Below are 72,089 nucleotides of genomic sequence, written 5' to 3'. Positions count from 1 at the left end.
CACCACCAGGTGAGGAGCATGACAAAGAAAGTCATGATAAAGGGGACACTGAGGACATTTGAGAGGTAATGAGAGCAGACACTGATGACAGTGAGAGGAGCCATGGAGCACAGGGAGAGGTGATGATAGAGGAGACATTGAGGGCAATGAGAGGTGAAAAAAGACATTGAGGGTTGTGAGAGGTGATGAGAGACGAGACACTGATGACAGTGAAAGGAGCCATTGAGCACAGAATGAGGTCATGAGAGGAGACATCGAGGGCAATGAGAGGTGATGAGAGAGGAGAGACTGATGACAGTGAGAGGTAATGAGAGAGGAGACATTGAGGGTAGTGAGAGGTGATGAGAGAGGCAAGACTGATGACAGTAAAAGGAGCCATGGAGCACAGGGAGAGGTGATGAGAGAGGAGACATTGAGGGTAGTGAGAGGTGATGAGAGAGGAGACACTGGTGACAGTGAAAGGAGCCATGGAGCACAGGGAGAGGTGAGAGAGGAGACATTGAGAGGTGAAAAAAAGACATTGAGATTAGTGAGAGGTGATAAGAAAAGAGATCCTAAAGACAGTGAGAGGGATCATGGAGGATAGAGCTGGGCAGTTCTGACCAACAGTAGAGACATTGAGGGTAGTGAGTGGTGAAGAAAGACACAAAGGACAATGAGATTTAATAACAGGGGATGAACTAATGTAATTGAAAATAGGGCATGGAGTAGAGGGACAGGTGATTAGAGGGGAGACAGTGAGAGATGATGAGAAAGAAGACTCTAAGGATAGAAAGAGAGAGAGGGGAGATATATCCATTTCTGATCAACAGTAGTATAGTGTCTCATATTTGATGTTGTAGTGTTAGATATGTGTTAGATAGTGAGGGATATGTGGCAAAAAAATGTACTGGGCACCATGATTTCTGTTGCCATCCATGCCATAACCCCGCTTCTAAATTTCCACATTCGGACACTGATTTGGATATTTTTAAATGTTATACCGTAAACAAATACGCGGTACGGGTACATTCTTCTATACACGGTACGGGTACATTCGTCTGAGGCTGCTATATTTGTCTGAACTTTATTGTGAAATCTGCACCATGAAAGATTCTTATCTGCTTTATCTTTGAGGTGTTACTTTTGGCGGGGCTTGCTGCGCTAGCCACGCTTCGGGCTCGGTGGCTCGCTGCGCTCGCCACACTTTCTATTCTCAACTCCACACCGAAGTGGATAGTGGGGGTATGAAAAGGTCGTAGGACGCGGGCTCGCCACGCATCGGGTTGGCGTTGATAGTGGGGGTGGTACAGTGTGAAAAATGACATTTGGGGTGCATTTGACATGATGTCAACTCATGTCCATTATTTCTGTGAAAAATGACATCGCATCGCATCAGATCGCATGCGATCTCATGCGATGCGATTTTTCCCTGTACAATGCAGATCGTGGGAGCCGTGAAAGTACACAAGTACCATAGAATTAAATTCTCCCATATTCTGAATAAATATTTTAAAAAAACTTATACTGTATACATTGTTTCTTGCATATATTTAGAATGCAGTATTTACAAATATGGTTTTCTCTGGCAATTTTACATCTGCTGCGTTGAGCTATCCACAGTGCCATCTTGTGGTATAGATGTATTTTAAAATCTTGTTTATAATGGCAATTAATTGCATTCACTCACATCCATCTTTAAGTATATAAATCACAATGTTTTAGGTGACTTTATTTCCACTATATGGATGTTGGGGAAAAACTACCTACAAGTAATGGGATACGGTCACAAGATCTACAAGCATTAGGTCGACACCACTAAAATAAAATGCAGAGCATAGCGAGGCACCGTGCCTGGAGCATGGCGAGCACAGCGAGCCATGCAAAGGGACGTGGTGCACTTTTTTACTGTCTAGGTCGACTGTGTCCAAAAAGGTTAAAAAAAATGTTTTAGTCCTTTTGACTGTCGACCTTCCCCATGTCGACCTAATACTTGTGTCAAACTAATAATCTTGTCGACCTAACCCCATGTTGACCTTAAGTCATGTTAACCTAGTGGTGTTGGCCTAATGCTTTTTGACGTAGTTGCTGTCTATCCAATGATCCATACCCCAATTAATGACTTGCATGTGCATTCACAGCCAAAAGATTTGAGAATTACTCAAATATAAATTTTCACAAAGCCTGCTGTTTTTATTATGGCAACTTGCATATTCTCCAGAATGCCATGCAGAATGTTCAGATGAATTGCAATAGTACTACTTTGTCATGACAATGAACTTAATCTACCTGACCCTCTCCATGAGGGAGAAAATGCTCTGTTCCTGGACTTCCCTGGTAATGTATGATTGCCGTCACCTGTGGTGAGTTAGGTAATTGATAAGAAAGGTGTTTGACCACAGGTGATGGCAATCGTACATTACCAGGAAAGCCCAGGAACAGAGCATTTTCTCCCTCATGGACAGGGTCAGGTAGGCAATGCCTTTCTGCCATTTCATCTTTTATGTCATCTCGCCACCTCAAACTAAACACTTCCAAAACAGAATTAATCCTATTCCCACCAGCCAAGAGTAGTTATCAATCTGATATCTCTATCACTGTTGAGTACACAACAAATCAATCCTACTCCACAAGCTCGCTGCCTAGAGGTCACCCTCGACTCTGAACTGTCCTTTACTCCTCACATCCACTGTCTCTAAATCATATTACATGCATCTTAAAAACATATCCAAAATTCTTCCATACCTTACACAAGACACTGCAAAAACTGTAATCCATGCACTCACTATATAAGGCAAGCTTATCACATTCCAGAACCCCCACATAACCTCCAGTAGCATTCATCTCTATTATATCCCATCAGGACCGTCTTGCAATCTGGTGGAACTGCCATGCTATGAATTCTATCCTCATGTATCCCCCCTATCATCCCTATAGATTGTAAACTTGCGAGCAGGGCCCTCTTTCCTCTATGTCGGTTTGTTTCTACCCAGATTGTTTAATCACTGCTGTTTCCAATTGTAAAGCGCAACGGAATATACTGCGCTATATAAGAAACTGTTAATAAAGAATAAATAATTCTGAGAAAATGCAAAGTGACTGTTTGCTTGATGCCACAGAAGACTGATCCTTCTGCTAACATTTAGCTCAGCATACTATTTTTCTGTTCACAGTCAGAACGATCAGTATCTCAGTTTGCACCAGTGCCATGCTGGGTCTATCTGAAACAGGTTTACCTTGTCTGAATTGTACAGAACTCAAACTACATTCCAATGACCCTCCCACAAGAAAGACCAGTTTCACATGACTGCATTGAGGCTGCCTAGTTCTACCCTTAAAATGCCATATTATACAGAGATAACCATATAGATTAGGGATGAGCGTGTTCGGATTTAGTGGTTCAGCTTCTAATGAATATGGAGGCCTCCTCCCTCTTGAAAATTAAAAAAAAAAAGTTAAAAGCACAGGTATCATAAATCCCCATGGAGATTCCAAGTGCATCCACGCACCAGATTTCCGTGTTGTGCCAGGTTCTCCAAACCGTCAAACTTGCCATATGTAAAGTCAGATCAGACACAGTAAAGCCAGTTTGATTCAGGTCATTCCACTCATCAGGCTTTTACAGAAGCAGCTGAGGAAGTGAATGAGCTAAAAATGGAGCGATTCCACAAAGTATTTGGGACTTGTGGATGGAGCCCTTTATTCTCTTTGCCAGGATTTAAGGTTGGTTACTCTGTGGAAATCAGAACACTACATTTTGTCTACCATGCTCAATCCTAGGTTTAAAGCAGGGCTTGCATAGGGAAAAAATCCTTTGGGGGCCATATGTAAAAATGTCACTTACTATATGTCCTGCTGCAGCCGTCCCACACTCCGGCGGTTGCCATTGAATGAGACTCACAGTCTCCGGCTGCTGCAGATTAAGAGGAATCTCGCAAGAACTACCGGCTTCTCGCAAGGTTCTCCTCCGTACTTCACTCCCGGCAAAGCCACCGGGCGGGTGGGCCACTCAGACCGGCTACGGGGGTTGTTTATGGCCTGCAGGCCGGAGGTTCCCCACCCCTGGTTTAAAGCCTACGTTGTATCTCTCTTTCAGGTGGACACAAGTTTGCAGAGGTTCAAAGACCTGCTGGTTAGAAAATGCTCCTTCTATTTTCTCCCGAAACTGGGGCTGCAAGGAAAAAACCTGCACTTTCATAGCAGAACCACTGACAGTGATGCAGGGCAGTCAGGAGCAAGTTTGGACATCTGGTCCGGACTGAAGGAGCTTCCTACAATTACTGAAATGTCTAGTGCCACTACATATGATGCTTTCACCATTAAAGGAATGGTGGAGGATGAGATCGGTGACGGCATCCAAGTAGGCATGTCAGACAGTCCGTATCTATACTGGCAGGAAAAAGTGGTAATTTGGAGGCCCTTGCACAAACTGAAGGTCAGTCCCAGGCCCCAAAATTACTAGTGGCGGCCCTGGGTTGCCTCCACAAAATGTGGAGAAGATGATGTTCTTCAAAATAGAATTATAAATTCCTCCGGGAAGAACAGTATGGTGTATTCCAGCAAAGACTAATTAATAAAATAAAACAGTGTTATCTTCTCTTGGCACTGGTGTTTATTTAAAACTGAGTAATAGTTATAACGCACCAATTTGTGACCCTCTCTGCTGCCCCATTCAGTTTATCATAAATTCATAATCACGTGTATATGTACATAACTGTTTTTTTTTTTAAATGTTATAACATTTTTTTTATTTTGTTTGGTACAGTAAATAAACACTTTTTGTACAGTAAATAAACACTATTGTTATTTTTAAAGCCACACACGGTTTCCATATTCATGTCGTGAGAATCAGACATACCTCCATATCTTTATTTTATACAGTATACATCCTTTTTGAACATTACAATTAATATTTGTCTATAATTATTATTAGTGGTATCATTCATATTTGAGCTTATTCGTTCCACTCCCAGATGCTGTGATCACTTTGATTCCTTTCTAAAGACTAATTAATACTCTGTGAGGAGGAGGCTGTACACACTGAAGGGGGTGAGGAAGCAGAGGATTAGGAGGACATCTTGCCTATGTAGAGCCATTTTGTGCAAGGAGAGTGTAACGATCAGATCAGGTGATCGATCAAATTAACGTATGCCTCCTGTTATGATTATCTGTTCAATCAATGTATGTCTGATATTGGTGTAATAGTTATGTCTCCTGTGAGTATTGGAATCAGGACATGTCTTGTATGTAAACTGTAGGTGACCCTGGTTTTAGTTTGAGGCCTGTATTCCCTCAGTGTGACATCTGTGGACTCCTCCGGAGTTAGGATGTAAGATAAGATCTGAGCCCCTCATAAACCATGGTCCAGAAGAAGAGGTTAGAGTTTGTCCCCTTCCTTCACATCTCTTATCAGTGGGTCTGCTATGCAAGGAAAGAGGATCAATCACTTTGAAAACAGCAGACTGTAGATTGCCAGGGACCTTCCACACTCCTTCAGCATGGAAAGAGTGGAATCCCAAGGGTGGGAGGGATGAGGGAGTCTGCAAGGTATAACTAAGACTCTTCTCCCTATAGTCAGTGTCACTACCTGGGGGTCTAGCAAACAGGCTGTAGGCGACGAGAGATTTCTTGTGGAGGACCCCCCCACGTCAGGATCTGTATTTAAGTGTAAGATAGGTTCTGTCATTTTTTTTTCTTTTTGTTTTATCTCTGAAATTTGCAGTTAATCGTTGTGTGTACTTTTAAAATCATTGTAATATCTTGTAACCATTTTGTTTAAAGCTCTGTAGTATTTCTAGGAATAAATAATACATATTCCCAGTTCTGGTTCTGTGTTCCTAAGACTCATTAGCCTCAGGAGAGAAAGGCTGGCAAGCGTTACCATTGTTATCTTGTATTGTGTGGTCAGGGGCGAGCCAAGCCGCCCCTTGCGCAGTTTCAGGCGCTAAAATCAGGTTTTGGCTGGTGGCAGTGTACCTCAAGGAAAGGACCCGAGTGTCCTGAGTGAACCCCAGTCACGGCCGGCGCTGCTCAGATTGACGTATCGGAGCAGGCGACCGGTGGGTCCGTGACATTTTAGGTTCTGTCATTTTTTTTCTTTTTGTTTTATCTCTGAAATTTGCAGTTAATCGTTGTGTGTACTTTTAAAATCATTGTAATATCTTGTAACCATTTTGTTTAAAGCTCTGTAGTATTTCTAGGAATAAATAATACATATTCCCAGTTCTGGTTCTGTGTTCCTAAGACTCATTAGCCTCAGGAGAGAAAGGCTGGCAAGCGTTACCATTGTTATCTTGTATTGTGTGGTCAGAGGCGAGCCAAGCCGCCCCTTGCGCAGTTTCAGGCGCTAAAATCAGGTTTTGGCTGGTGGCAGTGTACCTCAAGGAAAGGACCCGAGTGTCCTGAGTGAACCCCAGTCACGGCCGGCGCTGCTCAGATTGACGTATCGGAGCAGGCGACCGGTGGGTCCGTGACATTTGGCGGCAAGCGGTGGGGTGGAGAATTAATTTTTCTCTTTAAGAACTTAAGTGAGTGTGGGTAGAATTTTGTGAGAAATACCCACATCACCAGAATCAGAACTCAGAGCTTTACTATAGTTTTAAAAGTCACACAGTGAGTGCAATTTCTGTTCCCCTTCCTTCTCTTGTTTTTCTTTCCTATCATTTTATTTGACAAGTGTGAGACTCCGGATGGCTGATTACCAGCAGATGAGGAGAGATGACCTGGCGGTCGTGTGTGTGCAGAGGAATATCCCTTGGTCTGGCCAGAGTAGAAAACGTATGATTCAGGCACTAGTGGATGCCGATCGGACTCTAGCTGCTGGAGGAAACCAGTCCATGGACAATCCTACCCCAGGGGCTCAGTCAGCACTGGACAGTACAAACGATTCCGCGCCAGGGTCAAACACTTCTGCTGGACCCAGCAAGTCTACACTGCAGAGCGACCTTCTAGCTGCTAGCAGGCAATTGAAGAATGTGAACCCCGTATTCGCTTTGCAGCTGGTGCAGTTCTGCCAAGGCATTGTCGACAGAGAGGCTGCGGAGCGCAAAGCCGTACGAGAGGCTGAGGCTGCAGAGCGTCAGGCTGAGCGTGAGCACCAGTTGGTGCTGGGGAGGCTCAGAGGCCTGATCGCTGTTGGTGAACCAGTGGAGAATGATACAGGGCATCATGATGGCGAACCTTTACGTGAGACTTTATCTGCCGTGGCTACTGAGTTAGCAGGAGATGGGCTTCGTACTGAACTTTTACTGTCTGCGGAAGTAAATAATGTGTTGGATCATGATGTGGACTCTGTTATCAATCATGGGGAGCCTAACAAGGGACAGAGGTCCCAAATGACCGCTGACGCGAATTTCACCGGACCGCGTCATGCACAGTTCCCTGTCTTGGAAGCAGACAGAGGAAGCCAAGTGAGTGTCAGCTTGGTTGTGAGTAATGAGCTGGCCCTGGACACTACAACCGATGCTCAGAGAGGTGACATCTCTGCTAGCACCAGGGAGACTGTAGGATGTGTGGCAGTCAGGGAGACTGCAGAGTACCAATCCCCTACAGCACCAGAAGAGCCCAGTGGGTATATTGACCCAGTGGAGGATGATGATATGTTTACCCTACTGAGCACAGAGGAACTAACGGAAGAATGCCAGCTGCAAGGTATCTCCTGCCACAACCATACTCGTGGGGAGATGATCATGCAGCTCACCCAGGCCAGGGACGATGAGTGCAATGCCTTCAGCCAGTATCGTGCAGCATTTCGTTTCTGGGGTCCATCCGCGTCTCCTTGGGTGCTGCTGAGAGAACTGGGACAATGTTACAAATTTGCGCAGCAGGAGGTCGATGCTTGGAGAAAGCTGGATACCCCATTTTGGGGAGATCAGTGCCGCCGGATAGGTGTGGAGTGGCGTCGCCTAGAACAGCTGCTGTTACCAGCTCTGAAAGCAAAGTTCCAGTTTAAACGGTTGAGAGAAGCAGAAGCTGAGGATGTCAGCAGCTTGCTCTCACCAGGGGTGCCCCACCAGGGCAAGGTGCCTCTGCCTACTACAGCAGTCATGGAACCTGCTCAGGAGACCTCACATCACAAGGCCCAGTTTAAACTGCTGGAAGATGTGAGCAGCATGTTCCCACCCGTTGCTCCAGATTTGTTGCCGGAAGAGGCTGGCTGCATAGTGAAAGTATGCAGGGGAGAGACTATGTCGGAAATAGGAATGGGACTTTCTGACTGTATGCACACAAGTATGTGTGGGACTACTGATGTGGGACTTTTATTAACTCCACACATATCTGTCGCTAACCCTTCTGAACCCTATGATGCATCTCAGGTAGTATGTAACCATGCTGAACATTGCAATGTTGTTATTTTGTGTGAAGCCCCTGGGATGATCTGTGATAGTGCCCTACCTTCGGTGGAGGTGGAGGGTGAGTTAGAGACAGGTATAGTGGGTAATCCTTGCCAGTTTGTGGGGTTAAATGAATGCCCTAATCTAGTTGGGAATGAGACACCCTCACTCACCAATGGTAGGGGTGCTGCTGGTGATGTCATTCATGTTGCTGTGCTAGAAGTTAACCCTGTTCCTTCAGTGATGTCTGGTTGTGACATCGGGCCAGGGGTCGCTAACTGCATAACTGGGACAGATCTGAGTTGGTTGCAGGCAGCGCATGTACCTGCCAATAAGTTACTGGTGACAACATGCTCAGATAACCCCATTCCTGCTCAGAGACAATGGGATCCAGATATAGCGTTTTTGCCACGGTGCAATTGTAAGCCAGCAGGATGGGCCCCATGTGTTGTGGAAGATGCACAGGCTAATTTGCAGGTATTGCAGGATGTCTCCCCAGGTTATGATATTGATGTTACTGTTGATAATGTGATGTCTTGCGCTACTGTGGGAAATGTGGTACCAGGTATAATAAGTGACCCGGTGGGTCCTGTGTGCACTGTAGACCTGTCAGATAGGGAGAGAGTGTCCCTTACTGCAGCTTTCCCCCAAAACCCCCCTCCTTCCTGTAGACACACAAACACAGATACAGGAACACAGCAGGGGTTCCCTCCAGACACTGAGAACCCTCCAGAGAGTGCATTTTTCCAGCATCACTGGATAACGGATGCCTCTCCTGAGAACCTCAGTGGCACCACCCCAGCCACAGAACCTGCGGGTCTGGGAGGGAAGGTCAGGCTCAGGAAGGTGTCCTGGACGGCCATGGAAAGCCTGGCTTTCCACGCAGAACTGAGAATCAACCCTGCACAGGCTGCCCCATACCTGGGAAGTGGGAAAGATACCCCTGGGTACAGTGAGAGGGTTGTTTCAGGAATAGAGCCAGTGGCTAGTAGGGAAGCTGCTGTGTGTAACCAGAAGGGTGGGAGGGCCCGCGAAGCACAGGTAAACTCAGCTATATTAACCTCAGGAAAGCTGAGCTGGGATGTTCCCAAGACAGGGGACAAGGACCTGCTGGTATTCCCCCTTGCAGAAACGTGCCCCCCTTCACAATTCACACACACAGACACAGAGAGCGAATCTCCTCACAAAAGGATGAGGTGTGAGGTGTTGAGTGAGTGGACCTTCCCCCCAGTGAAGGGGAGGGGGGGTCAGTCAGCTCAGGAGAGGTGCTGGGAAGACATTTTTAAGTCTGTATATAGTGCTGGGAGAATGCCCCACACCTGTGGTATAGTTAAACGTGCCGAGTTACGAGTCCCAGGGGGATGGCCGTTTGGGGTGTGGCGGAATGGTCTGGTACTGATCTCAGTGAGTAAGGCCAAACTGCCAGCTGCAGGGGAGAATCCGTGCCCAGGAGTCCGACGCACAGCTGTGGTGGGCTGTGTCAATATCAGCCGGGATGGACACAGCTTCCACTATATCAGTGTGCTCACAGACTATGGGTTCGAGGACACCTGTGTGCTTTTAGTTTGCCATCTCCTGCGAGAGGGACAGGGACTATGCCCATTGCCCACCCTAGCCACGGCTATGGCGTCCGGTGGTCCCATGACAGACGTCAAGTATAAGAAAGTGTTTGTACAAATTCAGCAGAATCAGTGGCAGTCTGTCTCAGCACAGAGACCACTGCTACCTGTCCAGGTGATGTAGTTAATAGCGCACTGATGAGACGGTGACGTGGGTCACCGCCTCTGTGCGCCATTTTAAAAGGGGGAGGTGTAACGATCAGATCAGGTGATCGATCAAATTAACGTATGCCTCCTGTTATGATTATCTGTTCAATCAATGTATGTCTGATATTGGTGTAATAGTTATGTCTCCTGTGAGTATTGGAATCAGGACATGTCTTGTATGTAAACTGTAGGTGACCCTGGTTTTAGTTTGAGGCCTGTATTCCCTCAGTGTGACATCTGTGGACTCCTCCGGAGTTAGGATGTAAGATAAGATCTGAGCCCCTCATAAACCATGGTCCAGAAGAAGAGGTTAGAGTTTGTCCCCTTCCTTCACATCTCTTATCAGTGGGTCTGCTATGCAAGGAAAGAGGATCAATCACTTTGAAAACAGCAGACTGTAGATTGCCAGGGACCTTCCACACTCCTTCAGCATGGAAAGAGTGGAATCCCAAGGGTGGGAGGGATGAGGGAGTCTGCAAGGTATAACTAAGACTCTTCTCCCTATAGTCAGTGTCACTACCTGGGGGTCTAGCAAACAGGCTGTAGGCGACGAGAGATTTCTTGTGGAGGACCCCCCCACGTCAGGATCTGTATTTAAGTGTAAGATAGGTTCTGTCATTTTTTTTTCTTTTTGTTTTATCTCTGAAATTTGCAGTTAATCGTTGTGTGTACTTTTAAAATCATTGTAATATCTTGTAACCATTTTGTTTAAAGCTCTGTAGTATTTCTAGGAATAAATAATACATATTCCCAGTTCTGGTTCTGTGTTCCTAAGACTCATTAGCCTCAGGAGAGAAAGGCTGGCAAGCGTTACCATTGTTATCTTGTATTGTGTGGTCAGGGGCGAGCCAAGCCGCCCCTTGCGCAGTTTCAGGCGCTAAAATCAGGTTTTGGCTGGTGGCAGTGTACCTCAAGGAAAGGACCCGAGTGTCCTGAGTGAACCCCAGTCACGGCCGGCGCTGCTCAGATTGACGTATCGGAGCAGGCGACCGGTGGGTCCGTGACAGAGAGATAGATTAATTGCTTCTCTTTTCGTGGGGGCCCAAACAAACCAATCATTTCAGTCAGTCGGGTGGCAGACCTGTTGCTGAAATTATTGGGTTGTTAAAGTGCACGTGGGTGGGCAGGTCCAAGGACAATTCAATCTTGCACCTCTTTTCTATGCATTATGTGCTCTTTGAGGCATCGTTTTTAAAACAGCTATCCTGTCTATCACTGCAGTGCCAAGGGTTTGTGCACCTTAGCTTAATCATCCAGCTACCTCGTTGCAACCTTTTGGCCTGAAAACTATATTATGAGCTGTGAGATGTTCAAAATAGATGGAAAATGAGTGGAAATTAATGTTATTGAGGTAAATATTACTTTGATTTTAGCTGTTTAGCGGATTTAAAAAATAACTACAGATCCAAAACCAGAATCCGGAAGGGTGGTTTTTGCAAAGCCAATCCAGATCCAAAACCAAAACACGAAGTGTCCCCAGTGTACATCTCTAATATAAATCTGTATTTTTGTTTTAGGAAGTGATAGGTCATAGACGGCCTCCCTTTTTTGTGTCCCACTTGTTACAATATGATCAGTACAAAACAACCTGCATTGTTACTGATGTGTTACTGTTATTTTTATGCAGCACACCACTTCGAAGTTGACATTTACAGCAGACAGAGGAATGACACCAGATTCAAACATGCAATACGATAGCCTTGGAACGTTCTACTTTAAAACAAACATAAGAGGACAAGCTTTCTAAAAGAAGAATCCCCCACACACACATACACATACTTTTTCTGTCCAATACACAGTGGGGGCTATTCTGGTTCACTCGTAAAGGCAAATGCATTCTCTAATGGACAAAACCATATGCACTGCAGGTGGGGCAGATGTAACATGTGCAAGGAGTGTAAGATTTGGGTGTTATTTTGTTTCTTTGCAGGGTAAAATACTGACTGATTTATTTTTACACTGCAATATAGATATGTTTGAAGTACACCCCCCACCCAAATCTATCTATCTCTGCATGTTACATCTGCCCCACCTGCAGTGCACACAATTTTGTCCATTAGAGAGTGAATTAGCCTTTGCGAGTGAACCAAAATAATTCCCACTAAGTGTAGATGTTTCACTCTAGTTCTATGGCTATAACAGCTGAGTATTATGAAAACAAATAGTAGATACAGTATAAGCACAAAATGAAACAAATGGAAAAGGTAAAGATATATTGCAGACTATGCAACTTGGTTTTGTCAGAGGATTAGTTACATACTACATTCACTTGCAGTTATAGATGCTAAATCATTCATGCAAACCGATTTATTCAGTATATAGAACTAAGGGGTCTATGTACTATGCCTTGGAGAGATATAAAGTGGACAGAGAGAGAAAGCAGATTTGTCTACTTTTTGTTGCTACTCTCTGGGGGATCACTATTGGTTGACAGGCAAATGTCAACATGGGTTAAAGGTTGACATGGCAATGGTCACACACAAAAAGGTGGACAAGTTTTTCACTCAGATAACTTGTTCATAAATTACAATCCATGTGGAGAACGATAAGAGCAGAGCACTTGATTTCATCAAATGATGTGTGATTGGAATAATTTTATCCACGCCCCTTGCCCAAAGCTCTGAAATTGCCATCATTTTACTCAGCTACGGAGGGTCGTGCGGGGGTCTGGCAAGGATGAAAAAGTACTTTCCCACCTTTTCCAGGGGGCTGGAAGTGCCACCTGATTTACGGGAGCCTCCCAGCCGTTCAGGGAGGGTAGGCAAGTATGAGATAAAGTACAAACCAATCAGCATCTAACTGCCATGTTAGAGATTGGGTTTGAAAAATAGAACGGATATTTTTTGATAAACAGAATATGTGAGCTCCCATTTTTTTTGAACACACACTCACTTGAGTACTGGTATGTTAAATCATATAAAGGTATCTTTCTGAAGAAAAAAAAATAAATCGGTGGCGTACCGGTAATCACGGTGTCTTTTTCATACATTTTTATTAATTTAGAAAAAACATTCTTGGGCTTAAAACTAGGTACAAAACAGGTAATGACTCCAGTCTGTGCAAGCAGTCAATTAAAGTTCTCCCCCTGGGACCAAAGACCCAGATCACCAGACTTGGAGCTGGTTCCTGTATGGGTGTACTAAATCAGACCAACATGTCTCGAGACTGGTGTCTATTCCTTGGGATCCAGATCTAGTGTGATAAATTGGGTTCTCTTTATATCCTGTATACCCTGTAGTGTAGGTTTGAAAAATGAAAGGAGCTGGCTGGTTGGTACTTCTCTCTCCAAGGCTAAGTACATAAAAGGGTTATTCGGACCTAATTGCACAGCTGCTAATTTGTAGGATGGACGAATATCAATAGACAGCAAATGTGTATGGATAATAGTACACATGCGCAAGGTCGTACCGCGAGAACCTTATGCTCCTTTTTTGATCAATGGCCATACACAAGTTAATTGACAGAAAGGTTGCATTTACCAGCCATTTTCTGGAAGTGTCATGGAAAATTCAGGCTCTGGTACCGATCTTACTGCTTCTATCGCAACCACTGAGAAAGTCCTGGGCAAATCCAAGGCGGTATTTCACACAAACTGGGCCGATACTATCTAATCATAGTCTGATAAACTTTGTAGAAGTGTCAGACCTTATTGCTGTGGTGCGATTTAGCAGGTTTAGAAACTACTATTTTCTAATACTACTACTGTAGTTATTTTCTATTAGAAAAAAATTGAGGGTTAAACAGTAAGTTTTGGGAAGGTTTGTGCATTTTTATTATTAACCATTTATGGAAGCGGTCCCAACAATTGTTAATCTCTCTAGTTAGTGAATTAATGATTCATGAAAAGTAGAATGTAACCACTCAGATAGAATCATGTAGGAATAAAAAGAAATAGTACAGATTGTAGGTTAGTCATATATCCAAAGAAATAGATAGAATTGGCTTGCAGTGTATAACAAGCAGGTACAGATTACCATTGGGTCGGTTGAATAGCAACCCCCACCCTTAATCTCACCCTGATAACAAATTGCTGAATGAGGGACGCAAACCCCTCAATATAGAACTTTAGTCACCCTGCTGGCTGACTAAAGTTTAGACGCAAACCCGTCTATATAGAACTTTAGTCAGCCGGCAGGGTGACTAAACTTCTATATAGACAGGTTATGAGTCTACATTTTAGTCACCCTTTTACCCGTTAAAAAAACAAAAACGATGTGGGGTCCCCCCCCCACGTCTGTAACCAGCACCAGGCTGAAGAGCCGGGGCTGGTATTAAAAAATCAGGAAACCCGACAAATAGGGCTTCGCTGATTTTTTTAAAACCAGCCCCAGGCTCCAGGTCCGGTTCCCAAAATACGGGGGACAAAATGACTAGGGGTCCCCCATATTTTAAGGACCAGCCCCAAGCCAAACCAGCCAGCAGGGTAATGCCACAGCCAGGGGGAGACTTTTTATACAAGTGCCCCTGGCCAAAGCATTCAGCCCTCTGACCGGTCAGCCTGGCCAGGGGTCCTGGGGAAGTGGGGACCCCCCCAATAAAGGGGTCCCCCCTCCAGGACTTACCTGACCAGGCTGAAGCCTGGTGCTGTCCCCGGTGACTCTGTGCTGTGAAGTGTAAAAAAAAAAAATAGAGTACAAATTATTGACTTTTACTGTGGAACTATGAGTCCCAGCAAGCCTCCCCCGCATGCTGGGACTTGGAGAACCACAAGTGCCTTGGTTCCGGGGTTGGTCCGAGGCTCCATGGCTGAAGAGTCTGGGGTCCTGGATCCGAAGAAATCCATGGGGGACCTGTGGAAGGAAATCCTACTCACCCAGGTCCTCTGGCGAAGATCCCCTCATCTTCTCCGTCTCCGCCATAGTCAGTGTGGCATTACCCTGCTGGCTGGTTTGGCCTGGTTCTTAAAATACGGGGGACACCTAGTCATTTTGTCCCCCATATTTTGGGAACCAGCCCCGGACCTGGAGCCTGGGACTGGTTTAAAAAAAAAAAAAAATCAGCAAAGCCCTATTTGTCGGGTTTCCTGATTTTGTAATACCAGCCCGGCTCTTCAGCCTGGTGCTGGTTACAGCCATGGGGGGGGACCCCACGTCATTTTTTTTTTACCGGGTAAAAGGGTGACTGAAATGTAGACGCATAGCCCGTCTATATAGAAGTTTAGTCACCCTTCCGGCTGACTAAAGTTCTATATAGGCGGGTTTGCGTCTAAACTTTAGTCACCCTACCGGGTGTCTAAAATTTAGACGCATAACCCGTCTATATAGAAGTTCAGTCACCCTGCCGGCTGACTAATTTCACGTATATAGTGGTTTGCTATAAGTATGCCCTAACCCAGCCCATTATGATAATTTTGTTCACATATGACGTGTCAATAGGCCAAATCGAGACAGTGTGTATGGTGGTACAATCTTTTGCTTGCGACTGTTTGGACGGGAGTACATCGGACGTCGCAAGTAAAATTGTACAGGTGTGTACGCGCGCATCGGCTGTTGTTTGTGGACGGTCCGACCAGGGCCGGAGCCACCACTAGGCAGGTCTAGGCATTTGCCTAGGGCGCCGGCCACTGGAGGGCAGCAGTTCGCCCCTCGCCCCCCCGTGCAAAGGGGGTACCTGCTGCGCCGTCTGGGGAGCGGGCAGGGGGGTCCATGCCGGCTTCTGACAGGAGCCTGCAAAGGTGTCCTTGCTGCGTGGGTACCTGCGGCGCTGTGTATAAAGCTGGCGGCGGTGGGGGTCCCTGCAGTGAATAAGAAATAACTAGCGCGATCTGCCGGGCTATGCGGCGGCGTGGGAAGCGCTGCCAGGTTTGAAAACACTGGCCGCACGCTGATTGCCGAGATTCAATCAATCAGCGTGCGGCCAGTGTTTTTAAAACAGAAGCGCTTCCTGCGCCGCCACATAGCGCTAGTTATTTTTTATTCACTGCAGGGACCCCCCACCGCTGCCAGCTTTATACACAGCGCCGCAGGTACCTGCGCGGCAAGGACACCACTGCAGGCTCCTGTCAGACCCAGCATGGACCCTCCTGCCCGCTCCCCACACGGTGCAACAGGTACCCCCCCAACTCGCCTGGGGCGCTCCGGTGCCTTGCAACGGCCCTGGGTCCGACGGGTCTACGGTCGGTCGGAAGAAAACAGGGATTGTATAGATGTGTACCCAGCTTTATAAAGCTGGGTACACATCTATACAATCATCGGGCCGTTCTTCCGTTCTGGGTCGGACTGCCGTTCAATTGTATAGGTGTGTACGCTGTCCCGTACGAGCGATAAACGGGGAAAAATGGTCTTGTCCATCCATACTCGGTCGGTCGAAGGTTCAGTGATGTTTAATTTTCAACCAACAGGACGGTCCCATATCGGAACAAAAGTGCAGTGTGTACGCACGGTCGATCGATATGCAGCCGGCAGGGTGACTATTACTCTAAAAAATAAGAAAAATACTTTTTTTTTTATTACTTTTTAACAAGTACTATGGGTCACATAATGGATCCTGAAGTCTCTAGTTCAACATGTACATGCATACTTAAGCACTTTATGGGTGGCAGGGTCCAGTAATGTCACATACATTTTTTCTTTCTTTTTTTTAAACTTCAGTTTATTACCCCAATATCCAACATAGAGTAAACAAACGGTACAATTAAATCAAATTAAAAACATGGAGGTACTGTATAGCTCAATTTAAAACGATTGATAAATGAAATTACATTATATTCACCCAATGAAATCATTGTTCAGTGGGATAGGTAAGAATTATTGTGTCCGTTCCTATAATACCCTGGTCAATGGTTGGCTAAAAGAGGTTACTCTCAGATACGTCTAAAATGATGCTGATGCAGTCTTACCATTACAGCTGAACTCGGATTTCACTGGGTTAATATAATGCAATTCCATTAATTTATGTTTTATTTAAAATGGGCATTAGTTAATGTTTTAATTGTATATCATTGTATTAAATGTATTCATTTTTATCTAACCTGGTGTTTTTATAGTCCGGATATTCTTTTGTTTTTATAGTGACCTTACCTTGGGGCAACCCCCGTTTATTTTCACAGCAGCTTGAACTAACAGCTACCGTACATTACGGAGCGCTTCCCTAAATCTCTTTGCTTTTCCAGCACACAGGTGTTGGAAAGAAAACCAGTACTCAGCACAGGAATGTTTTTTTTTTATTATTATTTTAGTTATGGGGCAGCCTATTTCTGTTCACCTTCTTCCTGTACATAATGCAGCTCCTCTGAATATGCTGGCCAATCACTGTAGCACAGTAAAACTACATGCTGCAAGTTTTCATGTTAGAGGTTTTATGCACAATTGCTGCAAATACAGATGGGGCAGGTATCATCCTTGCCGCCAGGGCGGAGGTTCTGGCGCTCCGATATTCTTCTTGCGCCAGCGTCCACCAAGGGGCGTGGGTGCACGCCATGCAATACAATCCGCCACCACTGGGTGGCTAATGCTCCATCAAGCTAGAGTCGAAGTGGTATACTGTAATGTGCCAATGGAATCCCGCCATTCGCCGTACAGAGCACGCTTACAGTATGAGACGCTAAGTAATCATCAGCACTGTGTCAGTAGTAAGGCTAGAATTGGACACCAGTACAACGTTCTCCGTATCAATACTATTTGATAAAGCATCAGGGAGCGTGTCCGCTCTTAATGAATAATTTGTTAGGTGCAGCAATCTCTCTACAATTTGAAATTTGGAGACCAAACTATTTATGCAGTAATACTGCGTTGGAGGTGGACACCGTGTGTGAATAATTTTCACCTGGGAATTAGTGACTCATTACCATAAGTTGTTTTAATGATTTATTTATGCATATGTTCAATATTCAGTGACGTTTATTTTTAGACTTGTGTAATAAAAGTTAATTTTTAGCTCACTCACTTTACTTTTCTCACATCTATCTTACAAGTGTGCCCCAAAAACCCATACTGTTCTGCCTTTGTCCTCTCTGGGACATCCCCCCTTTTCCTGTTAGCTTAATTGCTGAACTATTTTGGGAGCACCACCAACCTAGTACCCCCACGGCACTAATTGTGGTCTCATGTTGGTCTTACTTGAAACTAGAATCATGTTATTCTGATTAATTTAGCGCCTGTGACAATCCTCTCCCTTTTGTATAATAACACGAAAGTTGTCAAGTTTTAGGGGCTTATGTATGGCAGAAGGGACTGAGTGATCAGGTGCGCACGACACAAAAGCAGCTTATAAACAGTTTAAGTTGACATTCAATTACCACCTGGTGTAAACAATAGACAAGAAAAGGGTTAAAACTGTTCAAATAGCGCTGATGTGGTTCCCATAGAATATAAAGTCTGTGTATTTGAACACAAGATAGTCACAAAATTGTCACCAAAAGGTTCCACAGTAGGTAGGATTCTCAAATGTTCATATCCTCCAACAACGTCCTCCAAATAATGATATGAAATGACACAGAAGAAAATAATAGTGCATAACTTTTTAAAACATGTAATTTTAATAAGGATGTGCACTTACAATTTGGTTATGCATATAAAAGCATAGGAATAAAATCGCTCAAGGCAAAACTGCGTTGCCAGGGAGAAAGTCCAAGGAACAGATTTCCGGGAGAAACTGGAGCCTCGGATGCCCGCAAGGATAAGTCCGTGAGCAGTGAATAATTTAGGCAAGACACACCAAGTTTTAGGGGCTATGCAATCCCTGGTCATGACTGTCGATCTGTCCGGCCCATTTTCGTTTTGCTCAAAAGCATGTCGCCAGGCGGGATTCAATGTCCCGCTTGGCGATCGGCGAAAAGGGGGCGTGTCTACATAAACAATTGTGGATTGTCAAAATTAGGCCATGAGAGTGACAATTCAAGGGCGTAATTGACAAAATTGGCCCGAGAGCTTTCAAAGTGGAGCCTGTTCTGACTATCTTCCTCTTCAATGCTGCCGGGTAAGACAGCAATGAATAGGCACCCTCTGCTATCTCCCCCGTCAGATTGAATACCCCCCATAGTCTAGAATGTTCATTTTATATTCTCATAAATCCAGACAGGACTGTTAGAACCTACTGCTGCTATTCCTAGAATGTGATCCCACCACCATGCTGTGGTGACCAATCTGTACTATACATACCTTTTCACATCAAGTTCCACTTTAAGAAAGAATCACAAGACATTATATTACATCTTCCAAGTTATGGAGGAAATATATCATGAGATGCCACATTGTCATCATTCTGCACATTTTTTTTAAAGCAGAAATAATTTAATAGGCAAAAGCAAATAGACTTGTTAGAATTACTCACATTTGCCCCATGATGCCCTTATACTGTATCAGCAAAAGTTCTCTCTATGGGGGGGAATTGAACTGCATTCAAACTTTATGGTAGTGGGATCTTGCTCAAAAGCATTCACTACCCCATATTTGTGCAAACTGAGAATTGGTTAAGCCGCTTGATGGGCATTGCAACACTGCAGCAATTTGCACCATTCGTCGGCAGTTTAATTTTCCCCTTTAACTTCCATAACAGACTAATCTGTGGATTTTCTATTGCAGCCACTGGCTACTGTAGATAAATCAAAGTTAGTTTACTCTTTTGTAGCTACTTTGGAAAGTTTCCTTTTTATCCAACAACAAAGTTGGCAGGATGGCCTGGAAGAGTCACCATGGGATTAATTCAATTTGGTTTCCACTACTGTACGATGACCTACACAAACTTCAACCCTTCCCCAGATATGTGCATCTCTATAAGCAGACCTCTGACTGGTTTTGAATACATTTTATGGTAAGGATTTTACCATGCTAAAAGTCAGTGATTGACTTATCAAATTAATTGAACAACAGTGAATTAACTGTGTAATTTAATAGTCTGTATGCGCAAATATGAGCTAGGGGTGATAAGGGGTATGAATACTTCATTTGAATACATTTTGTATTAGGGTAGTATTCAGAATCAGAGACCGATAATATGAGTTGGGAGCTGGATACATTTTCTAGTAACTAGAATATTCCAGTGAAAGGTCCAAGTACATCATACATTGGTGGCGGTGATTGGTTGCGAGGTATGGGACAACAACAACAAAAGTCCAATGTATATGTATGTATTATGTTGTTTTAAATAGCGATTATTACATTTGGATCCATGTGAACATTGCAAAATCCAGATTGCTTTTTTTTTTTCCTGCTAAACGGTAATTTTTTCCCATTGATAAATGTTACGCAAACTTATCTGCAACAATTTCTCTGAAAAAGTATTACATGTAATTAGGAAGTCAAACTAAATAACAGTTTCCAAGAATGTGTCCTAATTTGTGTGCAAGAGATACTATATAAGGTAAGAAGTAAGGTATAAGTGGCACTGTGGATGCCTATAAGAATACAAATATATAACATATTATGATGAACTAATGTTCTAATACCCTTTAAAATGGTAGGTATATTTCAGTCAGTATTTAAAAGTTTGTATCCTGTAAATTGATGAAATCAATAAAGGAACGGACTACATAAATCTTAAGTATGCTCATATTTATTAATTGCAACTGGTACTTTTTTTAATTTATTTTTTTTACAGACATTCATTAATACACATTTCCATGCATGAGTAAGAGGAGTGTCTAGATGTTTTAATTAACCATGTTCACTTCCTGTCAGCTGCTGTGAAAGACAGAGAAGGTAAACAGCCTTCTCCCAGCTTTCTGTATTGCACAGCTGAGAGTGTAGGATGTTTACATTATCTGACACTCCGAAGGAAATTATTAGCTGTCTGGAAACATTTTTTAACTGCAAATGTACATACAGTATTAAGATTTCTAATAAAGAGCACTCATTATAATGAAAAATGGGATTCTGACAGTTTTTAGATTAAACACTTTATAACATAAATCAAAACAACTGCGTAATACTACATGCTGCTAGTCAATAAAACTCTTCGATAGCCAAGACATTCTACTCGCTTCGCTCGCCCACGCTACAGGCTCGGTGGCTCGCTACGCTTGCCACACTATCTAAAATCAACTCCATGCCAACGTGGATAGTGGGGGTATGAACTATCCACGTTGGCATGGAGTTTATTTTAGAAAGTGTGACGAGCGCCGACCCGCAAGTAGCATGCGGCCATGCTGGCGCCGTGAAACTTCACAAGTACCAAGGGAGGACCAATGAACAGCACAATTGAAAAGTTACTTTAGGGATTTGATCAACATTATTCTGCTCTCATCTCACCACAATATAGATTCACACAATACAAAAATGTTTAACATAAGCGGGATCATATTTACCTTAAAACAAAAAACTATGTATTCTATCCAGCCTACCTGTGGGCTGCCAGCTGTATAGCACTGCTTTAAAAATAAAATGTTCTCAGAAAGTTGAACAAAATGTATTCTTCATACCATATAAAACATGTGACTTGGAATTGTGCTGCTATTTGCAACGTGTGGTTACATATGCAAGAAAAAAATAAAATAAATAATAATCCACCAAGACAAAATCGCTAAGGGGGGTATCCTATTATCCCCAAAGCCGCTTTGGGCGCTAAAATGGACAGATATTGCAATTAATGACGATGGACATTATCATGGTATCCAATTAGCAGCGGCCCTTTTTATGGACACACAATCAGACGAAAACCCATGTGTTATGTTTTATAATGTGTCCTCAAGGCTACTTATCAGAGAATACCATATAACTGGGCAGATGTAATAACCCTGGTAAAGTTATATTTTATTTATTTATTAACAGTATCTTATAAAGCGAACACATATTCCAGAGCACTTCACAGAGAGAATATGTAAACATTCACATCAGTCCCTGCCCCAGTGGAGCTTACAATCTATTCCCTACCACATGTACACGCACACACATTCAATCTAGGGTTAAGGGGCAGATTTATTAAGCTTGGAGAAGAGATAAACTGGAGATAAAGCAGAGAAAAGGTAAAAGGAGATAAAGCACAGCCAATCAGCTGTGTTTGAAAAAGACAGTTGGAAGCTGATCGGCTGGTGCTTTATCTCCTTTTACCTTTTCTCCACTTTATCTCCAGTTTATCTATTCTCCAAGCTTAATAAATCTGCCCCTAATTCTTGTTGAAAGCCCATTAACCACCAGTATATTTTTGACTTGTGGGAGGAAACCTGAGTAAACCTATGCAACCCACAAATCATGGAAAAATACAGTTTTCAGGCTTAATGCCCAAACATCACTTTAAAGGGGCAGATTGAAATGTTTACCATGTAGCTAAAGCTCTGAATAAGTCCGTGGCTTAAACCTAATTATTAGGCCATTTAATGTTTTGCTGGTTTCATTTCAGTGTGTACCTCCACATCCTGAGCCTGATTTAGGTGCGGTTGTAGAAAGGATTATTGTGGATTCTTGCTTGGAAGCAGCAGTGATGCTTAGAGCAGAGGATGTAGCATTGGATCACTCTGCGACACCATCAGCTGGCCGAGTAACATTGAAGTTACATAGATCACCCGATAATGCTTCTTCACTAAGGCCAGAACATCTTTGTTGTGAAGATAGAGACCCTGACTTTGTCAATTCCTCAAAATGGAAGCAGCATATCACCGGTTTGTGAAACTGAGCCCATCGCTGTGCCCTCCACGGTCCCATAAATCTGCAGAATGGCATCTGCAGTCACTTTGCAGGCAGAGACTCAGGACCCATACTGCACATGCGCATCTGTTTATTGTGGATTTTCATAGATAGCAACTGGACCTGACTCAAGCCCCCTGACTGTACATTTACAGTTACTGCCACTTGTCAAACACACTGGTTAGTCATTAAACACTACATGACTCCGGTAGTGGAATAAAAAGTAAACTACACAAAAGTGTAGAGCTACAGTATAACAGAACAGGAGATGAGGGATCAAACTTAATGTGTATTCTTTGTACACATAACCCTTTTGCACCAAAAGGGTCTGAGCCAGGATTTAGAATATGGATACAATCCAGGTCAGATCCAGGACCTACCCAGATAGCACTGTGGTATCAATCCAGAATATTTCTGGGTTGTTGCTATTCAGAGTGTAGTGCCGGCATTGAGATAATATCTCAATGCACCGGAAACTCCAGGGTTTCCCTGAATGTCAGAGAGGAGCAGCATGGGGTGTCCATCCAGAGGGTGTCTGGGGTGTCATAGCTGTCACCAGGGAGAGAGATAACAGCCTCCCCATATGGTAAGAATTGGAATGGTCTGGAACATAAGAGGAGGCTGCAATCTATCGATTCCGAGAAACAGCTGTTACAGACACCTGATTTGGCCAAGTCACCATGCTGTAAACCGGCCCCAGCTCAGATAACCGGTGTTACCCTTTTACACATCCCCTTAATCCAGGTCCTAACCTGCAAGCTTGAAGTGTTGGATTTTTTTTTTTGGTGTGGACCCTTTTCCACTGAGCAAAAACCCAGATGATTTGTGTTCTTGGGCAAAACCCCAGGTTTTTCAAGGCAGTGGAATCACTATCCTATAAAATAAACAAGTCACTATGGACGCAGCACTGATATTTTTTTGACAAGAACCCTAGTAACTGAGCAGTTAACAAAACAAAAAAGTCAAACACATCAAATGTGAGACTGATATTTACAATAAGATTCAGTTACCATAGAGCCGTGTAAACTTCATTCCCCATCTACAAATATGCAGCATAATACTTGTGGCATTCTTCCATAAGGCTTTACTCACAGATGCATTAGGGACATGTGACTTAACAAGACAGGAATCCTTTAGGCAATGGCATATGTAGCTTAACATACTACTAGGATGAAACAGTATACAACTTGAAAAAGTAACAAACAGTTCAGCATGACCCACTATAATTACAGCATTTCAGACAGTCAAGAATTCAAGAAATATTATATAGGACTCTAATAATATTATATATAGAGTTATGAATGGATTAACAAGTCAAACATTTGTCAAGAATTACAGCACAAAGTTCTAGATATACTTGATATTTCACAGTACCTCAATGCATGTGTATTTCACCAAACCCAAACTGCAAAGATTATATATTTTGTCAATGGTGAAAGGAATAAATATATTTAATATAATTCAGCCTTTATTCACCAAAATATTTGGTCAGATTTTGATAGATAGGTATAGAACGTCATTACCTTCCAATCAAGACTACATATGCAAAAAAAGAATATCACCAATAAATAATAAATATAAATGGGGGTCTGCTAGAAGTGATGCAAGAATAAAAGCATGAGTTCACAGAAAGGGTTTGTGAAGGAACAGAGAAACACTACAACAGCGAGCAAAAGAAAAACAGTGAGCCTCACACAAATATAGCATATGCATGGAAGTATATGTGAATAACAATTGTAGAAATATGTATCACTGTGGATTACTGGGGAGTTGAACAGGGAACAGTCTGGTTGTCCAACTGATAAACGTCACAGCCCACATTGGAAGCCGTCCAAAAACAGCTTTGTGCAGAGGATGTAGGTTTTGTGAATGCAAATAATCTGGAATAAGAGCTTTTACAGCTATTAGCCCATTTCCTTCATTAGAAAGGAGTCTTCCAAAGGAGTCGAATTAAAAAAGAAAAACACAGCTCAACACGTAGCTTGTTCTAGTCTATGTCTGCAGAGGACACTCAAACAAAAGAAATGTGGGCAAATAAAAAGTCACAATATTCATCTTCTGTAAATGCTGTTTTACAAATTACATGTGGGGCTGAAATAACCCCGCAAATAAGATAAACACATGATAAATATCCCTTTAGAAATGCAACACAGAAACCGTGGCAGTGTGGACTAATCCTGCAAGGGATGACCACTTAGAATTACCATTTGCAATTATTTTTCCATTGCACCTACCCTGTATATTCTTTTAGAAGACACTGGCCCTAATGCAGAGCTGAATATAAGGTGGCTTTATTTGTTCCTGCATTGTGTGCATGGAACTAAATGTGTGTATCCACCAGCAAGGGCATCACTTATGCTGTGTACACACGGGGGCAATAGGGGCTGAAATCGCTGGGAATATGGTCGCTGAGCGACCATATTGCCAGTGATTGGAGTGTGCACCAGCGATAAATCGCCGGGTGCGCGCTCCCGTTTTCAGCCCCTGAATGGTCGCTGGTCTGAGGAGCATGCTCCTACGACCAGCGACATCCCCTGCCTCTTCACCGAGCAGTGTTTAAATTTTCATCTGCGACCATCTCTGGTCGCAGATGAAAACGGGACATGGGGCAATATGATTGCTAGCAATATATTGCCAGCGATCATATTGCCCCGTGTGTACGCACCTTAAGCCTTGTGACACCCGATGTGAATGAAAGACTATACGTTGTAGACGCAAGCAGCTAAAAAGGTGGTTGGCCTCATGGGAAAGGTGTGGCTCCTCGGGAAGGGTGTATGGTCTCACAACCGGACACCTGTTTTAGTCAATCCAAAGAGTCCTGGAGATGCTGGGCTGTCCCGGGAAACATTGCTGACTCCTATACTGTGTTGGGAGCCAATGTAGCACCTGGTTCCGATCTCTGAAGAGGAGATAGCAATTTGGAGCGACACCCAGGGATCCCAAATGTTCTCTTATTCTGTTGACTAATTCAAGCTATAAGGGAGAGAAAATGGTCAAAAATTGGAAAAGTTTCTGTTTATTTACTAAACCTGGCAAAGAGATTGGACTTTGATGTGACTAACACAGCACACATTGTTCCACCTCAACACACACTTGTAGCTGAAGGAACAGTCTCCTGTACCTAAGTGCCAATCCAAAAATATAAATGTGAAAAAAGGTATTGCAGTACTTCATGAGTGCACTTTACATATGACCACCACAGGCCAGAACACACGCCTGGAAAGGAGGAGCATTACTAATAGGAATAGAGAGGTTATAGTGTCAACTTTTATTTCTAGAGGCTTTATCTTATCTAGAATCAACTCCGAGAAGGGCTAATAAAATCTTATACAGGTTACAAAACCAAAGCAAAGATAACATCAGAAATGAACAAGTTATACTGTACCAGGAAACAGTGTCATGATACATAGGTTATCTATTAGAGACTAATTTCATTTTGCTGGAACACATGGTCCAGAGAATCTCCTTCCTATCCATCCTACATATACACTGGAGATTCTGTAGCTCTGCCAGTAGTGTCACATAGTAGAATATGGTAGAGGAGTAGCATTAAACACTTACATGCAGGAGGTTTTTTGAATGAACAAGCCTTAAAAATTACATTTTGCATCCATGTATTATGCAAGCAAAAGAAGAGTATCCAATCCCCCTCCTCCAAAAGAGGGATTACGGAGTCTCTTGATCAGGCCCTGGAATGTCAAAAGGCATTCACAAGTACAAGTGTATTTGGTTTAGATTGAGTAAGGGAGAACTCTTAATTTACAAACAGTTTAAGATACTAACCTTAAAACCTGAAATCTGCTGCAAAAAGGACTACAGTCTTCAACAGTACTGTAATGTAACACCATACAACACTGTGAAAGGGTTCAGAGAGCATCATATTCTGCAGCTACTGATCAACATCTCAGCAACATGACAACGGTATAGGACTGTGTAACAATCTAAGGCCAACCTTCAAATGTAGTGCAAATTAAATATAACATGTAGATGGCATTTTATTTTGAGAGAGATAGATAATACAGTATTATGTAAACTATAGGGAAACATAATTGTATATGCCCATTATATATTTTACATGTAGAAAAGAAACTATACCAAACAAAATACAGTTATTGCAATAGAAACTACAAATGTATATGCTGCAGCAGTGTCATACCAACAAGGCACCACTGCACATGGGAATGACAGGTATAAGATTATATATTTTTTATTTAAATATTTTTTATATTCACCAAGATGTGTACTAAATACCAAACATGGCTGAACATAGCCACAATATAAGGACAAAGTCACGTCTAAGGCTTTGCTTTGGGTCTATACATTAGGAGTGGGCATTCAGAATAAAAAAACCAATGATATATATATATATATATATTTTATATTGTATTTATCTTATAGTGGACTTTTACAGTGGTTTGTATCTTTGGAATATGCTTTGTCTGTTTTTGAAGCATGACATATGCAGAGACTTGTTGCTGGCTTAACACTTTAAATTACATGTCATATACAAGCAAAAGGTAATTTTGCAGAACCACTATGTGTTTTTATATGTTGGCATCAAAAGGAAATTTTTGGTATATTGGCCTTCGAAGACTTATTGAAGTCTATGGCAATTGGCAGCTGCAAACATCCGACTGAAAGCCCATCAGCTGCTTCACAGCTTCCAGTCGAGGATGTTTACAGCCGCTTACTGTCAACAGAAAATACCTTGTTGGGCTTGTAAAAGATAACCCATGGTTTTAGGGTTTGTAGCTCACTGTATAAAAACCAAAAAAAATAAAATCTATATTTATTATATATGAAAGAAAGGAGAAAATAAATACCATTCCACATTTCTAAAAAGAAAAACAATTTTCCTAATTGGTAAATATTAAGAATACAATTAAACACTGAACAATGTCATGCTGGCAAATGTATTGATGTGTTCTAAGGAACTACTGTTCATAGTCTTTGGGTCAAGTCATAGTAAGAACAAAGCAAACTTGAATCAAAGGTGAACAACTCTACATTCCAGACATTCCGTACACTTGGCATAAAAGCAAAAACCTTTTTCAACAGAACAAAAATTCTGCACTTTGGCATTTTTTGTAGAATGCATTTATTTGTTAAAATTTCCACCTAAAGTAAAATAATAATAATAATAATAAATAATAATTATTATTATTATTAATGTCACTCACACTTATCTGTAAAACAATGTTGCCAGGTGCTTCAACAAAATAAATAGAAAAACAGAATACACTCAGGTAAAATAATGATGACAAGTAGGCCAGATAATAACATCAACCTTTCAGTGTCTTTACTTCGTCAAGACGATCATCAGGCATTAGGGCACTATTCATGTCATCAAAGGTGGGCAATCCGATCACATCTCTAACAGTGCATACAGCTTGATTAACAGGTTCTCAATCATTTGAAATGTACTGCTTTGTTTATTTGATTCACAGAAAAGGGCAGGGCCAGTGATTTTACAGCAGCTCAATTTCAGCTTTTTGACCTTGATTAGGTCCAATCATCGATATAGACCTAAAATATTTATTTAAAGGTCATCATAAAATTAATCTCTTTACAGCATGGCATATAACAAAGACAAACATAACACAGGTAGAAAATGATGTAACGTAAGACACAATGAGGACAACAATACAAGTACAGATATGTTGGCATACTTGTAGGCTCCTTTCGCTAGAAAATCAGCCCTATATGTTGCAAGTCAGTAGTGCCAGGCTAATGAGTTAGGTCTAACGAGACCTGTAGCACACAAAGGATAGATTGTGGACACATCTGTAGCTTCAAAAAAAAAAAAAACACCTTGGACCAAATGTGTATATTTGGATGAAGACACAGCAGAGGATATATAAAGAGATGTAAAACCGCAGAAATGGGGGGAGGGGGAGTAAATAAATAAATAAGAGAAAGGAGGGTCACACTTATGAAAGCTTACGTATTAATTGGAAGAGGCATAAGTAGAACCCTGAGAGGGTGACACACTGAGGACAATGGTAAGGGTGGGGTTAGGAGGTAGCTTTGCAGGCATTAATGGACTGGTGAGCTTTAAGGGTTTACTAAGGAGAGCATTCCAGGAATGGGCACAGCTGGGTAGAAGTCCTGGAGGCAAAACTGAAAATTTGTTATCAGAGGGTGAGGCAGTAATCAATGGACAAAGCATAGAAGGTGGTAGATGATGTGGATGGAGAGGAAGCTCGAGATGTAGGGAGGGGAGGAAAGGAGAACAGGTTTATAGATGAAAGTGAGGAGCTTGAAACAGATTCTAACAAAGAAAGAGTTACTGAAGGAATTGGCAGAAAGGGAGCGTTAAAAGTAGAAAATTAATTCAACAGTTATAAACAGCCCAAGTGTAGCATATTCATGAGGTGTTTTAAGATTTATTCCAAAATGGATTTTTGGCATAAACAAAAGTCATGGATCGAAAGCTACCGAGCTTCGACCAAGATGTGTTTGGGTCGAGAACTGTACAATACTTGCCAAAGGAGTCTCCCTACACCAGGAGATACAGCAGGCTGTGAGGTCTGTCAGTGTGGTGAATCTCATGGATTCAGGTAATTAGGTGGGGGGCCTAGGCAATTTCTTAATAGTGGTTGTCCATTTAAGAAAGACCATTCGCTCATCCATTACCAGGTTTATGTTTCAACAAGCCAGATTGGACAATAAATCTGTAGAATTCTGGCCAGCTTCACAAGCCATTAACAATATTGTTCAGTGACATCACCCAGCCCCCCTCAGAACATGCAGTCGTGGACAGTATAGTCAACATTGAGCAGCATGAACAGATGGTGGAGGACAATGGAATAGAGGATATGTACAATACACAGTAGACAATGTGAACGACCTATCATTATCTAATTATCGTGCTTATCGTCTAGTGTGTGCCCAGCTTTACACAAATACGGTTTGTGCATCTTTGTATCAGAAACTGCAAACTACATCTGGTGGCATAAAGTGGACATTTCATGTTAAAGTATAGTCATGAAATAGCACCAGTGATCACCTATTCTCAACCAACAGGAAGAAAATGCACAGTATTAGGAAACAGAGGATTTTCAACTTTATTTTCATTCCCAGCATGTTGAGCAGTAAGGAACTTAACCAAAATACCACCATGAAAAGAAATGGATCATTGCACAAGTATTTCACTCACATCCTGTTTCACCATTTTACCTGTGGGCAATATGCTTCAATCCAAACCTTGAGGGAATAGAAAAAGGAGGCCAAAACATCTTATTAATGTGCTTCTGATTAATGCACTCAGAAAATAATGCAGTTGCAATTGTTTTTAAATAAATAGCAAATCCCAGATTAAAATTCTAGTATATATATTGTTATATATATTGTACAAACGTTTTTACCATTCTTACATTATGTGGCAGTTACTGTTTTCTGTAACTGTGGATAGGCTTATGAGAAAAACATTAAAATTAGCCATCTTAGAAAGACACCACTATAAAACTTCATAATGCCTCATCCTCCTTTATAAGTGTCACTTAACAAAATTAAAAGAATATGCAATTATTCAACTGCTAAGACAAACAGTAAAACAAAACTATATATAAAATGAAGTCAACCCTACTTTGGTAGAGCATGTAGACTGCAAGGCTGTGTACAACTGAACATCCCATTGGCTGATCTAGTGACTGGTATTGTAAGCATACACGCTTACCAATCTGCTGCTCAACTGGCCAGATATACCTAGGCAGGCATTTAAGTGTGATGCCATTGTTGGCGGTACTTGCGGGCAGCAGAACAGGTTGGTTGGTCAATTGCCCGTACACACATGCAGATGTACCAATATGCAGTCCACAGATATACTGGCTGTACACGAGCCGGACCGCTTAGCAGCATAGGCTGTATGGACAATATATAAAATTGGGGGAAGCTCTTTGAATCACTGAATATTTTAAACCTTTACTAATCTTGTGTTCATATGACTGAATACATCAGAACTAAATAGAAGGACAAGACTCTTGTTTCCAGGTAGTTGTTTGATTTAAGTTTTTTTCTTTTTAATTGGGGAGAGGGCTGTGTCCAAGTTCCACCTTATATTAACTATACCAATAAGCAAATTGTTATCTCCTTTTCAATACCTCCATGATAGCTACCAGAATCACAACTCTCAAAAGGTCATGTGATGCCATAGAGGGGAAAATGAGAAGGGTGTGGTCACAGTGCACAGAACAGGCAGAAGGAACACAGTCTGACAGACTAGGTGTGGTAGCTCATCCCAGATACCATGCGTTATATCCCGATAATGTGATTTATGGCACAGTAAAAACAACCTTATATCTGTCTACAAATGCAAAGCCTAATTTTACGGTTAAGTGACACATTATGCGGCAAAACACATGGGATCTGGGATAAGGGCCAGACCCATGTGTTATCGGTCTCCAATAATGGCTATTGCAGATTCTGTATTGCGTGCCTGTGGCACGTGAAGCAGAATCCAGGAGAATGCTGGCATTACGGGGCTAACTGGAAAGCCCCCAGAAAGCCAATCAGTGATCACAGGTAATTGAAGATCCCTACAATGGTTCAGAGTCAGCAGTTCAAATAGGCATTCCAAGCCCGCTCTACTCAGAATACCTTGTTTCATGTGACTGTTGCTGCCATGGTAGTTTATGACACTTTGAAAAATGTGTGGATTCAAAGCATTTTGAAGACACAAACCAAGTAAAAAAAAAAAAGAAGAAAAAAAAAAGTGTTTACAAAGCTGCTTCTCATAAACAAAACAAAATCCCCAAAATACACAAAAAAGGCATGCAGAAAGGAGTTCAAAATGATATATAGAAGGTTAAGCATGTAAAGTATTTTTTAAATAACTCAACCTTCTGCATATTTGCCATATGTATCATAAACATGACAAACATTACACAAAGAATCTGAGAAATTTTCTAGTGTAGGTTAAACATTAACAAGCAATACAGTTATATTTGCACTAAGCAAACACAAGCAATTATTTTACAAAACAGTATATAATAGCTATATGTTGTTAGTAAAATATCCAGCGATCTGCAAGACAAGAGATGTTTTACACAACCTAACATAAAATTCAATAGTCAGTTAAAAACAAAAGATCTTTCCACAGTGAAATGTATTGCTGTGGGATTGTTAAACACACAACAACACACATTTTCATGCAGCAAAGCCATTGCCTTATAAAGGATGTGATCTTAGATCACAGAAAACTGCTAATATGGTATACTGTAGACCAAAAGTGTAACTTAAATAGTTTGACTTAAAAAAAAACCCTTCAGCCATCAGATTGTTTGTGAAAGTTTCATTGCTTAGTGATGTTGGTTGGTAGGCAGGTCTCAAGTTCCCAGAAACTGATAAAACAGGTTTTAGTAAGTAATTAAGGTAACAAATGTACTTGGCAGGGTAATCATTGTATTAAAAAAAAAAAAAAAAGGAAAGTTAACTATCAGTTGAGCGACAATGGAAAAACACTAACTTTCTAAATTAAAAAAAGGGGAAGAAGAGGTTAAAGTGCAAAGAGAAGCAAGCTAGGGAAAAAAAGCTGGAATCAAATGCTCAGTTGCTATGGGGCAACTCATAACCTTCAAAAACCTCAAGGTTGTTCACTTTTAAAAAAACAAAGAGGAAGGACAAAATTCCAGCTTAAGTACACTTGAGTATTTCCATTGCTTCCCTACTTTTTCAGCCACACCCTAGAAAACAATTAATGACAGGAAGCTATACAGATTTAACATTTTGCAACAAGACAGCTTCAGGCAGAAAAAAAAACTTCCTTAATTTCTTGTTCAATAAGAAACTATTATACACCTCATTTGATATTCTGGACACGGATGGAAAAAAAAAAAAAAAACCTGATCAGTCAAGCATAGGTTTAACACTTCAGTATGATTAACAAAACAAGCTTTCAAAAGGTCAGTCAAATGCCAACAATGTTTTAGGGAAAGAAATAAAAATAATAATGTAGTTAGTGTCGGTATGGGGGTTCTAATACTTGCGGCTTGCAATGCAAAGATCACTTGTTGACCATTTAGTTAATTAATCTTCATACCAAGTGGGTTTTTAAATGCACTGCCTTTGAAATATTTAAGGGTCAGTGTTTCTTTTTCATGGGTGATGTTTCTATTTATATTTTAGTATTTCTTTATTAACAGTTATTTATATAGCAGAAACACATATTCTGCAGCGCTTTACAGAGAATAGTTGAAGTCCCAGCCCGAGGCCCTTATTCTGGTTGGTGCGGTCGAGCCGCATATGCGGCTCCGACCGCACCAGACGAATCCCCGCCCACCATACGGTTCGCCACGGCCGTCCGTACACGGACGGCTGGCGAACCGCACGAAAATGGTGGAGGCGTACGCCTCCACCATGCTGGGAGCTGCCCCCTGCATTCGATGGTCGACGACCATCGAAGGCAGGACCGCACGCCGCGGCAGCTCCCGCAAGCTGAGACCACACGGACAATCGTCCGTGTGGTAGCTTGTATGGGGGCTGAAAGCTGACATCCGCCGACGTCAGCTTTCCGCCCCCATGAGTGGCGTCATGCCCTCATTACCATGCGTACGCCCCGCGTTTGCATGGGAACGCCCATGAAACGCGGGGCGTATACATAGGGAAATGAGGGACTGAAGCCCCTCACGCCCCTATACGCCCCCTTTGCGGCGTCTAATTTTTTTAAACGGAGATTTCCCCTGCACATGCGCAGAGTGACCTCTGCGCATGTGCAGAGAGAAAACATCGGCGGTACGGCCGCATGCGGGCCGTACCGCTTCAATCGGAATAAGGGCCCGAGTGAGGCTTAACAATCTATATTTATTTATAGAATCTTAGTGGATATAAAAATACACAATCATTCTTGCAAACCTATAGCATTAACAAGCTGCCCTAACTGAAATGAACACATACTGCACTCTAGTATCACCAACACATGGACAAACTGCACAAACTGGAAGGTTCACCTCCTAAACAAATTTAAAATGTAAAGGTGCGTACACACGGGGCGATATATAGCCCAGCGATATATTGCCGGACAATATTTTGCTCAATGCCCCATTTATCAGCGACCAGAGATGGTCGCTGATGAAAAGAAACCTTTGCCGGCGGTGCCGCAGAGGTAATCAGTTGGTCGCAGGAGCAAGCTCATGTGACCAGCGATTAGAACGGGGCTGAAAACGGGAGCACGCACCCGGCACACTCCCATCACTGGCAATAAGGTCACCAGTGACCATATTCCCAGCGATATCAACCCTTATCGCTGCAGTGTGTACACAGCTTAAGTATGTTTCCATGCATTTTCATCATTTGTTTCATGACAAATGATTTCTATATATTCATTCTACAAGACTGAAAGAAGAATCTTAGCTCAAATAGTAATTCCATAAAAAGTAACATTTTACTACTATACATTGTAATCCAAACCGTATAAAGAAGGCATGTCCAAACTATAGCCCTCCAGCTGTTGTGAAACTACAAGACCCATCGTGCCTTGCCACAGTTTACTATTAGGCCGGGAATGCTAAAACTATGGCAAGGCATGTTGGGATGTGTAGTTTCACAAAAGTTGGAGGGCCACAGTTTGGACATGCCTCGTATAAAGCCTAGATAAATTATGCAGAACACCACAATATAAAAAAAAAAAAAACACATTAGAGAAGGTTTTCAAATTCGACCCTAACAAGACCCATTTTAACAATGTCCATGCTTGGCCACATTTGCTATTATTAAACTTATAGATTGTCTATCAGACATCAGGTAGAAAGGGTCAACAGTGCTTCAGGTCGACACAGGTTTTATTGGTAATTTTGAGTGAAATGTATTGTTCCTGTTGTCTGACCGTCAGTAGAAACTTATACCATTGCAGGCTCGCTTCACTTGCCATATTTCAGGCATGGCGGCCTGCTCCACTTTGCTTTCCACGGATAACCATTCCCAATAAAGGGATTTTTGTAAGAACTTACCGTTCGAATCCCTTTCTCTGATATGGTCCTGGTGACACAGCTCAACACTGGGATGTAGGAGGGTCCGAAGGAGCCAGGCACCTATCCTAAAGTTTTAGAGGGTAGGCTCCTCCCCTACTGCATCCCTGGACTCTTCAGTTCAATCTTTCAAAGCCACTGGAATACATAACTCAGTACAAACGCCTGCACATATTATATGCACATTTTATAACAGAAAACTGTTAACTTTTAACCATTTTAACATGAACATCATGAAACTTCTGGCATACTTACTGAGCGTAAGGGAGGGATCGCTGTGTCACCAGGACCATATCAGAGAAAGGGATTCGAACGGTAAGTTCTTACAAAAATCCCTTTTTCTCTTTCAATGGTCCTGGTGACACAGCTCAACACTGGGACGTTCCAGAGCCGGTCCTTTGGGAGGGTACGCTCAGGTCTGCAGCTCTCAGCACTGCTCGCCCGAATGATGCGTCCTCCGACGCGAACTCATGGAATCTATAGAATTTGGCAAATGTGTGAACAGATGACCAAGTGGCAGCTCTGCAAACCTGCTCAGCTGTGGCCCCATGTCGAACCGCCCAAGAGGTGGCAACTGACCTGGTGGTATGCGCATTTATTTTGGCCGGTACTGGTCTACCCACTTTGGTGTATGCAAAGGCTATCACAGACCGCAACCACCTAGCAATAGTCTGCTTAGATGCAGGCCAACCAATTTTGTGTACGTCGTACAATACCAACAATGTGTCAGTCTTCCTGACACTCTTCACTCTGTCCACATATATGCGTAAGGCACGCACAACATCCAAAGTTCTCAACTTGTCCCTTTTCTTAGACCCCTCTGGGGGTTGAAACACAGGTAGAACTATCTCCTGATTTAAATGGAAGGTAGATACCACCTTCGGTAAAAACTGAGGCACTGTTCTTAAAACAGCCCTGTCATCATGAAAAATTAAGAAGGGAGATTTACATGACAAAGCTCCCAATTCTGAAACTCTTTTAGCAGATGCTACTGCTAACAAAAACACTAGCTTCCACGTGAGAAACTTAAAGTCAGCCGACCTTAAAGGTTCAAAAGGTGCCTTTTGAAGGCATTCCAAAACCAGTGATAGATCCCAAGGTGCTACTGGTTGCTTGTATGGAGGTTTCAACCTGGATACTCCTTGTAAAAAGGTTTGAATTTCCGGCAAAATGGCTATCTTTTTCTGGAAATAGATGGACAAGGCCGAAATCTGTACCTTCAGTGACTGAAGGCTTAGGCCCGATGAAAAACCATCTTGTAAAAATTCCATCATTCTTGATAGCTTAAAATGAGATGTATGAGCCTTTCTTCTCTCACACCATCGAATGTAAGTCTTCCAGACTCTATAATAATTTGCCGAAGATACAGCTTTCCTGGCTTTTATCATCGTCTGTACTACTGCCTCAGAAAACCCTTTTCTTTTCAAAATGGCGGTTTCAATAGCCAGGCCGTCAAAATCAATCGATCTGAATCCAGGTGATTGAACGGGCCTTGTCTTAGAAGGTCTGGTCTCAGAGGTAGACGCCATGAGTCCACAGACAACCTCTGAAGCCTCGAGTACCAGGATCTCCTTGGCCAATCTGGGGCCACTAAGATCACTGGAACCTTCTGCCCCTGTATTTTCTTCAGAAGTCTCGGTAACATTGGTACTGGTGGGAATGCATAAAGGAGATCTCCCTGCCAGTGAATAGTCATGGCATCCACTGCCTCCGCTAGTGGATCCCTTGTTCTGGCATAGAACCTGGGCACTTGACGGTTGATCCTGGATGCCATCAGGTCCACATCCGGAGTTCCCCACATCGAGGTGATTTGTTGAAACACCTGAGGGTGTAAGCTCCATTCCCCTTCCTTGAGCTCCTCCCTGCTCAGGAAGTCGGCTTCTATATTCTCTATTCCTGGGATGAATATAGCCGATACAGCTGGAACATTCTGTTCCGCCCATAGGAAGATTCTGGATACCTCCCACATGGCCAATCTGCTGCGTGTACCTCCCTGGTGATTCAGATACGCCACAGCTGTGGCATTGTCGGTCTGAATCCTCAAAGGGAGGTTCTGTAACCTGTCTCCCGCCAAGGAAATCACTTTCCAGACAGCTCTCAGCTCCAAGATGTTGATTGGTAACGCTGATTCCTCTGCCGTCCACAGGCCCTGAAGCCTGAGATCCAGGGCTATTGCCCCCCAGCCCCTGAGACTGGCGTCGGTAGTTACTATCAACCAGTCCCAGGTCTGTAATGACCGACCCCACTGAAGGGAATCTACTTCTGTCCACCATTTCAAGGATTCTCGGGTGTCCGAAGACAGCACTATCATCTCGGATTTCATGGTCAAAGTGTTTCCTGACCAGGCTGACAAAATGTTCCATTGGAACCTCCGAGAGTGGAACCTGGCAAACTGAAGCGTCTCGAATGACGCCACCATCTTCCCCAGGAGCTTGAGGCACCTCCATACTGAAATGCTCTGAGCCCTGAGAATCTCCTGGACTAGGGTGACCAGATCCCTGGCCTTTACCTCCGGGAGGAATACCCGATGAAGATGGGTGTCCAGTATGACTCCCAAGAATTGGAGCCTTTGTGACGGTACCAACTGAGATTTTTGCAAATTTAAAATCCAGCCGTGAGCCTGCAAAAAACTGATGGCCTCTGCCAAGTGACTCTGCAGCATGGCTGCTGACTCTGCTTTGAACAGGAGATCGTCCAAATAGGGTATTACTGTGATTCCCCTGAGCCTCAGCACCGCCGCCATTACTGACATTATCTTTGTGAATACCCTTGGCGCGGTTGCTAGCCCAAAGGGTAACGCCCGGAATTGTAAATGCAGGTCTCCTATGGCAAACCTCAACAAGGTCTGATGCTCCGGGTGTATAGGAACGTGCAAATATGCGTCCTGGACATCCATGGACGCCAAAAATTCTCCCTGGTCCAGACTCAGGAGTACTGACCGTAGAGACTCCATTTTGAAATGGTCTACCCATAAATGAACATTTAGAGACTTCAAATTTAGTATTGGTCTGAAAGACCCGTCTGGTTTGGGCACCAGGAACAGCGTGGAGTAAAAGCCTTTCTTCCACTCTGTCTTGGGGACTAGTGTAACCACCCCTTTTTCCAAAAGGGAGTGCGCTGCTCTCACAAGAGCTGTACGCAGCCGTGCCTCCTTTGGTAAGGATGTGGGAATGAACCTCTTCGGAGGTGACCCTCTGAAAAGGATTTTGTAACCCTGTGTTATGATGTCTAGCACCCAGGCATCCTGGCCTAGAGAAGCCCAAGCGTCCCTGAAGTGTGTGAGACGCCCGCCCACTTTTGTCACTGTCGGGCAAAGCCCCTGACAGTCATGCAGAGGGTTTATCCTCTCCTTTATTGGCAGGCTTCTTGTGAAAAGAGCCAAATTTTGACTTTTGTGTCTTGCCTCTAGAGGGCTGAAACCTTCCCCTGAAAGACTGTCCTCGAAAGGACGCACCACCTCTAGGGGAGGGCCGAAAGGACGGCTTAAAAGCAGAAAATCTGGATGTCTGCTTTGCTGAGGAGGCCGGCAGGAATGTACTTTTGCCGCCTGTGGCCTGTTTTATAATCTCCTCTAATTCGGTACCAAAGAGTACCTTTCCTTTGAAGGCTAATGTTTCCAGAGCCTTCTTGGACTCATTGTCTGCTTCCCAGGCTTTAAGCCAAAGCACTCTCCTGGCATTAATGGAGACTGTGGACACTCTGGTTGCCATTTTAATAGCTTCCTCCTCTGCTTCAACTGCATATTCTGCTGCTGCCTTAATCTTTTCTGCAAGCAGTAATGCACCCGGGTCAGCCTGCAGCATGGTGCATAATTCACCAGCCCACTCTATCATGGCCTTAGAAACCCAGGCTGAAGCAATAAGGGGTCGTAAGGTAAACCCCACCCCTTCAAAGATAGCCTTGAGGTTTCCCTCCAGCTTTTTATCCACAGAATCTTTAAAAGCTGCACCGCCTTGTACTGGTAATACAGTAGCCTTGGACAAACGTGCCACTGAAGCGTCCACAACTGGGACCTTTTCCCAGAGCTCCGCGTGAGACTCTGGCATGGGGTACAGATTAAGGAATCGTTTTGGCATCTGAAGCCTCTTATCAGGCGTTTTCCAAGCCCCTTCTAACAATTCCTGTAACCCCTCATCTGAAGGAAAAGTAACAGCCTCCTTCCGCTGTCGCTTAAAAACACCTTTAACAGGAGTCTTATCCTCCACAGTCAGCTTTAAAGCCTGCTTCACAGCTACAATGAGATCCTCTATACCAGCAGCAGAGTTCTCTTCCAAATCATCACCCTGATCCCAGGGGATGTCAGTATACTCTCCTTCCTCTTCATCTACCACAGTAGTTAAAGCATAAGACCTTCTAGGGGTCCCTGCCACATCATCCATTTTGTCCAGCATTTCACTGAACCTGTTAATGCCTTTTGCAGTATCCTGCATCACCTGGATAAGTGCAGGATCTGCCTGGGTAAGAGGCAAGGAGCCAGACGACTGCTGAGATGATGGCATAGGTCTCTGTGATTCTACCAGCCCATCACTCTGCCTGTCCAAAAGCTGCACCAAAGCGTTTACTGACCTGCCTAGGGCCCTGGCCCACGCAGGTTCCATATGCTCTGCCCTATGGGGATCACTGCCCATGGGTCTCACATCAGCGCAAGTAATACATAAGCCCCCCTTGGCCATCTGCTCAGGGACAAATTTTTGTGTGCAAACATTGCACGCGCTCAGTGCATTAAGGGCTCCCTCCCCCAAAACCACAGCCTGATGCTCAGACATGATGCAAGTGATAAATGTATATCTATCAGTATACACAGTGCAAACAATGTACAAGCGTTTATACAGAGCAATGCACCCAGTCACTTATCTGTCTGTAGGTTTCAACTGCGGGGAAGCGATGCCCAGGAAATCCAAGTCACTCTGCCAGGATCAGTAAGCCAGCTCAGCTCCGCTGCAAGCGTTCTGAAAGGCGCCAAAGTCAGAGTGAAGGAAGAGACCACAGGTCCCTGCTGCTGCGGGGTCCGTGACCTTTTGGCGCCAACCACCCCCAGCAAGCCGCTCCTTAGGTAGGATTTCCTAGTTCCAGTGTCTCCCCCTCAAATGGGGATCACTTGGAACATGCCTGTCACAACGCTGCTGTCCTCTCATCTAGGAGCTCAGCGTGTAAGCTCCGCATAAAATGGCCGCCGCCATCACGGAGCGCCTGTCCCCCATGATCCCCACCTAAACGTGGAGCCGGTTTCAGGGTACTCCGGAGCCCAGGCAGCCTTTTAGAAAAGGCTATAAGCGCTGCACAGGGAGACCAGACAGTGTCTCCCCTGTGCACAGTGAGCTGACAGGACGCGCTTCTGTCAGCTCCTGCTGCGCAAGCAGTGTGAGGATTCACTATGAGAATCCTCACACTGTGCCTACCTAGCTAGGGTAAAAGTTAATAAAATAATAAAAATCCCCTAACTACTCTAATTCTTCGGCTGCTCCTGCAGCCCTTTAGAATAGCACCCACTCCAGTGGGCACCTAACACGAACTGAAGAGTCCAGGGATGCAGTAGGGGAGGAGCCTACCCTCTAAAACTTTAGGATAGGTGCCTGGCTCCTTCGGACCCTCCTACATCCCAGTGTTGAGCTGTGTCACCAGGACCATTGAAAGAGAAAGATACTCACATGGCTAGTAAATAAAGCAGATCCTAAACCTGGGACAAAGCAGCAACAAACGTGTAGACCTTAAGCCCAGTATACATTTTGTACCTGTTGACCTAATGACTGTCTATCATCTGGATGCCATTACAGGGTTGGTACAGCAGTACACATAACTACCTCACAGCACTGTCACCGGTTCAATTTCCACCAAAGCGATATTGGAGGAGTTTGCTCTGGTTTCCTCTCACACCCTACTGGTAGGTTACTTGGATTCTGACAAAAAAAAAAAAATACTCCTTGATTGCAATCAATATTCCCAATATTCCCTACTACATATACAATTTCCATTGGGACAGAGACAGACGTAAAGAAAAAAAAGTTATCCGGAAAGTGCTGTGTTATACGTGCACTTAATAAAACAAAAAGTTATTTCAAGTCAAATAATTACTTTTGATCACAACGTTCACTGACATGTAGCCAAAATAAATCATGAGAAAACTTCAAAAACGCATACAGGACATAATGTAGTCCTGATATAACCCAAGTAGTTAATACAATATTTCCACTTCACTACACGCTGTGTTATTCAAGGACAAGTAAAGGACGTCACAAATGTTGCCATAACATCACCACTGACCGTCACATACACAATACCAAAAATGAAAATTACGTAGGAGAGATTGCCAAATGTAGACAAGGTTGTCAGGGACAGTGTAAATAGCGGCATGCTGCTGGAGAACCTGACTTTTTCCTACTGGGTTTTTTCAGTACCTTTTGTTCTACAAACAGCATAATTTAATTTCTTTTTAGTTTTTGTCTTGGACATAGACAAGGATTCCCAGTGATATATACTTACGGCATTACAATTCTTTTTATTTTATTAATTTGTTTTACAAATATGCATTAATTCCACTCTTTTCTTTTGCATTTGTGAAAATTTGTGCTGCGTCTTAATTCAAACTTTATTGTATTGTAAGTATGATGACTTTGCTCTTTAATGTAACATTCAATTCCGAAATAAAACGATAAAAAAAAAAAAAATAGTAATAATAGTGTCATAGAGGTGTCAGGGAACACACAATTACTGAAGATTATAGCACAAGAATAGGTCATCTTCAACGGTGAAGTCTTACTAGCAAGTCAGTCATTGGCTCCAAGTTAAACATTTATTAAGAAACCATTGCATTCAGCGCTTTAGACATATGGCACTAGCCCAACTGAGGCAAACATGCACATATATACATACTACATTGAGTTAGTGAAACATTACAAAAATAAACTGTGTATTATCTCTGCTTTAGGCTTTTGCCCTTTCATTTGTCTAAAAGCTTTTTAACATTCTGGCAGGTGTAAAATAATGTATCCGATTTTCTCTATGTGCCAGGATATTTACCTGATATTCTTCTATATAACTGCCAATGTTTATTCAGTAATATAGTAATTGAAAGGGAGAAAAAAGGTTCTGTTGATTGAAGTCTCATTTCAGCTGCCTGCATGAGCTTTGACGGATACTAGGGATGGAAAGGAAACTAATTTTAGCACAACACATCCGGTCATCAGTCAAACATCTGGATTTTCTTTAGAGAAAAAGGTCAAAGCAAGATTTAATCTGAAAAACTGTAACCAAGTTGCAATTTTTAAATCTATTTAATCACAGCAATGTATGAGGATAGTCGCTAAACTATATTGTTTAACCCAAGCAAGATATAAACACGGCACCAAGCCAGATATAAATGCATGAGGAAAGTGGTTTTATCCCATAGGAAAGAAATAGACAATAAAAAAAATATATATATATAAAAATAGATGACCTACTAAATGGCATTGTACAAAGTTACACGAAGAAGTTGAGCATGAGTTCAGTTTCCATGAAATATGAGGGTACAAATTGTTCTGCAAAGAGGGCTTATATTTTTGCACAGCTACATTTACTGAAATGACCAAGAACAGACACAGATCAGTTTATTGAAATATACTGACTAAAAGGAATGAATCTAGAAAAATAGAAAAATACGTTTTAAAAGCAGTAACGTTTTGAACACCTGGGGTCACATTTAATGAGATATTGAAAATGTGATTTTTGCAATTTTCAGGCAAAAAAAGTCAGAATCGCACCTTTTCCCGAATTTGCATATTTAATGATGCGATGAAAGTGCGATTTTTAGTTGTGCCGAAACCCGCATCCAGATGTTTTCCCATTGAAAAATATACAATTCGCATATTTAATGAGATGCGAATCACCACACATGCAGACCAGGTTCTGACAGGTGAATAGGCCAGAACCTTGCACAGATCATTGAGATCTGTGCATGGTCCTGTGTAAAAAAAATGTGTAATGTAGGGTACACACCAGGACGACCTGCTCACGATGCACATCGTGAGCGGGTCGTCAGTGTCTCGTCCGACCCGCTCACGATGACGCGGGAGGGCACGACCCGCTCACGATGTGCACCGTGAGCGGGTCCGATCCGATGGCGACCCGCACCCGGTTGTATGGTCGTCATTGAGATCCTACCTGCAGCAGGTAGGATCTCAATAACGACCGACCGACCCGCGGGACCGCGCATCGGATCGGAATCGCTCCACACCAGCTCAGAAAAGGGCCCAATCAGCACACAATCTGCATCCAATTGATCGGAATCGGATCTAGATTGTGCTGATCGGGCCCTAGTCGTCCTGGTGTGTACCCAGCATAACAGTGTTTTTTTTTTTTAAATGGAGTGGGGCCCCCCTCCTGAGCATAACCAGCCCCGGGCTCATTCAGCCGGGCCTGGTTTCAAAAATACGGGAGACACAAAGCATAGGGGTCCCCCATATTTCTGAAACCAGCACCAGACTCTTGGACCGGTCCTGGTTCCAAAAATACAGGGGACAAAAATTCTGGGGGCCTCCATATTTTGAAACCCGCACCAAGCTCCAACAGCGGTGTCATGCCACAGCCGGGGGACAATTTTTACATAAGTTCCCCCGGCCAAAACATGAGCACCGTGGCTGGTCAGCCTTGGACGGGGTACCTGGAAGAGTGGGGACACCCCCCCCCCCCCAAAAAAAAGGGGTCCCCCCCCCCCAGGCTTCACCCGTCCAGTGCTGTCACCGGCGTCCCAGGGCGAATTTGAAAATGACTAAAAATCGCATTCTATTAAATGTCACCCCTGGGGTCTATTGGTCAATTATAGGGATTTAGACCCGATAATTGTACTTTATTAATGCAATGGGACAGATGTATCAAGCTTCAAAAAGTGATACAATGGAGAGTGATAAACAGCCAGCCAATCAGCTCCTACCTGTCATGTTACAGGTTGGGTTTGAAAAATAACAGGTAGGAGCTGATTGGCTGGTTGTTTTTCATTTATCACTTTTAAAGCTTGATACATCTGGCCCTGTGTGTGGAAATAATAAAATAAATACCACGCAAATCATTCAACTTGCAGGGATCTACAAGAAACCTACACCTGTGACGTGTTTGGAATTCTGTAACCACATCAGAGGTCTCATTACTCCTCTATTTGGTCTCCTGTACATGCACGGGCTACTGGCCATGCATTTGTGGTGGCCACTGCTGTGAAAGGTTCTGGATGAAACTTTTCCTGTTAATTTTGCGAACCGTAGCCCATAGGCTTCAACAGGATAACGCCATCTTCAGACAGAGTTAACTGCGTGTCAAACTCTGGAATGCTTTGCATTGGTTTGGTAAATTTGACAGCATAGCATCTCCCCAAGAACATAGAAAACTATGGGGACTGCAGCTCATATGAGAGCAACAGCAGCATAAATAAAGATATATGATGTGGTACATTTGGGGATGCTTAATATTGGTGAGTATCCTCTGAAAATGAGTGTTTTCAGGGAATATTGCTCAAATATTACCTGGTTACGGTCTAAAATGGTAGACATTGTCTAGGTAGACAGTCAATAGGTCAACAAATCATTGCCATGCACAAGGTGGACATAAACAGCAGGTCAACACAAGCAAAATGTTGACATAAAAATGGTTGACACTTGAAAAGGACATAAGTTTTTACTTTTTTTTTGGTGTCAGGTTGTAGTTGTACATTTCAGCATGTGCATTAGTGCAGCTCATACTCTTGAAAGGCTCACTTTGCCCGCACTGCACTGGGCCAGGTGCCTCGCTACTGCGTGCTTTGCACATTCCCAATCAGAGTCTGTGGGCGGTATTCAATGAGCCAGAATCGCTGGTCACAGTGATCCAGATTTAACATTCGCCTGCCAATCGCCGGTTTTTAGCTGTGAATCGCCATGCATGGGGATTCGTGGGGAGTCGCCAAGTAACCCTATTCAACGTGGCTGAGAATCGCCGGCCCTAACGGCGATTCTCAGCCATACCGGCGTTTCCCTATACAGCCGCATTAATGTAGTCAGTTGTTTAAAAAAATGCAGAGAAATGCCAGAAAAAAGCAAATTACCCTGTACAAACGCTTCCCATACAGCATACGGCAAACGCTGGGTATTCTGCTCTACGGGCAAACGAAGGAGTGAGGTGGGGAGGAGAATCATGGGTAAGTGAGGTGCACCATGGGTAAGAACAGTGCTTTGTGGGAGAAAAAAAAAATGCCTGAAAAAATTAAATATATATTTGTATAGCACTTCTACGACCATGACATCACACAAGGGCAGCAAATAATAATACATTAGACTTGCATAGTTAAATAGAACACTTCAAACCAATTATTTCACATGTTCCTATAAAAGTTCACCAGAAAAAAATGACGAGGGACACTCGGTGAGGAACGGCGATATGAAAGAAGAAAAAGGAATCGCCAACTTCTCATTGAATACACTTTTGGCGATTCCCCTCAACTACCGTCGATTCCCCATGTAAAATCCTATAGACCAAAAACGGCGATTTGGAGAGAATAACATTTGGCGATTGCTGCTTCATTCACCGGTAGTCATCGGCGATTTCAGCTCATTGAATACGGTGATTCGCATTTGGGGCTCCAAAAATCACCGTCAGACACGATAAAAACACAGAATCGCCATAAAACTTGGCGATTCTGGCTCATTGAATACCGCCCTATGTGGATGGTATGAAGAAGTCCAAAAAATGTTCCCAAGAAATGCATGTTGACCTTTTGCTTGTGTTGACCATTGCCATATTAACATTGTGCATGTCAACCTATTGACTCTCTACATAGACCGTATACCCTTGAGATAACTAGGGCACTTGACCCTTGTGGTGCAGTATTTCTGGAGCAGATTTCTCACACGATATAGCATTATGATTCATGGTGTGAGAAATCTGCTCCAAAACTGCACTAAGGGGGTTATTCTAGTTCACTCTGACAAAATCCTTCTTAGATGGACAAAACCATGTGCACTGCAGGGGGGCAGATGTAAAATGTGCAGAGAGTTGAGTTATTTTGTTTCTGTGCAGGGTTAATACTGGCTGCTTTATTTTTACACTGCAATATAGAACTCACTTTGAAGTAAAACCCCACCCAAATCTAATTCTCTCTGTAACTACCATTCATAAATTAAGTATTTTTCATGCATAGTGCTTTGAACAATATTCTGAAGAGCATGCTCCAAAATGTTCTAATTCTGGCTATGGAAAAAGACACTTAGCCAAGCAAGATATTCATCTTAGTTAGAATTGGCATACCAAAATGAACAAAAGTAACATTTTACATGTTAGCTGTATTGGATTGTGCATTCGGTATTCATCTATCTGCCTACATGGTCTACCAGCATGTACCTATGTAGTTTTGCTATAACCCATGGATTAGATTAGTGGTTCCCAACCTCGATTCACAAGTACCCCCCAACAGTTCACTAATTCAATAATTAGTGGATCTTTTAAAATGTGTCAGTGAGTAAGGAGTGCACCTGTGCACCTGCCAGGTGACCTGGAAAACATGAACTGTTGGGGGCACTCATGATCAGACACATGCATGAATCAGGATCAATGCCAGCAGATTTCGGACCAGTAACGGGCCATACACACACAGGGAGATTCCTGCTTAATTTATAACCAATTAGGCTAAATCGATTAGAAATGAAGCACAAATTGCTCAGCCTGTATGCCCAATAGTGATGCGCAAGCCCACGCATCGCTATCGCTGGTCTAGATAAAATCAAGCATGCAGTATAGATCTAGTCAGGTCACTTAGCAAAAGACTGCAAATATTTTAAAGAAGAGATCTACGTACCATCCTGTAATATCTACCTATTATTTAAAAAAAAAAATTTTTTGCTTAACGTAAATCTCCTATACTAACTGGGTGAGCACAAATCTCTTGTGCAAATCTCTCAGTGTGTATAGGAGATCTACACTGTGGGAAACGGGTTAGATCAAGACATGAAAGAGGTCGATATGGCTAAGGTCCACAGGGTCGGAAGTTCGAAACAAGCATTAGGTCAACAATGGGAAGTTGACAGTCAAAAGGCTACATTTTAATTCTCAACAAAAAACTCATGTAGACCTTTTGGACTGTCACCCATCCCAATGTCGACGAAAAGCTTGTGTCGACCCTATGACCCATACACAGGAAATCTCCTACCCTAAATTTCTCAGAACACATCTTAGAAAGGTGAAATTTTTGTAGAACAAGGCCATCATTTTAAAGATTTGGCATATTATAGAATGATCATTGAATTGCAAAACATTTTAAAATTAACTCAGAACTATTGACTTCCATGTGTAATATTAAACTCTATTAGACAGCGACTGACCTTGAAGTAATAAGGTCATATATCCAATATACATTGTGCTATATATGACTGTGGTAACCATGGTAGTCACATGGAGTGGAAACACTGAAAACTTATACATTAAAAGACAACCTTAGGAAACACATAAGGGAAATGGCAATTATCAACACCTCTTTATGGCATGCTGCTACAGTGATGAGGAATGATACCATGTGCTTATCAATAGAAATGTAAGCTAGACCTGAAATCACATACACCTTTAAAGCAGTATACTGTAAATGTCAGAGTTCAGTTCTAACGATAGCTAGTATCTTATGTGGATGCACATAAAAAGGTGTGTGTGTGTACCATTCAACTCCTGTTCTTTTTTCAGGCTGTAAAATGTAAGGCACAAGCTGATTGGCTGGTACTTTATCTCTCATAATTTTACTTCTCTTCGAGAATATAGTTCTAGTCATTTCAAAACAAACTAAAAGTTGCATGAAGTTTGACACCTAACAGGAGCTGTGTCTGCCGCACATGGCTACCGTGCGCTACAAGTACAGTACATCAGCATGGAGAGACGCAATTATTACAGACGCTTCTCTTGTTAATACAGCCAGGGTTGCCCAGCAGCAGCAGGAGGATGAGAGGGGAGGCCGGGCTGCTGCAGCTGCGATTAGTGCACGGAAGGGAGCAGCCGGATGGGGGCGCTGCACGGTATGTGTGTCACAAGACACCGTGGGAGGGGGATTACTCCCGGCGCTGGTTGTCCCGGAGACGAGCTGTGATACACAGCGCTGGCTAGCCCGGCACCGGGATACAGGAGACAATGCTTCCCCTCTGCTGTGCCCTTGAGCTGGCTGAGCCCCAGTGACAGCTCCGCCCGCCCCCTGCGGCTCCCCGGACACATCCCGCCGCCGTCTTAACAATAACTTGGAGACGAGATTTCCGGCCCGCCAGAAGTTGCAGCAAGGGAGAAAGTTCTCAGCAAGTTCCCAGCCCCGGCTGCAGTGGTGCCCGGTAGCAGGCGGGGGAAGGTCACTTACCAGCAGCCCGGTGTGGGCATAGGCAGGGTAGCATGCCATGGCTCAGCGAGCTGGGCAGCGCTCGGGGGGTCACCGTGGTCAGCAGGAGAAGCAGCTTCCTGTGGGACTCGCTCTATGCCTCTCTCGCCATGTTCCCTGCTAGAGCCCGAGCGCTCCCCCCTCCCTCCCTGTGCAGCCCTCCCTCCGCCGGGCACAGCTCTGTCACACACAGCTGGTGGCAGCAGCAGGCGCGACACGCCCCCTCCACAGCAACCAGCGGCAGCTCAGGCTGGGGTGACACCCGCACACTGCGAGCCCGATCTCCTCCTGCAGTGCACGCACACACCCGTGTCCTGCCCCGACAGCAGCAGCCCGGGTCCGCCGCACGGGGGTCACTGTGCCAGGCGGGGGCAGGCACGCAGGACACGTACAGTAGTAAAGGATACGGCGACCTCTCCGGAACGTTCTTCTCTCAGCAGCAGCACTATAGCGCAGGGTCCCCGGCTCCGCTCCGCACCGCCCGTACAGCGCCGCCATGTGATGTGACCCCATGTCCCCTTGCTGTACCGCTGTCAATGAACTCCGGTAATACACACCCCCCCAACATAGGCCGGTCCTCAAGACGTAGGGAGCCAGTAAGCGGTCTGGGCGGTACCAATGCTCGCACACGGGGGGAGGAGAGTTCCCAAGCTTTGTCCTAGTACTGATGATGAGAGAGGAGAACACTAGTTGTTCTTGGGGAAGTTGCGGAGGTGTGGCTGCTGCTGCTGCCTGCTGTCAGTGCGGGACATCGTACAGCCCGGCCCCCAGCCTGCAGCCACTCTCTGCATAATGCAGCGCGTACATTACCTAAACCGAAGGTCAAAGAAAGTGAAACATTAATTAGACCCCGAGCAATGTAGGACCGGCACTGAGAATCCGAGCGACCTTCTGTAACACGTCCCACCCCGAAGGCTGTAGCCCTTTCATTTTTCCTAATTTATTACATCCACAGTCGTTCTGTATGTGAGGCCCCTGCTCCCTGCTTGTGCACAGCTAATCCGATCCCTGTAACCCAGGTCAGCATTGTGTTTGCAGCACAAACATGATTTCCTTCTGTAATATATGAGACCTTGTAGGTTGGCCTCCAGGACGCAGGTGGTTACTTGCAAATTAAATTAGGAATTTATATTGGAATGTACTGGCTCAAAACCATCGATGTTGATTCTGTGTTAGTGTTTTAACCACTGGATGCCAGCATTCCGATGTTTGCCACGATCGAATGGTAAGCATTCAATGGTATTCCGATGATTAGACTGGGTCTCATCGGCACCCCTAAGCCTATCTGTGGCAGATTCATTTGCAGAGATGCACACATTTGTTTTTTAGCACATGCATATCAAATGTATATATTTTTCTTTACAATTTTTATTGCGATGGTTAGTTACTTATGCATCGAAAAATAAATGGCGGAAGCCCAGCCATCATTTAATGGTGGATTTTCTATGTCCATCCCTAAATTAAATACAATGCAGGGTATGCTCTAGCACAGGGGTGGCCAACCGGTCAGTGGTAAAGAGCCGAAAAATATCAGTCGTCAAGCCAAAGAGCCAACATCATGCGCGCGGCGAAGGCGCGCGCGCCAAAAAGGGGCGTGATCGGGGGAGTGGTCAGGGGCGTGGTCATATGACACAAGGAGAGTGGCCACATGACAAAACTTTATGCCCCCAGTGCCAGGTATGCCCACCACAGTGCCAAACATCATATGCCCCCCACAGTGCCAAACATCACATGCCCCCCACAGTGCCAAACATCACATGCCCCCCACAGTGCCAAACATCACATGCCCCCCACAGTGCCAAACATCACATGCCCCCCACAGTGCCAAACATCACATGCCCCTCAAAGTGCCAAACATCACATGCCCCTCAAAGTGCCAAACATCACATGCCCCTCAAAGTGCCAAACATCATATGCCCCTCAAAGTGCCAAACATATGCCCCCCACAGTGCCAAACGTCATATGACCCCACAGTTAGGAAGCTGGGCCCTCCAGCACAGGTGTTGCCCACAGTGCAACACCTATGCTGGAGGGCCCAGCTTCCTAACTAAAGGGCCCACCTAGAGGGCCAGGAGGGCCCAACAAACAAATGAGCCACGGGCCAAGAGGGCCCGACTAATGCGCACACAGGCCAGAAGGGCCTGAATTTGCCCACGGGCCTAGTGCCCGACACCCGGTGGTCTAGGGTGGATGGAGGGTAGGAGGCCAAAGGCCCCTACCTGGTGTTGGGAGAGGCCGCTGGGGGGAGCTTCGTCAGCTCTTTTGCTTCCCACCCCCGCTGGCCTCTCCGGGAGCCATCTTCTTTTTTCTTGCAGAAGGCGCCGGAGATCTTCTGTCTTGATCCCGGCGTCTTCTGCGGCGCCGGAACTCTTCTCCCCGCCGCCGTCTTCTGCGCCATCCTCCGGCGGCTTCTCACGTCTTCAGGAGCGCTCCTGCGCTCCGCCGGCGTGGAGAAGACTTTTCGCCCTCCCGCTGGCGTCTGATGTCAGACGCCGGGGGCAGGGCGGAAACGGCGCGGCGAGCGCTGATTGGCTCGCCGCGGTCGTTTCCTAATGGCTGCCGATGCAGCGTTTTGAATTTGGCAGCCGAATTGGCGCCAAATTCAAAACCCCGCTTTGCAGACGGGAGGCTGGAGCCACAATTTACAGCGCGGCGAGCCGCATGCGGCTCGCGAGCCGCGGGTTGGCCACCGCTGCTCTAGCAAGTTTTTCAAATTCCAGAACCGCCCACATAACCTGAGGCATAACTCTGGGAGGCAATGGAGTCATCTGCCGCCGGGCTCCTGCTCCCAAGGGGGCACCTTTTCCTCCCCTGCAAGTTTGAATCACTTGATTTAAATCCATTGATAACGGTTCTGTGGCTGACTCCCCCTCCTAGCAGGACCATAGATATCACACTCTCTTCATTTTAAACATAATATACATAACATCTATTTATATAAGGTGTGTGTGGGGGGGGGGGGGGTTGGGGGGGTGTACCAATATTTATCTTGCCTCCAGGCAACTGGGATGAACTTGTGCCACTGCACATAACCTTCATAAAACTTCCTGATCCAACTACATCCCCACTGTACAGTCCAAATATATCCTCACTTATTTTGTCTCTCACCTGCCCATCCTCCTGACCATAGGCAGAATATTATTGAATGCTCATTCAAGTGGATATTATCGGTCCTGTGCTGCAAGCAGTGTTCTCCTGCTATCTCCTACATTCTTCTGCAGATAGCACATATAATGGTGTGTTTATTTCCTCAGTTTCCTACCACAATACAAGCACTATACACACAGACATAAGGGCCAATTCAGGCCCGTTCGTTACAGGCCAAATTCGTCCCCGTCCCTGATGTTAGGGGTGTGCGCATGCACAAATATGTGCATGTGCAAACCCGCTTCGCTCAGTAAGGGGAGGGAAGTGAGAGAAAGCAGGGGAACGCCCAGTGTTTTATGTGCATTCCCTGCACATGCAGCGCCCGCCGTGTAAATGAAAAGTCAGTCGAGGTTGACTTTTCATTATGAATGGCAGAAAAATCATTCAATGGTGAGCAACCATCATATAATTTTTTTGGTCGTGCTGCATACACATCCCCTCGCTTGCTAGCAAGGGGATTCGTGGGGTGGGCATTTGGGCTGGCAGCGTTTACCTGTTCGATAGGCTGCAATTACATTTTCAATTACAGCAATCATTACAGCAAAAGCATCCAAATCGCATGTGATGGACAGCAGGTGAAATGTAATACAGTGTGATTTTTAGACATGTGCGATTTTTTCTTTGTCAAAAACAGTCGTATTTGCATGTTTCTCAAAATTCGCACAAGTAGTAGTAAAGATTAGCAGTAAAAATTGCACATTTTGCCGTGACCAAAAAAGGCGTACTTCACAAAATTGCATCCAGATGTTTTCTCATAGGAAACATCAAAATTGCAAGGATCTGGGACGCGGTATCGACGTTCTGTATGCAGGCAGTACTGTGGTTAGACAGTGTCTGATAGACAGTGTTGTGCAGGCGACTTTTGTAATGTAGACTACTGTTTCATAGGCATGTTGCGTAGGTCGACAAACACTGTAGTCCGACTTGTTAATGTTCGGTTCATAACGATAGACAAGGCATATTGATCGTCATCAGTAAGGTAGGCATTACATATATCTCCAATGTGTAGACCGACAACAGGAAAAGTTCATATACTAATAGATCAATTGCCCTATCACTGAATATGCAAATGTCGGCCCTAATGAGGTAGAAAATACAAAGATCGAAATTTATTACATCGAATAATACCAAGGTAGAATGGCAATAGGTCGACAACTAAATTGCAGGCATGTATGTAGGTCGACACATCTTCAAAATCGACATCCATTAAGTCGACACCTATGTTGCCGACAAGCATTATTGTCGGCAACCACAAACGCAGACACAAAATAATGGAGTTTCACACCAGCAACCCCCGACAATAGCCGAGGACCGCCAGCTCCCTGCACGGAGCGTGGAACCACAAGTCCCAGCCTGCACAATCCTACCCCTCCCATCACTGTTCTGCCCACAGGCATCCAACCCCCTACTATATCACTCCCCCTTCCCCACGCACCCCTCTATCCTTGGACGCCCCACTCCTCCAGCGCCTCCCCCCCGCATCGTGTTGGGCGCCTTATTGTAGTACCCCCGCTAATAGCCCAGCCCCGCCCGCTCCCTGCACGGAGCGAGGAACCACAAGTCCCAGCCTGCACAATCCTACCCCTCCCATCACTGTTCTCCCCATAGGCATCCAACCCCCTACTATATCACTCCCCCTGCCCCACGCACCCCTCTATCCTTGGACGCCCCACTCCTCCAGCACCTCCCCCCCGCACCGTGTTGGGCGCCTTATTGTAGTACCCCCGCTAATAGCCCAGCGCTGCCCGCTCCCTGCACGGAGCGAGGAACCACAAGTCCCAGCCTGCACAATCCTACCCCTCCCATCACTGTTCTCCCCATAGGCATCCAACCCACTACTATATCACTCCCCCTGCCCGGCGCACCCCTCTATCCTTGGACGCCCCACTCCTCCAGCACACACCCCCCCCTGCTCCACGTTGGGTGCCTTATTGTAGTACCGCCGCTAATAGCCCAGCGCCGCCCGCTCCCTGCTCGAAGCGTGGAACCACAAGTCCCAGCCTGCACAATCCTACCCCTCCCATCACTGTTCTCCCCACAGGCATCCAACCCACTACTATATCACTCCCCCTGCCCCACGCACCCCTCTATCCTTGGACGCCCCACTCCTCCAGCAACCCCCCCCTGCACCGCGTTGGGCGCCTTATTGCAGTACCCCCGCTAATAGCCCAGCACCTCCCGCTCCCTGCACGAAGCGTGGAACCGCAAGTCCCAGGCTGCACAATCCTACCCCTTCCATCACTGTTCTGCCCACAGGCATCCAACCCACTACTATATCACTCCCCCTGCCCCGCGCACCCCTCTATTCCAGTACACCCGCCTAAACTCCTTTCAGCATCCTCTCCCCTCGATTTAAATTACACCAATATTGCAATGACACCTCATTGCTAACTGTATTTTTTTTGTAAAAGAACACACCCACTTTTATAAAAATCATCTTTTCTATTGGTTAATTTCAATATGTCTTGAAATCTCCTCCATCTGAAAAATTATATAAAAAGATATTACTAGATATTGTCTCCTTAACCGACATTCATCCAGCATTGAGATCAAGTGCTCCTCGTTTTTATTCCTGCAATGATGGCTGTTGTACCTTCATGTCGCTTAATTCCATCTCGAAGAGGTATGCTTTTAAACATCGATGGGTATCTTTTGGAAAAAAACAAGCAGCGTGGGGATGTGGTATGTATGCACTGCACAGAGAGAAAATCGGGCCCTTGTTCATCTTTTGCTAAAACTACAATCATAGCAGGCCAACACCAAGTGAATAGCCATGGAGAGCATACTCACACTCCGATGGCCGAAAAAAACGATGTTGCTATTGCAAAGTCATTAATGAAGCAACAAGCATGGGATACCAATGATCCCCCATCAGTTATCAACCAAAATGTAACTGCACAAATGCCCTCTTCAAGTCTCCCAAATAGTGAATCCCTGTGTAAACTTGTTAAACGGGTCAGGAGAGAGGACGGCCCACCTGAGCCAACTACATTGGATGATATTCTTATTCCACATAATTTGGAATATATAGATGGCATTACATTTCTGGGAAAAGACAGTAGTTTCCACAATGAAAGAACACTGTTATTCAGTACTGAAGCAAACATGTGCAAGCTTCAGGAAGTCCCCTATTGGCTAATGGATGGCACTTTTAAAACGTGTCCAACCCTATTCAGACAATTTTTCACCATTCATGCAATGGTTGGCACAGATGCTAGCACCCAACGATTTTTACCACTGGTGTATGGTTTGCTTAGCAGCAAAACAGAGAATTGTTACACATGTTTTTTAGAAGACCTACAGGATTATGGCCAGGAGTATGAAATTCAATTTTCGACACTTTACATCTTGACAGATTTTGAGACTGCTGCAATACAGATGCGCACTCTCACCCTGCACTCTATCACACCGATGCCCACCCTTACCCAGCGGCCTGCGCTCCCTCACCCTGCGGTCTGACGCAACCACACTTCCTAACCCTCCATCCAGAGCTCCTGTAGGCTAGTTCTGACCCTCCCTGCTAGTGCTTAACCCTCATACCCTGCGGCCTAACCATTTCTCCCTTCTCCCCCCCCCCCCCCCCCCCCCACAGCCTAACCATAACCACCCCTCATATGTACACACATACATCACCCAGTCCGACCAATGAAACATCTACAAAGTGCAGGCTGGCTGGGCGAGCCTGGAATACAGCAGCCTCTCCTCTCCAAATCCCTCATGCTCAGGAAGCAGCTGCAGCCACCTGTAGCTCCGCCCTCTGGCCGGGTCTCCTTCAGCTCCGCCACATCGGGTCTCATGTAGCCCCACCCGCCGAGTGGGGCAGCCAGGTAGCTGAGCTGTTGATTAGTCATCTGAGGGGGGAGAGTTGGGGGCTGTTTTGGGGCCCCTCAGATAGACGGGGCCTTTGACAGCTGTCCCCCTTGACCCTCCCCCCCCTCCTTGTCGCAGGGCCTGTCTGCAGCTCTCCAAAATCACATGGTGACTTGCACAAAGACAAAGTCTGGCTGTGATGGCATAAGGTCTCAAACAGAGAGATCCGCTGGTTTTTGAAGACGCTATGGGCCAGATGCATGAAGCTACAGAAAGTAATAAAATGGAGAGTGATAAACTGCCAGCCAATCAGCTCCTAACTGTCATGTTACAGGCTGGGTTTGAAAAATGACAGACAGTAGCTGATTTTTAAAGTGAAGAGTGATAAACAACCAGCCACCTTTTTGAAGCTTAGTACAGTACATCTGGGCCTATCTTGGAGGCATACTGTAGCTCAAGGTCAAGGAAAGGAGCGTACACTGCAAAATGCTCATACAGGTCTAAAAAAGTACAGACATATACCTTATGCAGCCGAGCTAGGGCGGTAGCTTCATTTATCTATTCAGACAGGGAAGATCAGTAGGCTTCAGTAACACTAATAAAACTTTGTTTTAAATAAATGCTGCATTGCTAGTGTTAAAGTTAATTTAAAGTTGATCGCTGATCAGCAAATTTATAAATCGAGCAATTATTGAATGGCTGTATGTACATATTGTAAGCATCACACATGCATGAGCCCAAATAATGACAGAAATTGCATGTGAATCGTTAACGCAATGTGTACTGACATTGACTGACAGAAAGCCGGCGTTTGGCGGAGGACACCAGCCGTTTAATGGGTTTTCTGGGTGTGTCAAAAAAAACGGAGACAGGCCCAGGTGTTTTCAGGAAGGAAATATGCATCAGATGAAGAATGTGCAGTGCTCCAAGCAGCTGCTCAAAACAATATAGCTAATCCTCTTTCTTGTTTTCAGCATGGGTCTGTAACGTCAGTGCTGGCCTTGATCAGCCTGTCTTAGTCGCAGAGTTGTGGAAGCACCAGACTATAGGTGTCCATACACTACATATACATGTGATTTGGTCACATTTGGTAAATCCTGCATTCTTTTCTTTATATTGGCACATCCATGTTAAAGAGGCTTGATACTGTATGTAATAATCTCCCATAGGTTGCTATGGGTAATATTTCTGAGGTACAAATTTACATCTATATTTTGCTTACAAATATGCATGTGGCCTCATCAAGTAATGAAAATCAGAAAATGTTAATAATGGCTCTGTAATTCAAGCCTTCGGTTAAAAGAAAAAAACCTGCACAATACAAAACCTTTGGAAACGTAGCACCTTCATTACTCAGGAAGTAGCCTTCAGTTAGTGTCTGCTTATATATATACAAATCAGGAAAGTTTGGTATTCAAAGCCACTTTGAGTGATGGAAATACACCATTTTAAAATACTGTAATTTAATAAAAAAAAAAACAGAAAGAAAAACTTCTAGGAGCATGTGGAAACTTGGAAATAGTCTTACATTATTAATAACCCTTTTTCCCTGCTAAAATGGTTAGACTTTTTTTCATCCATGTATGTATTTTAAGTTAATAGATAGCAAAATATTTGTCAGACTGGTAGCTTTCTGGATATTATTTTGTGGCTCCTCCAGAAAGCCTTGTGGCCGGCCCCATGGGAACATTTTGAAGGGACCCCTCTACCAATGCTTCTAGAGAGACAACTCTCTGCATCAGCTAATTTATACACATTGTAGGGCTGCCAGTATACATTATGCAGAATTGGCGCCATTTTTCTACACCCCTTCCTCCATTAATTCTACACAATTTTCTGGGATTAAAGGGATTGATCCCATGGTGTCTAAAACAGGCAGCAGAGTCACATGAGTGACTTAATTTTCTCAACCCCATCCAAAGCTAGTACACATTATGTAGCACAGTACTTTCAATTCACATTATGGGGTGTGACTGTGACTATTAAATGAGGCTGTAGGTATAAAAAAGATGGTGTGAGATAAAAGGGAGTGGGGGAACATCAGAGGCGTCACCAGGTGTGGTGACACCTGGTGCGTACTCAGCATTACTCCCCCCACGCCTTCATTACGGCTGCTGAAAAGGGAGTCTGCACTTGTAAGGATCTCTATTCTGTCACTCTGGGGGCATGCCCAGCATCCAGAGAGAAACTGGCTGCCCCCAGAGACTGGGCTGTGTGTAGTGCTGGCTCTTCCTTTGTGACAGGTACTCATAAGCGTGTGCACATAGAGTGTTAGGGGTGCACAGGCACCTCCTAATGCTGTGCCGGCCCTTATAAACACCTCCCTGCCGCTAGCAACCAGCAATACCTTCTACTAAAGACTTTTGCTTTTTAGAACGGTATTCTATTAACCCCTTACCGACGCAGCCTGTTTTTGCCTTCCTGACAGAGGCCTTTTTTTCAAATCTGACATGTATCACTTAAGTGGGGATAACTTTTTTTTGCTTTTACTTATCCCAGTGATTTTGAGATTGTTTTCTCGTGACACATTGTACTTTAAGTTAGTGGTAAATTTTGGTCGATACAGTCTTTTTTTTTTTGTGAAAAATACCAAAATGTCGTAAAAAAATTGAACATTTTGCAATTTGCAAAATGTTAAATTTTCTGCTTGTGAGACAAATAATCATACCACTCAAAATAGTTCATAACTAACAAAGATCATATGTCTACTTTATGTTTTAATCCTTATTTCAAACTCCTTTTATTTTTTTTGGACACTAGGGGGCAGCAGAGTAAAAATTATACACCTAACACAGTAAACGCTGCTTTTGGCTATTCACATTTGAACAGCCAATCGCAGCGATCGCTGAGGGGGGGGCATCGGTGCCCCCCCTGGGCAATGAGGGAAGATGTCTGCTGTCAGGGACAGCAGACATCGTCCCTCTGTCACCGCGTCTATAGACGCGGTGACAGTTTAAAGTCATGACGTACATTTACGTCATGTGTCGGGAAGGGGTTAAAAGAAGAGGCCATCATTCAATTTGTTATTTTGGAAGACTAGGTACCAGAAGAATTATCATTACTAGATACATGTTCTAGAAACTTTGCAAGAAACAATCAAAGAGCGTAGAAGCCAGATTTGTGGAAATATGGGTTCATCCTTCATCAGGACAACATACAAGCCCACAAAGTTTACTCTGAAGCAGCTTTTGGCCAAGAAAACAGAGTGCAGTGCTAGAACTCATCCATATCTGGCAGACCTAGCAGCGGGGGACTCCATTCTTTTCACTAAAAGTTAAATCTACACCCAAGGGAACCGGTTTTGCTTCAGGTACTGAGATACAGAAGAAAATGATGAAGCTGTTGAGCGAGCTGACAGACAATGAGCTACAACACGGCTTTGACCAATGGAATATAAGAATGCAGAGGTGGGTGTATGCAGAAGGAGAGTACATAGGATAAAAAGTAAAAATGTATTTAATATAATTAAACACAAATTATATTAGTTATTTTAAGTGCATTAGTTCATATACTGCCTCAATATAGTGCCTTCCATTTAATTTTATTCCACATTAAAATGAGCAGGTCCAGGGGGATAACTAGGTATATTGTAGGCCCCAAGGTAAAAGTTTTTAAGAGACCCTATGTATCTACCAAAGGAGAAAGATGTACAGTATATGACACATGTAACTTTGACAGAGATGATGGGCTATTCCATTCAGGGGAGTGCCTCCCCTATCATTATTGATTAACATAATAAAAAAATACAAAGAACATACAATGTGTCATAAGTATAAGCTTTATTTTATTCAAATCATTTTACCCAATTTTTTTTTATTGGTTTCGGAGGCACTAAGAGCAGTGCATCCCGCTGGCAATATTAAAGTTCCAGAAAAACGATGCAGCCAATGGGTGAGGCCATCAGTAGGCTGTAAAAGCCCATTCAAAAAGGTCTATAAGTGGCACATATAGAATTGCCTTAGTGACAGGGATGTGCTTTCGGCCACAATCGCAATTTTTAATGGTATACGATGCGACCGACGCGATGCCCGCGATTTCCCATTGAAAAAGTCAAAATCGCGTCGGTCGCATCGTATGCGGCCAAAATAAGCATAAGATGGTACCGACGCGATGCCCGCGATTTCCCATAGGAAACAATGTAAAATGCCTCAATTTACCCAAATCAACATAGGGAACAATGTTAAATGGGCCAGAGACTCCCAAAAACCCCCTGGCCAGTGAAATGGCCCCCCAAAAATAGTTAACGGCACCCCACGATCAACGTGAACCCGAAGCGTGGCGAGCGCAGCGAGCCCACGAGGGGCGGCGGTACGCGTCCTCCGACCTTTTCATACCCCCACTATCCACGTCGGCGTGGAGTTGAGAATAGATTAGTGTGGCGAGCCACCGAGCCCGAAGCGTGGCGAGCGGACGCGGATACCTGTGAAGCCCGCGAAGGGACGTGTTTACCTGTGAAGGTATCCGCGTCCCCTCGCCACACTAATCTATTCTCGACTCCACGCCGACGTGGATAGTGGGGGTATGAAAAGGTCGGACGACGCGTACCGCCACCCCTCGCGGGCTCGCTGCGCTCGCCACGCTTTGGGTTCACGTTGATCGTGGGGTGGCGTTAACTATTTTGGGGGGGCCATTTCACTGGTCAGGGGTTTTTTGGGGGGGTCTCTGGCCCATTTACCATTGTTCCCTATGTTGATTTGGGTAAATTGAGGCATTTTACATTGTTCCCTATGGGAAATCGCGTCGGTCGCATCGCATGCGATTTTTTAGCCCGCATGCGATGCGACCGACGCGATTTTTTTACCTGCGATGCCCCAGATCAAGATCGTTGTGGCCGTGCTAGGAAACAAGTACCGTGCTTTCTGCTTATATGAAAGCACGCCCCTGTCACTAAGGCAGATGTGATTGAGCACCCTGCAATCATGAGGCTCATGTGTCCCTCCTCTTCTCCTCCAAGCAACTCATTGCTGCTAGGCTGGTAGCTCCGCCCCTCTCCAGCACACGTGCTTCTCCAGCTCCTGCTCAGAAGGAATGGATCCAAAAAACCCAGCCAGAACATACAGAAAGGTGGCTGGCTTTTACATGCATGTGTTAGAAAGGGTGCAGGGCTGAAGTACAGGTGTGTTAGGGAGCTGGGTGGGTGTAGCACTGGTGTAAATGTGTGCTAGGAAAGGTGTAGAGAAGTGGTACATATGTTAGGGAGCTAGGTGTGTGCAGGGCTGGGGTACATGTGTGTTACTGATATAGCTGGGGTACAGGTGTGTTACTGAGGTGTCTGGGTGCAGGGCTGGGGTATAAGTGTGTGAGGGAGGTGGCTGGGTGCAGGGCTGGGGTACAGGTGTGTGAGGGAGGTGGCTGGGTGCAGGGCTGGGGTACAGGTGTGTGAGGGAGGTGGCTGGGTGCAGGGCTGGGGTACAGGTGTGTAAGGGAGGTGGCTCGGTGCAGGGCTGGGGTACAGGTGTGTGAGGGAGGTGGCTGGGTGCAGGGCTGGAGTACAGGTGTGTTAGGGAGCTGGGTGGGTGTAGCACTGGGGTAAATGTGTGCTAGGAAAGGTGTATAGAAGTGGTACATATGTTAGGGAGCTAGGTGTGTGCAGGGCTGGGGTACATGTGTGTTACTGATATAGCTGGGGTACAGGTGTGTTACTGAGGTGTCTGGGTGCAGGGCTGGGGTAACAGTGTGTGAGGGAGGTGGCTGGGTGCAGGGCTGGGGTACAGGTGTGTGAGGGATTTGGCTGGGTGCAGGGCTGGGGTACAGGTGTGTGAGGGAGGTGGCTGGGTGCAGGGCTGGGGTACAGGTGTGTGAGGGAGGTGGCTGGGTGCAGGGCTGGGGTACAGGTGTGTGAGGGAGGTGGCTGGGTGCAGGGCTGGGGTACAGGTGTGTGAGGGAGGTGGCTGGGTGCAGGGCTGGGGTACAGGTGTGTGAGGGAGGAGGCTGGGTGCAGGGCTGGGGTACAGGTGTGTGAGGGAGGTGTCTGGGTGCAGGGCTGGGGTACAGGTGTGTGAGGAAAATATCTGAGTGCAAGGCTGAAGTACAGGTGTGTGAAGGAGGTGGCTGGGTGCAGGGCTGGAGTACAGGTGTGTGAGGTAGATGGCTGGGTGCAGGGCTGGGGTACAGGTGCGTGAGGAAAATATCTGAGTGCAAGGCTGAAGTACAGGTGTGTGAAGGAGGTGGCTGGGTGCAGGGCTGGAGTACAGGTGTGTGAGGTAGATGGCTGGGGTGCATGTGTGTTTTACAGAGGTGGCTGGGTGCAAGGCTGTGGGGCGTGTGTTACTGAGGTGGCTGGGGTACAGGCATGTGAGGGAGATAGCTGGGTGTAAGGCCAGGGTACAGGTGTGTGAGGGAGATGGCTGGGTGCAAGGCCGGAGTATAGGTGTGTGAGGGAGGTGGCTGAGTGCAGGGCTGGGGTACAGGTGTGTGAAGGAGATAGCTGGATGCAATGCCTGAATACAGGTGTGTGAGGGAGGTGGCTGAATGCAGTGCTGGGGTACAGGTGTGTGAGGGAGATGGCAGGGGTATGGGTGTGTTTTACGGAGGTGGTTGGAGGCAGGGCTGCGGTGCATGTGTGTTATTGAGTTGACTGGGGTACAGGTGTGTTAGGGATGTAGCTGAGTGCAGGGCTGGGTACAGGCGTGTGAGGGAGATGGCTGGGTGCAGGGCTGTGGTGCATGTGTGATTGTGTTATTGAGCTGGCTGGGGTACAGGCATGTGAGGGAGATAGCTGGCTGCAAGGCCAGGCATATAAGGGAGGTGGCTAAGGTACAGGGGTGTTTTACGGAGGTGGCTGGGTGCAGGGCTGCGTTGCATGTGTGTTATTGAGGTTTCTGGGGTACAGGTGTGTTAGGGAGGTTGCTGGGTGCAGGGCTGGGGGACAAGTGTGTGAGGGAGGTGGCTGGGTGCAAGGCCAGGGTACAGGTGTGTGAGGGAGTTGTCTGAGCGCAGGGCTGGAGTACAGGTGTGTGAGTGTGATGGCTGGGGTACAGGGATGTTTTACGTAGATGGCTGGGTGCAGGGCTGTGCATTTGTGTTATTGAGGTCCTGACGAAGCTCCTTGGCGAAGCGTACGCCGACCGTACACTTCGTGGTTTCACCCCCTGATCCCCTTCCCCACATACAATGCATTTTGATCTGTAAAACTAACTTATTTTCTTCCTCAGCAGCTAAGTGAGTGGCTCCCCGCATTAGCGGGTTTACCCGGCATAGACGCGTGGTACATGACGTCTGCACCACGTATCTCTATTCCGCGTTGAGCCGGTCACTGATTCGGCACCTTGCTGCCTTAGAGTGTGCTGTTTGTAAGCGTGACCGTTTAGCAGTCAGTTTGCTCCTCTACACATGGGGCAATCTGTGGCTATACAATAGCACTTACCTATATCACCGCTTTACAGACCTAGAAAAAACACATTATTATATACGTGGTGATCGCGGTAATACCTTTTAAGTGCCGTCCACTCTCTAAGGACAATTAATAGCAGTCATACCCTGCTCATAGATCGGTCTTATATAAATATCTGTGCACTCATATTATAGGTGCACTTTTCCAATGTATATGTGTGCTAATTAATAATCATTGCACGTTGAACTCGCAACAGTTTAGGGTTCAGACTGCTCCACGATATATGGGACAGCCTGTGACTATATACTGAATGCTCATAAGAACCCTATAGACCGATTAAAGATCACCAATGTTATATACATGGTGACTACGGCACACTCCTATACACTAATTCTCTAGGAATAATAACAGCAACTATACTCTGCTCCGTAATTAGGTCTTATATGAACTTATGTGCATTCGAATTATAGGTGTACATTCCAAATGTAGGTGTGCTAATTATTAACAACTGCACGAACCCATATATCTCTGGAAATTACGGAGACAGCACAGCTCTGTGATTAGATTATTTTCCCTTCTTCATTAATAAAGGGATTCTCACTTCTTTGCCGCTTATTCGAGGAATTCACAATAAAATGTATCTACAAAGTTAAAACACCCTGATCAAAGCAATCTAACACGCAATAATAAAGTTCATTGTAACTGTTTTCGGACAGGGGGGCCCACGTTGTGAGGATTTAATTATCCTTTTTATATATCTGTATATGTCTGTCTGTACATGTATTGTGTCTGTTTTTATTTTGTCTAATTTTACCAAGAATTAAATAAAAGTTATATCTTATGTATCTTTAATTTGGTGCACCGCAAAGAGACATACTTCTGTTTTTCTATCTTTGAAAAATTCCCTATTTGCTCTAAAACCCATGTCCAGTGGTGGCACACCCTTATTTATCATGCTAAATTGTTCCAGATAACTAATTAAGGGGTCTACAAAACTTATTCGAATACCACTTTCCTGTGTGATCAACACTTCTCTTTCTTTGTGTTATTGAGGTGGCTGGGGTACAGGTGTGTTAGAGACCAGGTGAGCGGGCAAAGGGAGCAACCACCTCACCAACCACTGACCTCACCGCACGCCACTGGGCCATACACAGCTTTGGGCCCCACAGCAGCTGCACCCCATGCACCTATGGCGGCTACACCCTTGCTCCTGAATTGTGTTGTCATTTAAAAAGTGACTGTCAACATTACCATCTATGTAATAAGCTGAAGAGTGTGTGTGCTTGTCTGTCGCATTGCAGAGACACCGTGGCACTTAGAGACGCCAAATTAGGCAAAAAGATACCTCTGGACCCAGTGGTGTGCACCTTGAAGCCATTTTTGGGAAATTTAACTTAGACATTTTAAAAATACCAAGGTACAATTTGCCTTGGTTGATGAGCTGGAAAAAAGATTGACGATCTGGGAAACTGATGACGAAGGAACAACTGATTACATTGCTGTCATTGAGTTTGAATTTAAACATATTCTAACATTATGGTGGAGGCTTTAAACCAGTGGTCACCAACTTTATTTGGGGTGGGAGCTACTCGAGGAAAATTAAACAGCTTAAAGAGCTACTAAAAATGTTTTTAGTGCTAATTTCTAAAGTGATCCCCGTACCTGTCTGGCCAACATCCAGCGGTTCCCCTCTCCATCTCGCAGTGACTCCCAACTACCTTCCCACTTATCTCTTTGGAAGTGTCAGCTGTTCTGCTGTGTCCCAGTGGTGTGCATCTTCATGGGTCCCCCGAGCAGCCTCCAGTCTGCTCTGGGACAATGACACTGCAGCTGCCAGTGGCTTCCGGGTTCTCTCTTCCTGCCTTGTGGTGGCTCTCGGATTCAGGTCCTGATTTCAGGCACTGTGGGGGTTATGGTTGGATCGGTTCTGTCCGTGTTCGGATGGAACGCGTTCTTCTGCGCATGCGTACCGCCCGCAATGCGATGACAGCACACCGCTTGCGGATGCAACTCTCCGATCAAAAAGTCCTGTCCGATCAGAGATGGACAAAGTGGGCGTAATATGGGCATGTTTAAGGGAGAGGCTAGAAAATAGGGCAAAACTGAGCATATCCCTGGGCGTACACGGGGGTGTGTCCTCAAACTGCATGGAGGTGCATCCGCCTCACTCAGAGAGTAGTCGGGATGCTTATGTCCAAAAACCATTGGACCGCCAAAGAGTGCTCCATAGCACTCTTAGACCATCCGCCTGAGTCCAGCCGCAATCGGTTGGCTAATTAACGCGCAACACACCTACAATACTGACACCTGAACGCAATAATAAGTAATGCTGTGGCCAATTTAGTTAATTAGGTCATTTGAGTACCTGCACGCCATCCACAGCACTGAAACACATTGGAAGGTTCACATTCTACACTTTACACCGTTCTAAGGGAGGATTCTTTGTATTGTTTTGTAGGACAAATACACATATTGGAATATGTGGAATAGCCACCACGCTTCGGACGTATGCTTCCTCTCACGATCGGGAAAACACGTTCAGTTCTCAGCCTTTTAGCTCGGAGACTGTCAGAGCATGGTAGCATACGCTCATATGCACGCCACTCAACATTGTTGGTTTATCCCACTGTCCATGTGCGGATGTTCTGTGGGTGGACTCACGTTAACTGACAGAGTGTGAGATCTGTTTGGTCCGTCCGTACGCACACACGTCCGCCCGATCCAACCAGAATACGGGCCTTAATCACAGCTGACAGCAGTACTGCAGCTAGGCGAGCAACCCAAACTATGACCATGAGCTACTGGTAGCTCGTGAGCTACAGGTTGGAGACCACTGCTTTAAACAATTAGGAATAATTGGGGATATACATATACCACACATCACGATGGTCAACTTCCATGCCTTGCACTTTATGGATTACAAATAAAGGGACTTTTTTCAAGAACCAGACCCTCCATAATCTTGAAGGAGGAATTCTAATGGTCTGCAGGATATTCTAGACCCTAGATCCAAGAAGGTGTATGGTAAATACAGTATACTGCCCTAAAAACTGCTACTACTATCCCAGGTATATCTAGGAACGGACAAAGTCACCAATGCTGCAATACACACTTTTATTTTAGTGTGGGTGGTTATTATATATTTTTGTGTATTTTTGTTTTTATTGGTATTTTTTCTTATATACCCATGATCTATTGATTAAAATGTGTATTTTAACTTTCTGACATAAACTATACATGTAAAGCTGTGTACACACGGGCAAAAATTGCTGGCAATATGGTCCCTGAGCGACCATATTGCCAGCGATTGGAGTGTGCTCTGGTGATATCCCTGGGCGTACACGCTCCCGTTTTCAGCCCCCTAATGGTCCCTGGTCGGAGGAGCATGCTCCTCCTACCAGTGACTTCCCCTGCCTCTTCTCCCGGCAGTGTGTCATTTTCATCTGCGACCATCTATGTTCGCAGATGAAAACGGGACAATGAGCAGTATGATTGCTGAGCAATATATTGCCAGTGATCATATTGCTCCGTGTGTACACGGCTTAACGTTAATCCAATCGTTTTTTTAGTTTTTATTCCAATTTTAGGCCCTGCATTCTTTTTTTTTTTCTTTTTACACACAGCACACACACTTACACATTGGACAGAAACACACAACACAACACACCACATGCAGTACAACACAAACCCACATACACTACAACACACACCCAAAAACAGTACAACACACACACTTAAACATTGCACAGATACACACAGTACACTACATGCACATATACTGTATACGTAGCGCACCTCACACACTTAAGCTGGGTACACATATGTACAATCGTCGGGCCGTTCTTCCGTTCTGCGGACGAACGGCCGTTCGATTGTATATATGTGTACGCAGTCCCGATCCCTTCGTTGCGATCGATAAACGGCCAAAAACGCTCTTGGCCGTCCACGGTCGGTCGGTCGCAGGTTCTTTGCTGCTTAATATTCTTCCGACAGGACAGCTCCATATTGAAAGAAAAGTGACATGTGTACGCACGTTCGATCGATATGCAGCCCGTTCCTGCGATCATTACTCCCAAAAGCAGCACGCCCATGTGGGTGTTGACTAGCTGCGTCATCCCTCCATCAGCGCAGCATGTAAACAACAGGAAGTCTTCTCCCCCGTACTTTCCGCGCCATGCTGTTAAAGAATATTCGTTGTGTGTGCATTCCTTGTGAAATAAATAATCGTTGTGTGTGCATTCCTGACAGATATAGTTATAGAAGATAGATAGATAGATAGATAGATAGATAGATAGGATAGATAGATAGATAGATAGATAGATAGATAGATAATGTGATGTTCATTGTTCTGCATAAACACTTAACATTTATTAAGAAATACTGACAAAAAATACTGTGAACACTTTGTTTATTTGAGGTAAAACGGTGGTCGGACCTGAACAGAGTGTCACATACAGGTGCTTGTCATGACATAAGTGCCACGTGAAGGTGTAGCAGGAACGCCCACCCACCCAAAAAACATCAAACACATTGGAACATGGTGGTGTATGTAGTGGAAAGCGGTCCCACGGCAGCAACGCATCACATGGGAACATCCCGGCCTGCTCACATGGGATGCATTGCTGCCGTGAGACTGCTTGCCATGACATAGGTGCCACGTGAAGGTGTAGCAGGAACGCCCACCCACCCAAAAAACATCAAACACATTGGAACATGGTGGTGTATGTAGTGGAAAGCGGTCCCACGGCAGCAACGCATCACTTGGGAACATCCCGGCCTGCTCACATGGGATGCATTGCTGCCGTGAGACTGCTTGCCATGACATAGGTGCCATGATTCGGTCAGTAATCTGGCCCAAGACCAGGCTATCGCCTCCACCTCCTCCTCCTTGCTGCAAGAAGACGCGGAGGACAACTTGTGCGGCACTGTGAGTATACAAATTTTATTGGCAAATAACTGTACACACCAAAAAACAATATATTTACAATGACAAAACCGTACATTTTTAAGCAATCATGTCATTCTGCCACTCCACAGCCCCAACACCATTGAAATAATTCAAGTACTCGTCTCTTGACAACTTTGCTTGCATTGATGCATTTCTGGTGTTTAAATTATTTGCCAAAGCTGTCAGACCAATAGGCTCGTCAACAACTTGGCTTTCGTCCACTGTAGCCCCCAGATGTTGTGTGTGCACCGCTTTTCTGCGCATGTAGTTGTGCAGCACACAACAGGCCAGCACCACTTTGTTAATCTTATCTAGGCGCAGATTGATGGCACTGTGAAAAATTCTGAATTTATTACTCAGAATCCCAAACGCATTTTCAACCACTCGCCTGGCACATGACAGGCGATAGTTAAAAATGCGTCGTTCCCTGTTCAGTGCCCTTTGTGGGTAGGGTTTAAGGACATTAGGGTGCAATGCAAAGGCCTCATCCGCCACAAAAACAAAGTTCAAACCGTGCTCATTTTCAGTCCGCTCTGGCAGATTCAGTTCATTTATTTTCAGTTTGTCATGGAAAAATGTATTCTCCAGGGCTCCTCCATCTGAAACTCTACCATTTTTCCCAATGTCCACAAATACAAACTCGTATCGGGCATTAGCGATGGCCATTAGAACAATGCTGAAGAACCCCTTATAGTTATAATAAAAAGAGCCACTCTTTGCAGGGGGCATGATTCTGACGTGTTTGCCATCGATAGCTCCACCACAATTAGGGAAATTCCAAAGATCACGGAAATCACGTGCAATAATTTGCCACTCCTCCTTGGACGATGGAAACTGCAATATAAAAGTATATGCGTATTAATAATCTGTTGGGTTTATTTTAGACCCATCAGCCCTCCCCCATTGCAGCCTCAAAGCTATTACCCGCCTTATCAAAATTACCCCCCACCCACTGGTGTAAAAGTTTAAATTAACAGGCATTGTAAAGATATACATATAGGGTACAGGTATGTGCACAGCTATACATATGGGGGACATGTATGTAATTTCCATATTTACCTTCATGTATTTGTCCTGTAGAACTTGGACGATGGCATCACAGGTGTCTGGTATTATCAGCCCCAGCGCTTGCGATGATATTGCGGTGGTGAATCTCAGGTCGGCAAGGGTCCTGCCTGTTGCCAGGTAACGCAGCGTTGCCACCAGTCTCTGCTCTGCAGAAATAGGCCTCCTGAAATAGGTGTCCTCTCTTTCTATTAAAGGGGTAACGAGTGCCAGCAGCTCCATGAAGGTAGCGTCATCCATACGGAGATAATTCCTGAAGTCATCAGGATTGTTCTCCCGTATCTCCTGTAGCAATGGCATATGGGAGAAGGTGTCTCTCCTCAGAAGCCAGTCTCTGGTCCAGCAGCTCCGATTCTTGGTCCTTTTTCTTTTTTTAATAGCCTGCAATCTAATGGCCATAGCAGCCAAAATGCACGCACGAGCCTTCCTTCTCCTCAAGCTCATATTTTTTTTTTTTTTTAAAAAGGCCCAAATGCACCGATAGACAAACGTACGTACGTATATCCTGTACAGCTAGCAATGATCTGAATAGTCACGGCTCTATTCACTGTACTACACGAACGATTCTTTGTTCTGTGATCACGCCTCGTTTTGGTATGCTCTTTTAATCCAGCCCATTATGATAATGTTGTGTTGATTTTTATCGTGCGAATAGCCAGAACGGGAGAGTGTGTACGGTGGTACAATCTTTTTCTTGCGATTGTTTGGACGGGAGTACATCGGACGTCGCAAGTAAAATTGTACATATGTGTACGCGCAGATCGGTCGTATGTTTTGGACGGCCGAACGTGTATTCGGTCGATCGAACGATCGCAAGAAAAATGAAATTGTACATATGTGTACCCAGCTTTTACACATTGGACATATACACAAAAAACACACACATTACACATCATTCATAGTAAAACACACACCCACATGCACTACAACAAACACCCAAAAACAGTACAAAACTCACAAACACACACACACACTTAAACATTGCACAGATACACACACACATACATATATGCGTTGCGCACTTCACATACTTACACATTGGACAGATACACACACACACACATAACACACCACTCACAGTACAACACTTAAACATATTACACAGATACACAAAGTGAAATTAATGGAATTCAATAAAGCAGTTTGCGACACATGTCTCGTTAGTGTACTGTTCACACTACAGTTCTTCATACATCCAGCCTCAAATTCCTGACCTGGCTGAATCTGATCGGCTATTTGCCGGTTCTTGGGATATTATTAATGTTAAAAATTCCTGATTTGCTGATCCTGACCATTTTGGTTGGGTTTAGTTCATTGAGATTTTATAAACTAAATTTACTAAAATGGGAGTTCTATTTGTCATGATTAGGCAACCAATCAGAATTTACTTCTTATTTATTTAGAAGATAATAGATAGTATCTGATTGGTTGCCCAAATCAACATCCCATGTGAAATAGAACTCCCATCTTAGAAAATGTTCTCCTTTGTTTCTTTTTGATTCCCGCAACCTAAGTGGATGTGTTCACCTGCATTTGAATTCCTCCCTAAGGGCCAGATGTTTCAAACTTCAAAAAGTGATAAAGTGGAGAGTGATAAACAACCAGCCAATCAGCTGACTGGCTTACTGTTTATCACTCTCCATTTGATCACTTTTTTAAGCTTGATACATATGGCCCTAAGCACTTGTATCATGAATATTCTGAAATAAACTGAAAAAGCAATACGGGAGAAAAGTGTGAAAGTACGCTTATATCCAGAGGTGGATTTAGACCTCATGGGGCCCTAGGCAAGATACCAGTTTGGGGCCCTGCTCCCTCCAACAATACATAGCACTATAATTTTGTTGCTGATTGCAGGCGGCATCGATAGAGTACCTTGGTGTATGCACAGTCTACCGATAAATGCTCAGCTGTGTGCACATCAGCATTGTGTATAAAATCTGAATCAGGCGCTAGGTCTTTTGGAAGTAGACCTAATACCTGTGTCGCATATAATGTAAACTGACTGCTCACATACAGTGGATGAACATATTTTGTGTGTCCAAATATTTTTTTATCCTATCAAAGGGACTTGTTTGAGTGTGAGCAGGTCATGTGGTCCTCTGGGAAAGTTTTGGATGGCCATGATATCTTTATATGGCCCCTTAGGACCTGCTGGGCCCTAGGTAAGTGCCTAGGTTACATTGTGCATAATCCTCCTCTGCTTATATCAGTCAAGCATAAAATATTCCTGCTCAAAATAATGAATGTAGTGATAGGTTTAACTACTGCATGTGGTAAACGGATCATAATTAAGATACTGTAAGTAGCCAATTTGGCTTTGGCAGGATGTTTAACCACAAGTTAGAAACATTGAATTACTGGGCATTCCCAGTGGAAGTAAAATAAATCAGCAGTACTGTATGTGCCCATAGAAAATCTCAGAGATACAAAAAAAAATTGCCCAAAAAGATTAAGAAATAATTCAATGTATGAACTAAATGTTAACGCTTTTCAAATATCAAAGATCGCACATTATCCAGGGGTACAACTAGAAATTTATGAGCCCCATAGCAACATTTTGAATGTACCCCCTACCCATTTTCACTACAATGCCCTAGCAAGAGAGAGAGGGAAGGGAGTGAGACACCCTCAGAAAGAGTAGGAGAGTGAGGCTGCATCAGAAAGAGAAGGAAGGAGAGCGTCAGTGAGGGGGGGGGGGGGGGAGACAGCATCAGAGAGAGGAGAAGGGGAGGAAGATCCCATCAGAAAGAGAGGAGGGTGGGAGACAGCATCAGAAAGAGAGAGGTAGGGAGACAGCGCCAGATAGAGAGAAAGAGAGAGAGGGAGGGGGGGCAGAGAGTCACTATTAGAAAGCGAGAGAGGGGGAGAAAGACTGCATTAGAAAAAGAGGGTGGGAGAAACAGCGTCAAAAAGAGAGAGGGGGAGGGTTACAGCATCAGAGAGAGAGAGAGGAGGGAGTGTGAGCATTTCCCCATTACAGATATCTGAGTTAGAGCCCAGCTACAGAGGGCTCTGGTGGGGGTGGGCACTTTTTCATCATTAGGCCCCACAATCTAAATACTGCAGGAAGCCGGCCAGGCTGGGGAGAACTTTGCCTTAGTGGGTTTGGAGAGATCTGCTAATCTCCATGGCTGCAGCTTGTGCTGGCCAGGGTAAGGGGGCTTCCGGCGAGCAAGGGGGAGAGGGGAGCTTTGGGGGCACACAGTGACTGGGTGCAGGGGTGGGCTGTAGGTCCTGGAAACAGCTTGTGCACCTATAAAAGTTGCATCAGCTGCACCTCAGTAGTTACCCCACTGACATTATCACTCTTGTTTTAATTGTTTTCTGGTTTCTTTGTTAAAAGACATACAGTAGGGCAATATCCAATTAGCTACAGTAAATTCCTGAAGCTAATGGATTTGCTTGGGGTTACCCAATTAGTCCAGAGATGCCGGCACTTATCACAGCTTATGCTTTGGATGAAAATGGGACCTTTTACACCTGAGACTCTAATATGATAGCCTGATGCCTCCAATACCTCCAATAGCAGGTAGAAATGGCTTTTATGAGGTAGAGGGAATTTAATAACAATATTTCAAGGGAATTGGACCAATCGTTCCTGATAAAACTTTACTTACCAAACTAGTATTGTTGAGCCTCCATTCAGGCCAAAGTGTAATCTATAATAAATGGGGATCGGATGCCTCCTTAAAAACTTTAAATCTTTGCTCCTAAATTAAATCTATGTAGGAGGAGACAGAAATTAAAGGAAAGGGAAGTCATGTCATCCTGTAATGAGTCTGCAATACCAAGAAATTGCAAATATATGGATATGTGCAATAAGCCACAGTTTGTCATAGAATA

At 44.5% G+C, this 72,089-nt stretch overlaps 1 long non-coding RNA gene across 1 annotated transcript; it reads right to left on the bottom strand.

Annotated features, from left to right (window-relative positions):
• Nucleotides 1-24,085: 24,085 nt before the first annotated feature.
• LOC146064114 (uncharacterized) lies at nt 24,086-48,312 on the bottom strand. The gene is made up of 3 exons (XR_014471749.1): nt 47,923-48,312; nt 40,400-41,733; nt 24,086-25,608 (listed from the first exon to the last, which is right to left on the bottom strand). It is a non-coding gene; the product is annotated as an uncharacterized LOC146064114 (long non-coding RNA).
• Nucleotides 48,313-72,089: the final 23,777 nt, after the last annotated feature.

The sequence above is a fragment of the Crinia signifera genome, chromosome 3 (assembly GCF_055691185.1).
Source record: "Crinia signifera chromosome 3, ASM5569118v1, whole genome shotgun sequence".
Classification (NCBI taxonomy): Eukaryota; Metazoa; Chordata; class Amphibia; order Anura; family Myobatrachidae; genus Crinia; species Crinia signifera.
The sequence above is the reverse complement of the archived record's forward strand: the minus strand, read 5'-3'. Positions and strand labels throughout refer to the sequence as shown.